Below are 71,392 nucleotides of genomic sequence, written 5' to 3' on the forward strand. Positions count from 1 at the left end.
CTTAAACAACAGCCTTCCTGCATAACTTATTTGTATTTTCAGTTATTTCAGTGCCCTTCTTATAGCTCACAACAGTTCCCTTTCGCCTTTTAAGTGCCATATGGAACTAAGCTGAGAACAGGCCTGCTAGTTTTCATAACGTGGAATGCTTAAAATAAAACCCATATTAGACTGTTCAAAACATTTCATGTACATAATCTTCCAGTAATCCCTGCTGGAACACGGCAGGGTTGGGAAATGTTCTTTGTCCCCACCAGTGGGCTTTGTTCTGAGGTAAAAATGAGAACTCTTTGTTTAACAGGACCTAAGGAACATTATTCAGCAGAGGCAAGATTTTTGAATTGGGTTTTTAAATTTATTTATAGCACAGGCATCATACCATGGTCAAAGTACCTGACAGGGTTGGATGATCTGAGAAAATACAGGTAGTCCTCAACTTACGATCACAATTGAGCCCAACATTTATGTTGTTAAGTGAGACATTTGTTGAGTGAATTTTGCTGCATTTTGGAACTTGCCTTGGTTGTTAAGTGAATCACTGCAATTGCTAAAGTTAGTGACATGTTGTTAAGTGAATCTGACCTCCCCGTTGACTTTGCTTATCAGAAGTTTGCAAAAGGTGATCAACCATCATAAATATGAGTCGGTTGTCTGAATTTTGATCCCACGACCATGGGGATGCTGCAGAAATCATGTGAAAAACAGTCATGTCCTTTTTTTCACTGCCATTGTAACGTTGAATGGTGGTCACTAAATGAACTGTTGTAAGTCAAAGACTACCTGTACTGGCCTGTTACACTAGTTTGTATTTGTGCAATACAGGTAGTCCCTCACTTATGATCATAACTGAACTCAAAATTTGGATTGCTAAGCAGGGCAATTGTTAAGTGAGTTTTGCTCCATTTTATGACCTTTTGGACACAATTGTTAAGTGAATCATGCAGTTAAGCGACTCTGGCTTCCTCCATGGACTTTACTCGTTGGAAGCTGCCTTAGAAGATTGCAAAGGGTGATCACATGACCCAAGGACAGTGCAACTGTCATAAATCCAGTTCATGCCAGTTGCCAAGCACCCAAATTTTGATTACATGACCCTGGGAATTCTGCATTGATTATAAATGTGAAAGATGGCCATGAGTCACTTTTTTCAGTGCTTTTATGCCTTTGAACAGTCACTAAACAAATGGTTGTAAGTTGAGGACTACCTGCAAAAGGGTCCATCTGTGATGCTGTGCAGTTTCATGTATCTTCATCCATCTTCTCCAGCTGGGATCATGACTGCCATAGACTTGACAGCTCTTTATATTTGGCAGTTTTAAACCTTCCTTTCTTGCCTGCTTATGAGACCTCATCTGAAGCGTGTGAGGGAGATAAGCAACCCTCCTTACTCAATCCCAAAACTCATCAGATGCTTGAAGCAAATCTGGCTGGTCCTGCAGAACCCTGGTTGCCTGCCCAACAGACTTTAATAAACTCAAGGCCAAGAGTTTATCACCACCACTAGTGTCAGATCAAATCCAGTTAAAGGCCTCACCCTAGAACAGGGGTGCTAAACTCAATTTCATTGAGGGCCACATCAGGGTTGTGTTTGACCTTGGGGAGGCGGGGGGCGTGGCCAGCTCGACGTTACTAGTGTTAGGGGCGCCCGTGGTGGCCTGAACGTTCTGCTAGCAAAAACAGGCTCCGGAGCTCAGTTTTCGGCTGCAATAGCCTCCTGCAACCAGAGGTGGTATAAGCAGGTTCTGACCAGTTCTGGAGAACCAGTAGCGTAAATTTTGAGTAGTTCGGAGAACCAGTAAATTTGATTTGATTTGATTTGATTTTAACTTTATTTGTATGCCGCCCTTTTCCCTGGGGGGACTCAAGGCGGCTCACAATTCAAGGGGAGGGGAAGTACAAAACAAGTTATACACATAAAGACAATACATCGTTAAAAAACACAACAGTCATACTATTCGGGTGGGGTTGAAGTCTTTAGCCCCAGGCCTGTCGGGACAGCCAGGTTTTAAGGGCTACGCGGAAGGTCTGAAGGGTGGTGAGGGTACGAATCTCCACGGGGAGTTCGTTCCATAGGGTCGGAGCAGCCACTGAGAAGGCTCTCCTCCGGCTGGTCCCGCCCCCATCTATTCTCTGCCTCCCGAGTCCCAGCTGATTGGGAGGAAATGGGGATTTTGCAGTAACATTTCCCTGCAACGCCCACCAAGCTACGCCCTCCAAGCTATGCCACGCTCACCGATCCACGCCCACAGAACCAATAGTAAAAAAATTTAATCCCACCACTTCAACCCTCCTGAGCTCCGTTTTCGCTGGCTGTGGCACCACAGGCCAGTCCTTCACTGTTTTCAGGGAGGCCATGCAAGCTGGATCTAAACAGCCCGCAGGCCTGATGCAGCCCACAGGTCCTACATTTGACACCCCTGCCCTAGAACCTCAGGTTAAATAACCCTATCACTACAGAGCTGATCAGACTCACAAAATCTCCCTTTCTAGAAGTCCCAGCTGATCTTCTGATTGTGGGCCGCACCAGCTGGCGGCAGCTACCACAGGGCCTCTGCAGCTGGGAACTGACTGAGGAGCAGGAGGCCCATTCAGTCCTGCCGGCCCAGAGAAGCAGATGGGCTGCCAGTAAGGAGCGGGGGGAAGAAGGGGAAGCTGTTTGCTGAGCCAGAGCCCATCCAGAAATCACCGGAGACTCCCTTTTTCTGTGTGGCTGAGAGGCTCTTCTGTGAAACAAGCCAGTAGCACCAGGAGACTCTTCTATCAAACAAGTCCATCTCCTGCCTGTAGGTTTGCATTTAACCAGAATCCCAAAAGAATGGAGGAATGCTGCAATAAATGTCAACACAATAAAACCTCCTCCAAATAAAAATGGACTGGATAATACTTACAAAAATAAAGGAACCAATTAACTGAAGGGACCTTTCTGGAGGGGTTTTTTTGGGGGGGGGTTGCGAGGCAGGGATGGAGATGATGGGCCAGTGTTTCTCAACGTTGGCAACTTGAAGATGTCCGGACTTCAACTCCCAGAATTCCCCAGCCAGCAAATGCCAGCAAATGCTGGCTGGGGAATTCTGGGAATTGAAGTCCGGACATCTTCAAGTTGCCAACGTTGAGAAACACTGTGGTGGGCTATACGTGAGAAGCATGAACAAAGGAAAAGGAAAATCTTTGTTAATTAAGGGAAAGTATCCAATTACTATTCAGCATCATTTCTGGATTATTACTGTGACATGTTATGGGATAGCCCAGAAAATGATTGGATCATAGAATAAGTAAAGCCAGAATTCTCGCATATGGCCCAATTAACCAGGCTCAAATTATATATTACATTATGTTAATTCTCTAGCAAAGCCCATAATGCAGGGGGAAATGGAAGGAAGGAGAAAAAGAGGATAGGTTCCAGCAAGGATGGATTTGATTACATTGGCAAGGAGTACATAACTGGAGGAACCTGAAGAACCAAATTGGGAACAAATCCTGGAGAAGATCCATGTGGTTAAGTATCAACACCAACCTGATGGCACATAATCAACGGTGATGAGAATGCACGTGAGATCTTTCGTTGGGATGAGCTTGGAAACCCTGTTATAAATTGTATGGGGTGTTAGAGGTCCTTGGCTCAATTTAGCATCTTAAGGCAAAGAACAGTGTCCCATCTGATACACTTAAAAATGGCTCTCAGATTTCTCCTTCCTTGCAACAGGAAACCAGTTGAGGGAATACAGATGGTCCTAACATGGGGTTTATCGGGATGAGAGGCACAGCCAAAGGTAAAAGACCATAAAAGGAAGAATGAACTTGCTGAATCCCTAACTGGTCGTTACCTTTGGGAAGAAAATGTGGAGCATGGAGAGGCAATAAAAGATAGCAAATATATTTGCATTTTGTGTGCATAGGAAGATGGATATCCCATGTAAAACCTATGTAAAGCAAGGAAAGAATCAACAAGATCAGCAAAAGTAATAAATAGGTTACCAAGGAATATTCCTAGTACTGTAGATAGCTGTCTGGCCTCCACCTGAACACTTCCAATGTAGGCATGCATTAATCATTGGTCATTGGTTCTACAGTACTGTCAAACTGCTCCTTCGCTTAGGTCTGCTTATCCAACAATCCACCGGTACCTGTCTTCCTGTAATTTAGATCTATTATTGCAGGTCCCGAATTTTGGGATGAAAGAAAATAGGTCTTGACCTTCTCCTGTGTGACAGGTATTTAAAGGGTGCTGTTATATCCTATTTCACCTTCCCCCGCCTCTCAGTCTCCATGAGGCTAAACACATCCAGCTCTCCAATTGTGCATAGAATTGGCCTTCCCATCCTGGGGTGTCTTCAGATGCAGTGGTGTATTAACCATTAAGGAGACTAAGCACGTGGTTAGGGCACCAAGCCCAAAGGGGGCACCACAAAGTTGAGAAAGAAAGAAAGAAAAGCAATGAAGATTTGTACAGTATGTACAAAGGAGGGGGGGCACCAAAATTTGTCAGTGCTTAGGGCACCAGTGAGCCTTAATCCGCCTTTGTTCAGATGTGAACAATCAATTCTGAATATTGGAATTCCTACCTATCTCAGCACGTCATTACAGTTTAATGTTAAAATCTTGATTTTGCAGCATTTGAGTATATTCAGCTTAGTGAAGAAGCCCCCAGGCAAATCAAGTTAGCAGAAATCAGAGTTGCATGATTCAAGTAACTAAGGTTTATTTTTATTTCCTGGTTATAATAATGATGCTTTCACCCCAGCACCTCTTCTTGAGACCCTAGATTGTTCTCTCCAGGCAGCTATTTTGATCTCTTTCAATGATAGGGTCTTTCTTCCATATTGGCTCACTCTTTCCCTCAATCCCACAAGACTCTTTGCACATTTTCTTCCTTGCTCTGTATCGCAGTCTCCTTATCTCTGCTCTTTGTTGCTGTGCTTTGTAATAAGAACAGAGCACACGCGAAGCTTTCTTTCTCCAAACATTTCAGGCACTGAGGCCATTTGGCTGGATGCAGCAGACTGAAAATTGATGCCAACTCCCCTACCCGAGTGGAGGAAAGGGAGGATCCACAATCCTCTATCCCCATTCCAACAATGACTGGCCTGTAGACCACAGATGTTCCCATAAAGCAGAAGGAATGGGCTGCTGAAACATTTAAGCGCTTGGAAACCCTCCAGGGAACTGCAGTTGGGTCACAGATAATACGCTGTGCCTATTTTTACAGTCTTAGTTATTCTTACTGATAATAATTAAAGACAATAGTCAAGACAGGGATGCCAAGAGTGTCCCAACACGTTTTCCAAAGCTATTAGCACGAGGGAGAAGGAAAAATCTTCTGAATTGGCTTGGAACAATCCTTCTCTATTTAAATGGGCACAATATTGTAATCTATGAAAGTCAGTAGTAGCACATGAGAAAACAATAGCGCTTAGACTTATATACCACTTCATACTGCTTTACAACCTTCTCTAAGCATCTTAGAAAGTCAGCATATTGCACCCAATAATCTGGTTAGTGGTAGTTTTCAATTTATTTTACTGTGACACTTCTGCATATGTGTAGAAGCGTCTGGGCAGGTGGGTGGAGCCTCCCACCGCCACCACCATCGGTTTGTCCAATCTGGGGCAAACTGGCAGAAACCCAGCTCTGAATCTGGTCCTTGTTTTACTGACCTCGGGGGGATGGAAGGCTGAGTCAACCTTGAGCCGGTTAGGATCAAACTTCTGGCAATGGGCAGAATTAGCCTGCAATACTGCATTCTAACCATTGCGCCACCATGACTATGGTGGTAGATGTGGTAAATTTGCAGGAAATTGCATTTCTCTGTCACAAGTATTCAGATTGGGGGGTTTTGTAATGAGCGTTTTCATTCCTCTGTAGCATAACCATGTATGAATGTCAAAGGCCAACGTTTGGAGACTCTGAAGATCTCCAGGTTTTCTTCAATAGAAGGATGCTGGGTAAAGGTGGAGACACAGCTGGAGGCAGCGTGTTCCAGTGGATGCCTCCCAGGCGTGACTCAAGAGATATAACCGCAGCAGTGCTTGGGTAGCTCTTCTCCTTCCATTTTTTCTGATAATTTAGTGGCTTCTGGCCACTTAAGCAAAAACGGGACATTTTGTGTGGTGTCCCTCTGGCTTTAAGCACAAACTCTCAAGAGGAGAATTTGTAAACCATCCACACAGCTTCTTTCTGTCCCAGATTGCATTTTACTATTACAAGCCTCGCCTGCGTAGGAGGCATCTAGCAAGGGAAGGCAGCCAACTCTTGACTGGAGACAGAGATAAAAATCAGGTTTGCTTAGGGCTGAAGGCAAGCAGCCATATGCAACAGGGGCTGGGACACCACTGCTTTGCTGGCTCTGCAAATGCATTCTCCCCCCCACCTCCACCCCACCCCACCAGAGCACTTTAAAAAGAATAAGCTAAAAAGTATGTAAGATGCTGAGTCTTTTCCCTCCTGTAGCTGGGGCCCCTCTGCATTTCTCCACCCAACTGGACAGCTCTGGGCAGGGACTTAGCTCCAGAGCTTGGGGTCAAGAGGCCGGGCCCACTTGCTGGGAGCTGCGGCTGTGCTGCGATTCACACGCCTGTCCTTAGATTTTCCTGGAAAACGCCTTCGCTCTGATCATTACTTGCAGGCACTTCAAATCCTAATCAGCCTACTTGAAAGGGAGACATGGATCTCTTTGGGAACTGGACCTCATCACTGCCAGGATCTCCCTGGTGAGAATGATGAGAGACCCCGTTTGCAGGTATAGGCCTTGGCCTCCATGCTTTGCTGTGTATGGAGAGGTTGTTGTTGTTTTTTTCATTTTCCCTCACCCTCATTTTTCCATTTTGCCTCAGTATCAACAAAAACAAACCAAAAAGAGACACAAACCACAGATGAATTTCCAATTCAAAGAATGGCTCCTGGTGTTTGTTATCTCGTTCATCCTGATAGGGAGAAGCCTGGGGACAATTCTATGAGATATTTCTGGCTGAAGGTCACAGATAGTGCTGTTGAGTAGCCAGAAATCCAAAGCAGCAGCTGCTGCCGCTGCCTGCTTTACTCCTCCTCAAGTGTTTATTTTCTTTCTCTCTCCCCCTTTCAGAAAGTTAGTTTTGTGCATTACAAATTGAACCGAGGAAAAGGCATAAAAGGTATAAAACGTGCGCTTCTTTGGCTCCCCCTTGTGGTCGTTGCTAAAAGGATGGAAATAGTTGCTCTTTGCTCTTAACTGGAGCAGCTTCTACATAAATCCTGTGCATCAAGAAGACTCTATATTAGGAAAGGCTATTTTAGGACATAAGTCCTCAAATGATAGATCAAAAGAGTATTGAACTAAAGTATATGACACTAAGAGAACCTAACAGAGTAATTAGATTTAAATATAGCTTGTGGGGTTTTTTTCCAAGGTGATACTGAACACTTTTTCTCTCTCCATTTTTTTCTCTCCCTGCAATGGCCCAGGTTCCATTGAAAGAGTGACTGACTGGCCCAAGCCACCCAATGAGCATGCACGGTTGAGAGGAATAAGATACTCCAGAATTACACCTGGACTCCAGGGCTGTGAATCTATTGCTCACCTCCACCAGTTCCAACCTTGATCCAAAAGCACATCAGTGTTCAGCCTGTCTCAATCACTGGCTTTTCAGAGGGGTTAGGACCAGAATTCCCAGTGATGTTTTAATATAGGCTTGAGATGCGGTCTGGTAAATGAATCCAACCAGATCACTAGAATGAAGGTAGATCAAGAGTTCTCCAGAGCAAGGGTGCATGGGGAGAGGGTCATTAAAAAGACAAGCTATGGCCATGATCTTGTGATTGAAGCCCCACCCCCTGCCCACATAACACACATTTAAAAGGGCACTGCTTTAATTGTGTGAAGGGATGCAGTGGCTCAGTGGCTAAGACAAGTGGCTAAGCTTGTGTATCAGAAAGGTCAGCAGTTTGGCAGTTCAAATCCCTAGTGCTGCATAATGAAGTGAGCTCTCATTACTTGTCCCAGCTTCTGCCAACCTAGCAGTACAAAAGCCTATAAAAATGCAAGTAGAAAAATAGGAACCACTTTTAGTGGCAAAGAAACAGCATTCCGTGCGCCTTCGGCATTTCGTCCTGCTGGCCACATGACCATGGAGACATCTTCGGACAGCGCTGGCTCTTCCGTTTTGAAATGGAGATGAACACCTCTCCCTAGAGTCAGGAATCATTAGCACATATGTGTGAGGGTAGCCTTTGCCTTTTTTAAATTGTATGGTTATGGTTGCCTGTTTTGCATTTATTTTACATCCTTTCCCCTCCCCTACCTCAGGTAGATGCTCCTCCTCCAGACCAAGGAAGAACAGAAGATATGCTTGGCTCTTCTGTGAATTGCAATAGTTTTCCAACGACTTCTGAATTCCATCTACTTCACAAAGCAGCTGAAAAATCATTGCCCTTCCTAGTCTTAAAATTTTGCCAGTGAAACTAATGTGGTAAATAAGATGTAGATGATTAGTTTTGTGAAAAGATGGGGCTATGGTGATGTAAGTTTGAATGGTCCCTAAACAAAGTCAAGAACTACCTGTGGTTTCAGTGGACTCTGTGTATCGTCAAGAGAAGACAACATCCAATCACTTCTGATCATCCCACAGCAGCTCAATTATCATTGCCTTCAGGATAATGGGTAGACTCATGTTACAAATTTTACAAAACTTGAACCTGTGATGGGATACTGTAGGTTAAGGAAGGGAGAAATGTTACTTCTCTACTGAGGGGTCCTTGGTGCTCTCTGAGGGTTGTTTTTTCCAGATGTTTCATTACCTAAACTAAGTATCATCAATGCTGGTCTGCTAGCTTTGGTCTGCAAAAAAACAACCGGGCTCAGAGAGCACCAATGACCCCTCATTTCAACCTTGAACTATAAATATTCTCCTTTATTGGTACATTTATACTGAGATGCTTTCCCTGCTCTTGAATTATAGTGCTGTTCACCCATCCTTGAATGAGCAAGAGGCTATCCTGGCATGACACGTCCTGTCCCCTTTGCTGATCCCTATCTGGCTTCTCCTACCTCTGTTCTCAGTTGCTACCAATCACCCGCATCTCAGTCCCTCTTCTCACTCCCTGCCAGCCTCACTCTAAGAGTATTGGTGACAAACCTTAACAAATTTCATATACTTTGAGGATGCCTTTGGATGGTGCTAGAGAAAATATTACTTTGATATTGATGCACAGCCAAGCCAATACAGGTTTATTTCATTCATGGGTTCCCTTCATTCACAGACTAATATGCAGTTTAAACAATAACACATTTGTTTCATTTAGTGCAGTGATGGCGAACCTTTTCGGGGCCAAGTGCCCAAACTGACACATGTGTGCATGTGCCAGACCACTGAAAACCTGAAGGCTAGATGGCCAGCGCACGCATGCCTGTTTTTTTGCTCTCTTTTTTTTGGACTGTTTTCAGGCCATTTTCTGGGCTGTTTTCAGGCTGTTTTTTAGATCATTTCCAGGCCGTTTTCGACCCACCTGTGCGTAGGAGTGAATTGAAGGCAATGTCCCAGGAAAAGATTTTGTGTTTTAGCTAAGCACAAATGAGGACTTGTTCGGACTTCAGAATTTTTCATTAATGGGCTGGGGATAAGTAGAAGTCAATATTGTATGGCCAAGAGTGAAGACTGAGATGGTCAGACCATGAATGTGCTGAAGGACACTGCATGAAGGAGAGGACTTAAAAGCACAGGAGAAAGCCATATTTTCTGTTTCTCCTGGCAGCGTCCGCTAGAGGGAGACAGGGGACCAAATTAAATACTTGAGGCTGATGCAGCTTCCAATACTTGCTTTATTCCCTCCCCCCTTCATATTAGTGTTCTTTGTTATGTGCAGAAATAGCTGCTCAAAAAGACCGGCGACACTGTTAAGGAGACAACAACTTGGCATTGTCTTTCAGCTAGAAAGTTCCTCAAATTCTGTGCCATTTTTAAAAGAAAAGTCTGCTACTTATTCTCATGTCCGTGTTTTTAAAATGACTAAAAGAGATACTTCCACCAATATGCTACAAAAGCCCTTTGTGATTAACTGGGTAAAATGGTGAATCATTTTCAACCAAAGTACCTCAAATGGGCTAACTTTCAGGAAGGAAGGAAGGAAGGAAGGAAGGAAGGAAGGAAGGAAGGAAGGAAGGAAGGAAGGAAGGAAGGAAGGAAGGAAGGAAGGAAAGAAGGAAGGGAGAGTTCCAATACCCTCTGCCATCTTCCCACTGTTGGAAGAAATGTCCTCTGGGTTCAGTTACAAGTGGGGGGGGACCACTGGAAACATGGAGGCTGCTTGGAAAGATGGTTTAATGGTGGACAGGACCACATTGCTTGAGGTCCTGAACAGAAAAAGTGATCACATGCTTCCAGGTGTTGGGTGAAGAAGAAAGAGAGCAAAGAAGGGTCTTGCTGGGTTTTTTAATATTCTCTATTCAGCCCTACTTCTCTGTTTCCTGTTCCTGTGTAAGAAATGTATTCTGATTAGTTGTCAGACTCCCATGGAGCCATGCAAGGGCAATTCTGTAGGCTGGCTTGACTCCAAGTTTGGTTGAGCATTGCTTTTTCCCAGGTGCCCTGTGGTGGGTAAAGGGCTAATACTATCATGCCTTGATCCCATCACCCTGGAACTGAAGGGGAGAATTCTTTGTTATGTAAAATAGACTGGCTGGGGCATTTTAATGAGCCATTAAGGAAAGTGGGGGCTATTGAGAGTGAGTCTGTTTCCTGCCTAAAAACATGTTTCTCCATTTCTGATCCAGGGAAATATAATATTCTGCCTTTTCAATATTTCCCAGGATATTTCAGTTTTCTAGGAAAGGGCTGGGTGCTAACTTCTTACACCACGAAGAAATTCAGTGGAGAAGCTAACAGAAAGTGGGAAGATTTTTCTGCTGTCTCTGATTTTTTTTTTTTTCCTGCCCATGATCATTCCGGTTCTCTGTTTACGTAAAGAAATATCTCTGAAACGATGATTCAACAGGGCACAACTTATCTAGTTACAAATAAAGTTGGGGATACCATTCTGAAATCAAATCAGATCAGATTTGATTATTATTTTTTGAAATTTGGTGCCATCATTTTGAAATTTACCATAAAATGCCTAAAATGATCCTTACACTCTCTGCAAGGCACAGGTTCCTTACATATTGTCCGAAACCAGGTGCATATTTGTCTGAAATCTGCCTATGATATAGATTCACATTACAATAATGTGATTGCCTTTATTTGGTTAGAATGTGCTGCATGGATATGCCACTGTGGTTGATAAATTATTGATTATGGCCTAACATATTATGTAAATCTAACTGTTCCTTTTGCAAAGGCACAATGATGTAGCAAAATATGTGAATCAAGTCTTCCTATAAAGGGAATGGCTAATCCTTCCAGATTTCAGGTAAGAAGCCCAAGTCCATCCAGAGCCAGGCTTAAGTGCCAGAGTAGTCGCAGAAGAACAATAGGGAAATAAATCTTTCTTGAAAGCTCAGGTGATTCCATAAGGATCCTGGCCAGCACAATTCACAGAACTGGAAAACATCAGATTGGAGAAGCCTGGCTTAATGGATCAACAGCTACTTGTTTCATCATTTTACCAGATGTTCACTCACATGCAAGACCCAACCTGTTGACAAAGGCATTTAATCCACCTGTATGCCCAGAGAGCATTCATGCACTCGTTTTAGTGGATTTCTGCCAGCCACAGATTACTCTTGGAGGCATTCTGTGTGGGCATGTGTGTTCATAGCGTAACCAAGGAGCAGTAAAGCAAGGTATTTATTATAAATGAAGGGGCACACATTATAGGGAATGGTTAAGTCTAGCACTGAGCTAATAGCATCCTACTAGAAGGAGTGTCCGGGAGCATATATTATGTGCACAAGTGTCTGGAAGCACAAATGGAAATGGCCTCAGATTGGCAATGCCTTCGCTAAAGAACAGGCAGAGGGTTACAGAGACAATTTCTATCTAAACCTACTTTCCCCTCAATGAATGCAAAGCACTGAGATTATTTTAGAACTCTTGTCTTTTCATTCATTTTCCATTGCCAGGTAAATTATAATTGTAATTAAAACCTAAGGATTCTTTATATCTGACAGATGTGCTGTGTTTTTGAAAGGTGTGGAAGTAGCTGGAAAGCAATATACTGTATAGCTTTGTCTAAATGCAATGATACTACTGTACAACTTTATTGTATGTATCCAATGATGAGCTTAATTACTTTGCAAGAATGAAGGGGGAAATTAGATGCCAGTTAGGTTACATGGGTTCAAGGGAGACTCCAGGACAAAGTTTGCCCCTTAAATAAAGCTTCAGTCAAATTGTGTGATAACCAGAGTTAACCATTAGCTACATGAATTGTCTGGAACCACAGGTCAAGGGCAAGGCCTCTGGAATTTAACACACTTAGATTGTGTCTGCTTAGTATCTTCTTTGAGTTATGGGTCCCACTAATAATTTTAATATTTTAATTTTAATTTAATAATTTTAATTTAATAATTTTAATTTTAATTTTAATTTTAATTTTAATTTTAATTTTAATTTTAATTTTAATTTTAATTTTAATTTTAATTTTAATTTTAATTTTAATTTTAATTTTAATTTTAATTCTTAATTCTTAATTTTTAATTTTTAATTATTTTTAATTTTTAATTATTTTTAATTGTTAATTGTTAATTTTTAATTTTTAATTTTTAATTTTTAATTTTTAATTTTTAATTTTTAATTTTTAATTTTTAATTTTTAATTTTTAATTTTTAATTTTTAATTTTTAATTTTTAATTTTTAATTTTTAATTTTTAATTTTTAATTTTTAATTTTTAATTTTTAATTTTTAATTTTTAATTAATTTTTAATTTTTATTAATTTTGTTTAATTTTAATTTTTTTTTCTCGGTAGGGCTGATCTCTGACAAATTGAGGGAAGAACAGAGAATGTTGCCGTGAGCCCCAGACTTTTGGTCCACTGCATCCAATTCTGAAGCACTTTTTCCCAGTTGAAATGAATGGTGCGGTCAATATGTGTATGAAGGGAATCCCAGAAATAGCTGTTGAAGTTATATTTTAACTAAATACTTGTGCAGATAGTCCTCACTTAGCGACTGTCCTGTTTAGCAACTATTTGAATTTTTGACTGCTGAAAAAGTAACTTTATGGCCAATGTTCCTGTGACTATTGCAGCCCCCACATGGTCCCACTAGTGAAATTTGGATGCTTCGCAACTGGCAGATATTTACGACCATCACAGTGTCCTGCGGTCACATGATCATCATTTGCACACTTTAGACCTAGCTTCCAACAAACAATTAAAAACACAAGTTGTGATCACATGAGATCTTGCTTAACAGCGTTACTGTTGATAAGGTTGACAGTCCCAATTGCGGTTGTTAAACAACGACTACCTATACTTACGACCACAATTGAACCCAAAATTTCTTCTGCTATGTGAAACATTTGCTAAGTAAATTTTGCCCCATTTTACGACCTTTCAAGCCATAGTTGTTAAGTGAATTGCTGCAGTTGTTAAATTAGTATGCCGGTTAAGTGAAACCGGCTTCTCCACTGACTTTGCTTGTCAGAGGGTCGCAAAAGGGGATCACATGATCCTGGGACACAACAAAGTCTTAAATATGAACCAGTTGCAAAACATCTGGATTTTTGTCATATGATCATAGGGATGCTGCAAAGGTTGGAACTACGAAAATTGTTCATGAGTCACTTTTTCCACTGCTGTGTAACTTTGAACGGTCACTAAATGAACTGTTGTAAGTTGAGGACTGCCTGTATTGATCCACCTGATCATCTCAAATACATTCGTATTTTGGGTGGGATCGCCTTTATGTTTGTGTCCGAAAGAAATCAAGAAACCCCTCCCCCAATCAAGGAGGTCGTCCTTCTCCACCCTGAAACAAGTGGGATAGAACAGAATATAATCGGAGATGCCATATGTTCCCAACTGATCATGATACGCATGATTATGTAAAGTAAACAAATCCAGAGAGAATATATATTGACAGAACTGCAACCAGCAATTTTAAAACAAGATGAGACATGTTTATTAGTTACCAGAGCAAATCTCTTGGGCTCCAGCTGAAACTCTGTTCATTTCTTTCCAATCCCTTAAAATGGAAAGTCCCCGTATGTTGGGACAGCGTGAGTGGGGGGATGGGGGAGAGAGAATAAAGAAAAAAAGGAGGGAGATTTCTTTCTTTTTAAGATTATATGTTACCCTATAATAACAAAGGTATGAATTTTCCAAAGTGATTCGGTTTCTAATTTAATTCTTGCAAAAGCGAAGTCCTCTCCCTGCTTCCAGAAAGTGGATTCATAAAACATTTTTGCGCGCATTGAGAATCCTGCTATTCACAGCAAATCTAAAAACATATAGCAAGTCTGAACCAGTAAAATTATTTTATGACTTTGCTTGCCTTCGGGCAGAATGAGCTTACAAAGTTGGATGCTCTGTTTCAGCCATTCTGATGCCTACTGATGTCCCGTCAAGTGGCACCACATTGCTGATCTCAAAGCAAAAAAAAAAATATATATATCCAATCAAGGTTTGGATGTCAATGGGTGGGGTGAGGATGAAGGTCATCACAGATGCTCAGGATTGCAGGGTAGATTGGGAAGTCAAAAACATGTCAGGGAAAAGGTATTGGCAAATAATTTCCCTCTTGTGGAACAATAAATCACTTGTCCATGTCCTTTATCAGGAATTCAGCTCAGCTTAAGGCAGCTTGACTCTCACTTTCACATGAGGATAAGAACAGGAGGAGTATAAGAACACATGTGGACGACATTTAAATGTCCTCCTTCCATGTACAGCTTCTTTACAGGCAAATCAGAGGTGGTATTCAGCAGTTCTGACCAGTTCTGGAAAAACGGTAGGGGAAATTTTGAGTAGTTTGGAGAACCGTTAAGTACCAACTCTGACTGGCCCCGTCCCCAGCTATTCTGTGCCCCACCCATCTCACCCCCATCCCAGCTGATCCGGAGGGAATGGGGATTTTACAGTATCCTTCCCCAACCACGCCCACCAAGCCACACACAGAGAACCGGTAGTAAAAAAATTGAATCCCACCACTGAAGATGCATTGTTTTATCTAGATTCTAGATTCCAGACCATGAGTTAACATATTTTTCATGGGAGAAGCTGAAAGAAGGAAGTACAGAAAGAGAATTTGCCCCTTATTTATTGTACTGCCTTCAGATAAAATCTGATCCTTTAATTGCTTCTGCATGCCAAGCAACTCTCACTGTTTGAAAGAGGTTTCTCTGGTAAAATTAAACCTAATAGCGTGAGGAACCTTTTAAGTATCTTTCCATTGACAAATGCGGCAGGAGTGTTTTGCTTCACTCCGGAGAGGCGACTCGGGATTAAGATGTTGAATTGTGCTGCTCCTTCGATTTGTTTTGCTACAATTTTCTAACCCACTTTAAACCGTAGGTAGCCTAGAATCTCAATGTGATTTTCCAGGACAATACGAACTTTTCGGCTGCCCCACAATGCGAATTGTCCCTCCACTGGCTGACAGGAAGGAACCGGGAGGGGAGTTTGATCGGAAGGTATAGTCAGAGTCGCCTCTGCTCTGATCCCGGGTTGAGACTCGTGTGATCCCAGCCTTGCAGACTCTTCCGCAACTGGTAGAACAGGACGTCGTGATTCAAAACAACCCGAACGCAATCTTATCTCCGTATCTCTGGATCCGACAGGTGATGGGCGGGGAAGGGTGTTTTTGACCCTGAATCGCCCGCCCACGGCCTCTTGGGAAAGCGAGTCCACGAAGAATCGATGGCTATTACTTAACTGGGTCCGCCCGCTTCTTTTTTTCTCTCTCCACTTTTACGTCTTTGGACAGCTCCTCCCGCGCTTGGCTGGAAGTTAACTTCCTTTACTGTTTTTCCACTTTCCTTCTCTGCTTAGCCGATCCAGCCGCGCTATGGTGAAATGGAGCAGCTTTGCCGGGAGATTGGGGCGCTGCCTGCAATCGCCACCCGGAGTATTCCGCCCGGCTCCCCTTTGGAGGGCTACTTCCAGCGCTGCGGAGGCAGCTTCGGTTCCCCGGCATGAAGAGCGGCTAAAGGGGCCGGAGGAGTTGCCCGGGATGGGGTCCCTTGAGACCCTCTATTGGCACTTCGTGAGAGGCTACTTGCTGCACACGCACCAACTTCAGGTGATGAGGCCACCGGGGAAGTCTCCGGGGCAGTGGGGGTGGGAGTGGGGAGACCTCTGGAGAGAACAGCTCTTTCCCTACGTCGCTGGTCTCAAGTAGCCAAAAAGGCTGCACGGCTTTCTGGAGATGAGCGAACCAGCCAAATGATTGCTGGTTGGAAAACGGAAACAGGCGACAACCAGCCCGAGAAGAACGCTGGGTGCTGCTGGAACACTAAGAGTTCAGCAAAGAATGGAGCTTTGTTTTCGCTGCTTCGGGGTGATCCCAGCTCATGGTGTTGTTGTTGTTGTTGTTGTTATTTGGTTAATCTTTGGTGAGATTCACAGCCTTTTATGTATCTGCTCAGAGGTGTGTCATGTTAAATAACTAATTAAATGTAAATAAATAGATTACATCTGCAGATGCTTTATATTCTCCTGAGGTGTAGCATTGCTTCAGGATAAATTTCCCACAGCTGATGCCTTTAAGAGTTCATTACATTCAATATCCATCTTGATGCAAGTGGATTGAAATCTTAAACATCGGAAGGGTACCATATGGGGGAAGGATCTCCTAGGGCAAGGGTGCCTGGCAGCCCATGGCCCAAATGCATCATGAGCAGGCCATGCCCACCCTGGTACCACAAATGAGGAAAATGTTGCAAAACATCCCCTTGCACCTATGTGCTAGTCGTTCCCGACTCTAGGGGACGGTGCTCATCTCCGTTTCAAAGCCGAAGAGCCAGCGCTGTCCGAAGATGTCTCTGTGGTCATGTGGCTGGCATGTCTAAACATGATGCAGCATGACACAGCGAGTTTGACACCCATGTCCTAGGGTATAATCAACACTACTTTTCATTTCCATTCTAAATTTGAACCCATCATAGGTTATGCAAATAAAATGTCCCATTGTTGTTACACTCTAAAATTGAATTGTATAGCTCCTGTGTCCTAATTTCCAATGGTCTCCTCAAGTCATAAAATGAGACTTCAAAAGCAAGTCAACTCATCTTTTGCATTTGCAGAGTGTTTGGGGACTTGGAGATAAGACATTACCTGGAAGGGGGGAAGGGAGTTTAGAAAGATGTATGAATTAGAAGTAGCAAAAGGTTGAGTTCATCTACTCTAGTCTTATTTCTGCTCTGCTCTGCTCTACTGTAAAAAGGTAAAGGTAAAGGTTCCTCTTGCACATATGTGCTAGTCGTTCCTGACTCTAGGGGGTGGTGTTCAACTCTGTTTCAAAGCTGAAGAGCCAGCACTGTCCGAAGACATCTCTGTGGTCATGTGGCCGGCATGACTAAATGCCCAAGGCACATGGAACACTGTACTCTGCTCTACTCTACTCTAATTCTATTCCTCATTTCTGATTTCAGTACTATTCATTGTTAGCATTTTTGATATGGACAGAGAAAGTGTCCTCCAGGAATGTGACCATCTACTGGAAGAAAAAGATAATGTTTCCCTCCTTTACACTAAATATAAACATGACAGAAGACCAGTATTAGTTTATGGCAGGGATAAACCAGGAGGACGCTGTTCACAAAAAGTTAATTTAATAAAATGTGTTAATTACAACAGTTCCTACTAGATGCCTTCTGTTTGTTTGTTTTTTATTCCCTATACAAAAAGGATAGTGGAAGAACTCTCAGGGGAGAAAATGGACTCAGTGGATAGACCAGAATAAATATTTCATCTGCCTTTCCACTTAAAATCAAGAAATTTGAATTCTTTTGTCAGCGCAGGCTGCTTGTCAGATTGTTGCAAGAAGTTCAGATGTACAGATTAAAGTGCTGGGTTCCAAATTAACAGATTTAAAAAAAGGCAGTTTATTGCACCACAGCAGATAAGACATGACAGGGCACTAAACATGGGCTGGGAATATCATGTTTGAAAAACAGTATATGCAGTTAGTTGCTTTACTACTAGAATCCATATTGTGCTCCTGTTGGGCAATAAGTGCCAAGCATGATTTACCAAGTTGAAACAAAAATTCAGCAAATATAGTTATGTTTCATTAAATACCAGGTTGGAGATTCTTTGTGTGTTTTTAGAATACCCAAAGCGTAAACAAATATCGTAATCTGATAGGCACAATAATGGTTTCTTGACATCACAGGTTATGCACACATTGGAGCTCCAGGATTTCCTTTGAACTCAATCAACAGTAAAACTGCCAGATTACAAGGAACCAAAAAAAAAGGCTGTTTTCATAGAAAACATCTATTTTGGGAAAGCTGCCAGTGTCTTTCTTAGCTACTAAGAATCTATGTAGTAACTAAACAGCTTAGTTTGTGAGTCCGTTTGTGAATTGTTCCAAAAATTAGGCCACTTAAATTCAAGTTTCATGACATGATTTTATTTTTAAGCACAGCCACATCAGGTGAGAACAAAGAGTAAAGATATCCAAGGGTTTGGGGTCGAAGACATAGGGCTTCCATCACCCCATGTTGTGAGCTCCCACTTTTGCAGCTCAGACAGAGGGTCGTGCCCCAGTTTCTCTGCTGTTCGGGGCCCTGGAGGTTTGCCCTTGGAGAGCATTAGTTACACTCCCAGTTTGATATGAAACCATCTTGTAAACAATAACCTTGTGTTTAGCTAGAAATATACGTTGATAAATTTGGATATCATTAAAGCTGCCTAGAGAAGGGGGAAGGCTGGGGAATCTGTTATTCTTTCATTAAATTTTTATACAAATGAGAACTCAGTGTATCTTCAGATCGATTTCATCCCTATTCTAGAAACAGCTCAGATTGAGTTTTTGGACAAAGGAACAAGGCAAGTGCAGAAACTGGTTACAAGGGTTGGGGGGGGGGGCGTTGCCTGCGACTCAAAAGAGAAATGTTTCAAATGCGTTACTTGCCATTTGCATTCATCCATATAACAGAAACCAATTGTTTTAGTATTGAAGTTGACATTCCATAGCCAGCAGCCGTGTTTCCTCTCCCATCTCATTCTTGTTTCTTTCCTGGTTTCTCCCCCGCCCCGCCCCCCCTGCATCCCACTTTGCTGCAGTACTCATATTTCACGAGGTGAAAGAGAAAAACCATACAGGAAGCTAGCACTGCTGAGATTGGCAATAGTTTTGACAGACCTCAACCCCCAATTTATCTGCCACTCTTTCTAAGCTGGGAGAGGGGGGGAGGGAGGGAGCGAGGGAGCGAGGGAGCGAGGGAGAGGAAGCAGGTGAAGGGAAAAAATAAGTTTTCTCCTTGGCAAGCCCGCCCCCTGATTTCTAGCTTGAAGAACTGGATCAGTCTGAATAACTGACTCCACACAATTATTCCACTGAGCAATGAATGACCTACACACATGCACACACACACAAATGTATCCCACTTTTTTTGACAGCCTCCAAATGACTTCATTACTTTTTCTATTTCAGATCATTTCCAAGAAACGGTATGGCCCCATGTGGAAGTCTATTATTGGTCCTTATCTTAATATTAACATTGGAAGTCCTGAAATCTTAGAGGAGCTGTTACGTCAGGAAGGAAAATACCCAATACGGAGTGACATGAGCCTATGGAAGGAGCATCGAGACATACGGCACTTATCATACGGCCCCTTCACTGAGTGAGTGTCAAGCAGCTACCTACCACACATCTATCCAGAAATTAAATAAACAAACAGACTTCTAATATGAATTCACCTAGATGTGTAGCTACACCCAAAGTTTATCTATAATTGGCACATAAGAATAAAAATGAATCAATTGCTATGCCTCAAAGAAGCTAATTACTGTATCGACTAGTGCTAGCCCCAATACAACCCGTACCATGTATGTACCTTTTCTTAGGCATCATCATCATCATCATGATAATTTATTTGTCAGTGCACAACATATGTACAATGACTATTGTATCTAAATTTAAGTAATTTATCATAATCAAGACATAATCTAAATTTATGACTAAAATTAGGTAAACTGAAATCAAGCCTGCGTAGCAGTGACGGAATGTATTATGTTTTTCAAATACGTGGAAGAGCAACTCACATTTCATTCTAGCTCCTGAGAATGCTTGCATAATTAACTGAGAGCAACTCGTTTCTGTGGGGAAGCTGAATTAAACTCTGTGCTTCTTAGGGCTAATTCCTGAGCATGATTTGTGCAGCCATAGTAGCTGGTTTGAATCTGTAAGGAAGAAGATATAAATATTATTTGAATAGTACTCTCCCCCCCCCCCCAGAAATGTCATGTAAGTCTTAGCATTACTGTAGATCTTTGATCTAAATAACAGTACTGTGCAAATTCTCCAAATGTCTTCTAATCAGATGGCACCCTCTATATTTTAGATTATAACTCATATGATTGCTAGTGTGTTAAGTTATTTTTTCTTAAATTTCAAAAAGATTACAATTAATCTTTCCTTAAAATAAATGTCACAACTTGTGGGTTATGTGCGGGGTTTGTTTATGTGTGTGTAGATATAGTCACAAAATAAAACATATACACATCTATATAAAATATATAGAAGCCTAACCTGATTAAGAAAAAGGTGCCCTGAAGAGAAAAAGAAGAAAAACTTACTATATCTAGAAAATAAAAAAATACAGAGGTGGAAAAAACTCTAGGTTTTTATGTGTATGTGTAAAAAAGAAGCCTTATAAACAAAGTAGAGATTTAATCACACCTAGCTAGTTTAGTTAAGTCTGCTAGTTAACTCTCCCAATAGATTTTAGTAATTCATCTGATTCCACACATACGCTACATATGTAAATGGGCTGTGAGAATATCATAACCTGCATATAGCATAGTCTCTGAAGGAGGAAGACAGGAGGAAGAGCTGCAGCCCAGACCACACCCTGATAAACTAACTCTAAGCCCAAACCAGAAATGTAATTTAATAAAGCATCTCAAAACTGACCCTTCCTACTTATGTGGAAAGTAATGACAAGGGAAGGGAGAGATGCTTTCAGACATGCAAGAAGATTCTCTTACTGTAACCTTACCATAAAGTAAAGGTAAAGATTTCCCTGTACAGCCGTGTCCAACTCTAGGGTGGGATGCTCATCTTAGTTTCTTGGCTGAGGGAGCCAACATTGTCCAAAGACATTTTCTGTGCTTATGTGGTTCACCAATGGTGGGATTTGATTTTTTTACTACCAGTTCTGTGGGCATGGCTTGGTGGGAGTGACGTGGCTTTGTGGGCGTGGCAGGGAAAGTTACTGCAAAATCCCCATTCCCTCCCCACCCCACTAACCTGCTTTCCAGCTCCCTTCTCCTGTTCAGGGCAACGAAAGAAGATCAGTTGGGAGGCTGGGAGGCAGCAGGGGCGGGGACAGCCTATTTGCCAGTTCTCCAAACTACTCAAAATTTCCGCTACCAATTCTCCAGAACCTGTCAGAACTGGCTGAATACTATCTCTGGAGCTCATTCTATTGTGCAGCAATTAGATCTTGAATCTAGGCTGCCAACTTCCCAGCTAACAAACTCTGTGTCTTTAACCGCTGAGCCAGATAGTATTAGCATTCAGGGTTTTGGTTTCCTGCCTGGACTGACTACCTCAAAGGGCTAACAAAACACCTCTCATTCTTAGGGATGGAGAAAAGTGGCACCATCTACGGCAGGTGTTGAACAAGAGGATGCTCAAGCCTTCAGAGGCTATGCTCTATGCAGATTCCATCAATGAAGTAGTGTCTGATCTCATTGTGCACCTTGAAGATGAGAGAAGTAAAAGTTCCTCTGGAGTAAAAGTTGAAGATATGGCCAATCTATTGTACCGATTTGCCTTAGAAGGTAGGTTTATAGCTTGTGGTGATACTAGGAATGAACTATGAGTTCTTTTACTTCTGAGCTGTTTCTTGTAGGTGATGCTCTTATGATTTATTTAACCACAGTTTACTGAGTCATTTTCTTAGGATTGTGGTTGCACTAGGAGAAAAGGTTGCATGCAGAAGTATTTTGTTTAGAACTGCAGTAGAGGGCAAAGATTACATTTCTCCTGCTAAGCTGTTCCTCATTATAGACGTTGTAAGAGGAAAACTGGCTAGTCTATTGTACCAAAAAGCAGGAAAAATCCAGTACCACATTCCTTTCTGACACATTTTATTAAAAGGTACAACCTTCAGTTTACTTCATTAGAGGCACAAAATGACTAAGTTGACATTGGATGGATGTAGAATTGAAATTTGGGTGAGGCAGAGGGGGAAGACCAATCTGTCACTCACAAAAATTTATGCCTTTTAATACAGATGGCCAAACCTAATTATTTTCATTTCCCTGCCATCTGGAAAGTTGATCTACTTGCATGCTTTACAGTATAGATACATGGTGATATTACTGCAGCCACCTGATTTTTATTTTCTTTTTCCCTATCCCTGCAATAGATAGATAGATGGATGCGTGGAGTGTTGCACTATCTTTCTATCCATCTCTGTGAATGTACGCATATGTATATGTCTGTGAATATGTATACAAATACACACACACATACATACCCACTGTCTTTCTACACTGTTTCTCTGCCTATCATTTATCTATCGTTTATCTATCTATTTATCTGTCTGTCTGTCTGTCTGTTTGTGTCTGTATGGGTTTTTTTCCAGAAAATTTTTATTTTTTATTCTCTTACATATCATTTTAAGTATACATTCACATAATTATTTTTCTTCTTTACATTTATCATTCTTATACATTTGTTATTCCATTTTATAGGTTATAATATACATATACAGTTTGGTTTGCTTTGTTTACCATCCCTTCCTCCTGTTGTAACACCACCTTATTTTCCCTTTCTTTTCTCCCTTCCTCCCTTCCCTACTTTCCTCCTTCCTCCTCTCCTTTCCCTTCTTTCCTCCCTTACCCTTCTCCTACTCCTACTCTTCCTCCTCCCCTACCTACCTTCTCTCCTTCTCTTCCTCTCCCTTCCATCCTCCTCTTCTTACCTCTTTCTTCTTTTCCCCATCTTCCTTTCATTCTGTCCTCCTCTCCCTCTTTCTTTTCTATTATAGATGTCTCTTTTGGATCTCAGTTTATGTTTCCTTGGGATGGTGTTTCAGCAAACCCAAATATAATTGGTATCTTTTCTTGTTCCCTTACCTTCACTAATCTATCCTAATTATATTCCCCCATCTTTGTATCTCTCATATATATACTTATGTATTTAATATTTTCTTTTCTGTTTTCCGCTTCTTCCCCCCATTTTCCATAACAGTGCATCGGCTGGGTTCTGTATCTTATTCCTACTTTCTTTTCTAGTTTCCTTTCTCTAGCCAATCATAAAATATTTCCCATGTCTTGAAGTACTCCGATTCCTCTTTATCCTTTATTTTCATTGTCAACCTGTTCATCTCAGCACAATCTAATATCTTTTTTTACTATCTCTTCATCTGTTGGTAGCTTATTTAATTTCTAATTTTGGGCAAATATGATTCTTGCTGCTGTAGTTACATGTATAATCAAACAGGTATTCCCTTTATTAAATTTCTCTGGGATAATATCTAGTAAAGATATCTCTGGTCTAAATTCTATTTCATTGTATGTATGGGTGTGTGTGTGCACATATATACATGCACATATATACATACACACAGTCTATCTACACATCTGTCTGTCTGTATGTCTACCCATCCATCCATCCATCCATTGATCCATCTGTATGTGTATATATGTATACACACACATACATACCAGTGGTCAGATTCAAAAAAATTTATTACCAATTCTGTGGGTGTGGCTTAGTGTGCATGGCAGGGGAAGGATACTGCAAAATCCCCATTCCCTTCCCACCCCACTCCAGGGGAAGGATACTGCAAAATTTCCATTTCTACCCCACCCCACTAACCTGCTTTTCAGCTCCGTTCTCCTGTGCAGGGCAACAGAAGAAGACCCAGCCGATCAGCTGGGAATCTGATCAGCTGGGACTCGGGAGATAGCGAATAGATGGCAGCCAGAGGTGGTATTTGCTGGTTCACTGAACTACTCAAAATTTCCTCTACCGGTTCTCCAGAACCAGTCAGAACTGGCTGAATACTACCTCTGATACACACAGTCTGTCTATCTATACAGTCTGTCTCCTATTCTATTCTATTCTATTTTATTCTCTATCCCCACAAAGACAAAAAAGGGGTGAACTTTGACCAGTGGGATTTAGCCAAAGCAATCTATTATAAAATTCAAGTAAAGATTCCTGTTTTCATTTATGAATCTGAATTGCTGGCTAGGACATTAGGGGAGCTGAAATGCAGCACTTCTGGAAGTCTAGACTGAAAGATGCCTTAACATGAGACAGAGCCTAATTATCAGTATGGCCACTGTACAGTATATCCTGCCTACTGGAGTGTCATCCATTTCAGTACTTCTATACAAATCAGAAGCATAATCGCAATGCCTTTCATTATAACTAATGGCACTCTTCCCACATGTCACCTTTATCTGACCCATTTATTTCTAGACAGCAGTTTTCTTTTTCTAATGGCTGCCACTGTGCATAATTGTATGACTCATGTATTTTCCACCTCCAGGTATCTCCTATATTCTTTTTGAGACCCGCATTGGCTGTCTAGAGAAACAGATGCCCGTTGAAACAAAAAATTTCATTGATGCTATTGGATATATGTTCAGGAATTCTGTCTTTGTAACCTTCCTACCCAAATGGACACGGAACATGCTTCCTTTCTTTAATCGCTACCTACAAGGCTGGGATACTATCTTTGGCTTTGGTACGTGAGTGATGGGGATTTGAAAATAACTCTCTGAATTTTTACTCAAATCAGCTTGATGTCATCCAAGGAGCTGACATTTGTCTGTGTTCCTCTTGGGTAATTGGTATTTTCTTTAAGCTTCTTTGCATAGCCAAGGAATCAGTGGACGAATACCTGTCCATTATAATGGATATTGCCTTGTTAGTCTCACTATTGTGAACCATCAGTAACCAAAGCTCTTTCATGCTGTAGGGAAAAAACTGATTGATCAGAAGACTTTGGATTTAGAGAAGCGTTTGGAACGGGGTGAGGAAGTTTCAGGATACTTGACATACTTGCTTACCAGTGGGCGGCTTAGTAATGAAGAGATATATGGAAGCATAACTGAGCTGCTATTGGCTGGTGTTGACACGGTAGGACATTGACTTCCTATTCTTCCTATATGGGTGCCCTGATGCTTGAGGAGCAAAAGTGGTGGTAAATACTTGTCATGTTGTTGAGCATGTTGTCACCTGCTGATCAGCCTATATTCCTCACACTACTGTTTGAAAGCCTCAATATGCACTAGAACAGTGATGGAGACCTATAACATGAGTGTCAAAGGTGACACACCACAATGTTTTCCCAATGTTCACTAAGACCTGGCAACTATTATTGAAAGCACTCTCTGTTCTCATGTGATTTTTTGAGGCTGAAGAGGCTACACGAGAATGGAGTGTGCTGTCGTACAGACTCTGTACCTTCTGAAAATCCTATGAGAATGGGGCATGCTTTCACACAGTTTTCTGAGACTGCAGAAGCCACTTGGAGACCATTCTCTGCAGCTGATTCAAGACCAAAGCCTCTTGCGACCCACAGCAACCTCAGATAAATTGCAGGGGCCTGTCAAAAGAAAGAGAACATCACGTAAAGATAAGCAGTTATGTGGCAGATCCTGGGGAGGGCTGGGCTGCAAGGGAAATGGGGAATGGTAGGAAATGGCCTTTTTGAGTGGCAGCACTCAAAGTCAAGACCTGGGCCTCTAATTCAGGCCTAGCTTTTGCCCTATCAAATGCAGGGCGGCTTAGATTGGGGAGGTTGGGGCAATATAGAATTGTTTATCTTTTTTGGGGGGGATGTGTGTGCATGTACAATATGGGAGCAGAGTCAAGTTAGGCATTTTCCAAATTTTTGACACACTGAGACCAAACATTTGTTATGACTGCACCAGATGTTTAAGATTATTCTTTTAGAGCATACTTAAATAGGAAACTATTTTGTACAAATGCAAAACTTTTTTGTCTACTTGTTGAATTGTTGGTTTTATTTACTACACTTTCATACTAACACACTCCAGAAGAACCATGGTGGTACACAGTTGTTGGCCATTTTAAATGGCAATAATTTTCTCGTTTCCAGATAGCCTTTCCAACCCATTTTCTGATTATCTGACCTTAAGTAATATCATTTTGAACCTGTTGCTTCTTCTGTATAAACTACCCTAAACTATGAGCCTTCCCCCAAATGTCTGGAAAAATCAGCTGTTACAAAAGAACTGATGACTGTGGCCGAGAATAACATTCCTTTTTTGTTTTCCTTTTCAATAAGAGTGAATATCTAGAAAAATCTTACCAGTCTTAGCACTGAATATCTTATATAGCATTTTCATTTAATTATTATATTTGGCTCCCACCCTTTTTCTAAATTAGAGATTAAGCTTCAATTGTAAAAGGAACTCTCTACAAATTTACCTATCATAACCAAGCAAGAGTATGTAGCAGATTTGTAAGCACACCTACTGGTAATCCTTTTTAGGTTGGGATAGAGTACTAGGGAGAACAGAAACAGAGGGGCTTGTTGCAAACAAAAAAAGGGAGGGTGGGGGACAGATATATTTCTAATTTTGAGAAATGTATACAAAACTGCCATGTTTTCTTTATCATACAGTGTTGGGAAAGAAATTTGGCTCTGCCAATCTACGGTAACCCTGATAGCTCTGAGAACCTACATCTGTTCCAAGAACCTAGCTAGGGATTGCTACCATTTTTACAAGCAATACATCTACAACAATTTGCAGCGATGACACACGTACAGCGAAATCATCATACAAATGCTTTTATACATGTGCATCCCAGCGTCTGATATGTGACACAAGTTCCAGCATTTGTGACGATGTCGTCACACATACATGTTCATTCCCCTGCCCAGAGAGGATGCCTATCACTTTCACTCTCTTGTTTGGTCTTTTCAGACATCCAATACTATGTCTTGGTGTTTGTATCATCTGGCTAGAAACCCAGACATCCAGGAAGCTTTATACCAGGAAATAGCCAATGTGGTACCTGCAGACCAAGTCGCTGAAGCCAAGGACATCAACAAGATGCCTCTGCTTAAGGCGATAATCAAGGAGACTCTCAGGTAGGAGCCTCTCTATGGTTGAGCAAAGAAGCAGGATGCAGTCTTAGCCTCAGATCAAGGATAGAGTAGCTGCTACCGCAGTTTTGCACTCTGGGTTTTTAAGAAACTACCAATAGTTCTCAAATTACAACCACAATGGACCATTATCACAAGAATGAGTGACTCGTCCAAGGTCATCAAGCTGTCCTAGGGGATGAACCTTATGACACAGGCCAAACCCCAAAGGATTGCAATCGCTGGTCTAGGTCATTAGGGACTTTTTTCCTGCTGTGCAATGCTGCCCACTGATCTGCCACTTCTCCCTTTAAAGGCTTTATCCTGTGGTCCCCACCAACGCACGGATTATTGCAGAGAAGGAAGTTGTCATTCAAGGATACCGGTTCCCAAAGGATGTAAGTGCTAGTGTATTATTAATTTTGCAACCAGGACATCTCTAAGTGAATTGGGCTTAGTAACCAGAAAAAATGTGAAACATAACCTAATCATTGCAATAGCAGTCCATGCTAGGAATTCTAACATCATTAGGAATGTCAGTCCATGCTAGGCAGAAGTGGGCAAAGTCTAGGAAAATGGACAGGTTGGAATATAGAAGGATCAAGGATTAAATTAGAAAGCAATTTTATTTATTTATAAGATATATATTTTTCCCATGGAATACAAAGTAAGTTATGCAATCTGAGAACTCACTATTGGCCAATACCCAACAGTTGCTGAAGGCACACACTCTGTTCCTGTTGCACATACACCATAGAGCTTGTTCTTTGCCTACTGACGCAAATTGCCTACTGCATTTGCATCTTGTAAACATGCCAATATTCTATCATCTCTCCCACATGGAAGCGATGCCCATATACACTCTGCCCATGTTTGTTGCCATCATCATAGATTTGCCTGAAGAAGAACCTTGTTGAAAAAAAAACAGTATCTCCGTTGGCTTACTAAGAAATCCTTTATCTACTTTTTTTTGTGCTTTCCATTGGGCTTAGAGCCTGTTTGTACTGGCTCACTATGGCATGTCACATGATGAGAGCAACTTTCCAGAGCCAGAACGTTTCCTGCCACGCCGTTGGTTGCGAGATCAGAGAGAGGTGTCTCCTCACCCCTTCAGTTCCATTCCCTTTGGTTATGGAATCCGTGCCTGTGCAGGCCGTCGCATTGCTGAACTTGAAATGCACCTGGCTCTTATCAGGGTAAGTAGTTTCTATATGTGAATGTACGTGTGCCAGTTTCTGTACGATCTGTGATATCTTGGCTGCAAAATAAAGTGAAATTCCAACTTCATTTCTGGAATTCAAGTCTGATTTCTGTCCAAGGGAAATCAGAGGAATTCCACCCTTCTCCCTACTTTTGCTGTCTGTTAATGTAGGGGAAATATATCATATTTTTCGGATTATAAGATGTGTATAAGATGCACCAAGATTTCAAAGAGGTAAGTAAGAAAAAAAAGTTTTTGTTCTCTCCAGCCCCCAGGAGCACTCTGCAAGCTTCAGCAGGGCTAGGGGGAGGTCAAAACCCTCCGATTTTCATCAAAATGGGGGCATTTTTCCCTTCCCCCAGCCCTGCTGAAGCCTGCAGAGTGCTTCTGGGGGGTGGGTGGAAGGCAAAAATGTTCTGTTTTTGCGAAGAACAATATGTTTTTCAACCATTTTTCACAAAAAAGGGATGTGGGGACGGGTCTTTGGGAGGCCAAAAGTGGCTGTATAAGACGCACCAACATTTCCACCCTCTTTTTTGTGGTGGGGGAAGGTGCATCTTATACTCCAAAAAATATGGTACATTTCTTAGCTGTTTCCCAGAAGGTGGAAGGTAGGCTAGATGAAAAGTACAGGTAGTCCCCAACTTACAATCCTTCAAAGTTACAATGGCAGTGAAAAAAGTGACTTACAACTGGCCCTTGCAACTGGCATGTATTTATGACAGCTGCAGAAGCCCAAGGCCATGTAATCACCACTTGCAACCTTTCCAGTTAGCTGCTGACCAGCAAAGTCAATGGGGGAAACTGGACTCATTTAACTACTGCATGATTCACTTAACAACCGCAAGAAGAATCGTAGAATCATATGGCTGGAAGAGACCTTGAAGGTCTTCTAGTCCAACCCCCTGCCTAAGGCAGGTGTACTTATACCATTCCAGACAAATAGTTTCCCAGTGTTTTCTTGAAAACCTCCAGCAATGGAGCACCCACAACTCTGGGAGGCAACCCGTTCCATTGATTAGTTATTCTTACCATCAGTAAATTCCTCTTTATTTTCAAGTTGAATCTCCCTCTGATGAGCTTCCACACATTGCGTCTTTATCTGCCTTCAGGTGCTATGGAAAATAAATTTACACCCTCTTCCTTGTGACAATCCCACAAGTACTGGAAGTCTGCTATCATGTCTCCCCCCCTTCTCTTCATTAGGCTGAACACACCTAGTTCCCTTAGCTGTTCATCATATGATTTAACCTCCAAACTCCTGATCATCTTCTATATTGTTCTTCTCTAAATTACTTAATAACCGATTACAGCAAAAAGATCATAAAATTGGGCACAATTCACTTAACATACACCTTGTTTAGCAACAGAAATGTTGGTCCCAATTGTAGAGGTAGGTCAAGGGCTATCTGTATCTAATCCTTCAAGCATGCAGTGGATTTGAAAACCCAATAACTTCATGGTCTTCACAGGACTGATCATTCTTTCTTTCCTATCACATTGCTCTTCGTAATAGATTTAACTTCAGTGGGTAGTTGGGATAGAAAGAAAGGGCTGCAATAATACTATGTTAGCTTCCTCATTTCAAGAACTAAAGCAAAAGTCAGAGAAGTAGTGATTTCCCTATGCCAGAAGATGTAGAAAAGGGAACAAAATGTATTCAGGAACTCTCCCATTTTAATTATGAATTGATTAGTGGCTATGACTTAGGAGGTAAAGATCATTCTCGTGACATTGCCAACTGGCAACACTTTTGACATAAAATGATGTGATGCAGGTGGTCAGAAATAAATACCAGCACAAGTAGTCCTCAACTTATGACCACAATTGAGCCCAAAATTTATGTTGCTAAGTGAGAAATGTATCAGAAGCTTGCACAAGGGGATCACATAACCCTGGGACACTGCAGCCGTCATAAATATGAGTCAATAGCCAAGCATCTGGATTTAAAATATGTGACCATGGGGATGCTGCCATGGTCATAAGTCTGAAGCATGGTCGTGTCACTTTTTTCAATGCTGTTGTAACTTTGAACGGTCACTAAGTGAACACCGAGGACTATATGTAATGTGAATGGATGTAGGGCAGTGTTTCTCAACCTTGGCTACTTTAAGTCCTGTGGATTTCAACTTCCAGAATCCCCCAACCAGCTGGCTAGGGGATTCTGGGAGTTGAAGTCCACAGGACTTAAAAGTCGCCACGGTTGAGAAACACTGATGTAGGGCAAGGTGGAACCTGACAGGAAGCCTGTGAAATAATGTGCAATTTTTCTCTGGGTTGCTTCCAGATAATGCAGAAGTTCTTGATCAGACCAGACCCGCAATGCACTGACGTGAAGCCTCTCTCCCGTATTGTGCTGGTGCCAGACAAGCCTATTAACTTGGATTTCCTTGACCGACAGACAATGCCTTAAAGTTTTATTCAGCCCGAGAGTCTGCAGAGATCTAGAAAATCTGCTCTGGGATTGGATTGTGTCCTGGATGGTGTACTGACATAGTGCTTGAGATGCTCCACTCTTCAGGCAGGATTCAGTCTAAGGGGTCTCCCTCCTACCTGTACTAGTGGATTTTCTATATCCACCAAAAGCAACATTTGCAGCCTTGCAACCGTACACCCATAAGTTTGATTGCCAGCGTCCCGCTTTCCTGTTCCTGGGCTTCCAATAATCAGTGGTCAAGTATAGAATCAAGCCAAGATAAGCCACCTTGGGCTAGCCACTTTCTCTCTCAGCCCTAAGAAGGAGGCAATGGCAAACCACTCCCGAAAAACCTTACCCAAAAAAACATGTCCAGGAGGTTTCGGAGAATCTGATACAACTGAACAGGAAAAAAAAAACTTGCTTCAACCAATTAAGAATCCTCTCTGGATGGGAGGAGGCCTTCATGCATTCAATTCTACATGCCCCCTCCTTCCAGATAAGTGTATGTAGTATGTGTGGTTCATACTATTGCCACAAGCAAAATATCTTCAAAGACAAAGGGAGGGGGAGGAAGAAAACAAAAAACAAGAAAGTCCAGTTGCCTGTTGAAAAAGCACCTTTGTGACTATTGCCACATCATTCTATTTGAAAAGAATGTAATCTTTTTTCCAAATGTTACTAATCTAAGTATCCCAAAATGGGAGCAGAGACGGGAATTGTGCCAGGAAACTGCACTTCAAACAGTAGGAGTATAATGTTTTCCCTGAATTTTGTACACTGAGTGCAAATTTCAAAAGGGAACATGCCGTTACGTAACTTACATTGAATTTATATTTTACTGACAAAGAAAATTGTTGGTAAAATATAAATTCAACACAAAAAAGTTTGGCGCGAAAGCGATTGCCTGCAAAGGGTCCTGAATTGAGGCTGAAAGGTGAATGCAGAAGCAGTCTGTTCCATCCCATATTTGGGTAGACTAGGTTGCCCTGATAAACTGATCTCACCAGAAAAAAGTACTTAAGATACCATTACACTTTCAGGTTTTCTCCATGTGTAAGTTCATGTTCCATATAAGAGTGCCAAGGAAGACCTTATATAAGTGCCATCTTTGAATCTTTTTAGGCTACCAGTGGAATGGAATGGAATGGAATAGGAATGGAATGGAATAAGTTTATTTATAGGCCGCCCTTTTCCCTGAGGGGACTCAGGGCGGCTAACAACTTATATGGGGAGGGGATACATACAGTAACATATAACATAACACATAATTTTAAAAATAAAAAAAAACATTCATTCAGCATTCAGGTGGGGGCGAATCAAGTCTTTACCCCCAGGCCTGACAGGATAGCCAGTTCTTGAGGGTGAAGAGAAGTTGGCAATCATTGGTTCAGAGGCTGTGTTTTGTTATTCTTTGCTTCATTAATGCAGTTAGAGTACAGGTACTTAGTACATTTATTTTAATATAAAAAATATCCATAAAAGCACAAAAGATGACATACAAAATAAACATACTCACTAATTATAAGAACTAATATCTTTAATATTGCTTGTGGAATGACTGGAATTATCCAAGAAAAAGCACTTCTTTTTTGGCTGTATGCTATATAAATGTAAAAAGCACAACTCAGATATAATTCTTACTGTATATTCAAACCAGGATGATATATAGCAGGGGAGTTAAGAGATTCAAACATACAGTTAGCCATGAAGGTAACAAGTCTTTCCGCCAAATCTCCAACACAAACATCGGAGAATAAAATCTACATCCACACAAGTTTCTCTGTAGGAAAAGAAGATGATGAAAAACATTATAAATTATGAAGTATATTGTTAGTAGGAAATACATTAATCTGATTTCTAAGAAGCCTCTACAAATTTGCCCACTACCAAATTGTTATGAAAAAATCAGCAAACTAATTGGTTGTTAGATTTTCCACAGATCCACAGATTAAAACACCTGGGTAGAAACTGAAAAACCCTGAGATCTAGCCCCACTTTAGACACGAAGCCACCTGGATGACCTGGGCCAGTCTCTCTCAGCCTTAGGAAGCAGGTAACTGCAGAGCATTTCTGAAAACCGTGCCAAGAAAAATTTTGGGGCTTGTCCAGACAGTCACCAGGAGTCATTACTGAAATGTTTGTGCAAGCACATGCATGAGTGCACACGCATGCATACACACAGACTGTTTAGAGCATGAAAGCACTGATCAAAAAGTTGTAAGTCTTGCCGTGTGCTCACGCACACAAAGACATTGGCTGTTTAGAACATGGAAGCACTGATCGAAGAGTTGTCATTCTTTCTTGGCATGTGCAAACACACAAACACAGAAACATTTACTAAACTTTCATAGAAGAAGAGGTCAAAATGAAGAAAAATTATTACTGGAGCTTTAAAATGCATCAAGTGGTTTGTAGCACAAGATATTTATTTACAGTAAATTGAACACAAAAATGTCCAAGGCCTGATAGTTACAGTGGTATGCTGTATTTCTGGCCTCTACGCAGCACATCTGTCAGTGTAATGAAGCGAAACTGGAAACAAAATTTTAAATAGTCCCACAGGATCATGAAGTAGTCATACAGTAGTGGTTTTTTGTTTGTTTGTTTAGGTGCCCAAGTAGCTAAGCAGTTAAGGTAACACAAGCTGCTATGCTGTCATCATCACTCATTCTATTGTAAATGTAGTTAAAGCTACAGAAAAATAGGGCTCAAACTGAAATGATTTCAAGACTTCCAACTCTTACACCAGAGGTAGTCAGCCTATGGGCTCCAGATCTTGCTGAGAGCTCTAATTCCCAGCAGTTTTTCTTCTTTCAGTTTACTACGCAGCTCCAATTTATAGCTGCTGTCGGAAGAAAAAAATCCAGGTCCAGTTCAGCTGGGAATAAAATGGAGGCTGATTGGAAAGGAAGATTCTGTTTATTAGTGAATAGAACCAACACACACACTGCGTGTATTTCTGGGACAGCTGACAAAATGGAGTTGAAAGTGGGTGGGTTTTACACCTCCTGGATCCCTATGGGGTCATGTAAGGGTCATGGTTGGCTCTATAGGCAAAAGACAAAGTGCAAATCCTAGGTGTTTGTCTGAGCTAATCTTGTCAACCTTTAACTTCTTGCTTATCTGAAGTTTCTGTCTGACCCAGATATTTCTGAATGGATTGCCAAATCTGCATTTTTAAAAGCTAGCCTCCTCAGTTTCTGCTTGGGGCAGGGAGACAAGAGCTGGTTTCTGCCTCCCTTAAGATTTTTCCCCATTTCTCCTTTACAGGAAATATTCTATCCTGCCTTTTTAATATTCCCCCAAATATTGCATTCTCTAGGAGGGTGTTTGAGTGCTGATTTTCTACACTGCCTATGGATGCTCCTACAGGGGTGGCAGGTGGCACTACACCTCTAAAAATGAGGGAGGGCAGAAGGTAGGATATATTGGCAGTCCTGCCATAAATCAGCAAAGCTTCTTGACCTAAAGAAATGATATAACCACATTTTTCTTTAATTGTCTATGGAGATTCTCAGTCATCCAGGTCATGGTTATCCCAAAGGCGCTTTTTCAAAAGACAACTTCAAGGAAAAATAAAGTAGTTGCTTTTTGAAAAAGCAACTTTGGGTTTCTTTTTAATTATTCATTAGGGTATTAAATGAAGTAAATCAGACTTGATTTCTGTATGTGTGTGAGATAACACAACAAACTCTAGAGCAGTGATTTTTTAAAACTTGGCAGCTTTAAGGTATGTAGACTTCAATTCCCAGAACTCTAGGAGTTGACATCCACACTCCTTAGAATTGCCAAGTCTGAAAAATCCTGCTGTAGAGCGATGGTGAAGTGGTGGTGGCAGGAAGGAAAGAGACTTACTTCAGAATGGGGGTGAAATGCTACTGGTTCAGACCGGTTTGCCTGAACCAGTAGTAAAAAATGCTACTGGTTCGGGCAAACTGGTATTTCCAATGATCAGCTGTAATGCGTGATTTATATTAGCTAGAAAGCAGGATTTCCTGCTTTTTAGCTAATCTAAATCGTATGGCACAGTGGATTCCCCCCTCGCTGTTCTCCTTACCTTGCAGGTGTGCTCGGTACCAGGCTCCGCCCACCCACCCGGACGTCATCACATCCATTTTTGACGCTCTATGTATGCGTGGAAGGTCCTGCACATGTGTGGAGGTGGGGAGGTGGCGCGCGCAGGGGGGAGGTCGTGGGCTCACTCACATTTGCAAACCAGTAGTGAAGGTAAGTAGATTTTACCCCTGCTTCAGAATGTCAGTAGTATCACTGGTTTGAGCCTTCCTCTGTATTTTGCAACTAGCTACTCTTGGGTAGATTTGAAAAGCCTAAATCTGTCTTAGCAAATTCAGCATCAAATGGAGATCCTATTTCAAAAGTGCAGGTTTTGAGAGTGTGGATCAGTTTGTTCAAAATGAAGTAAATGCAATATCACCAGGCAGAAAACTGGGAAGGCAAGCTGGTAATTTATCTGCTAAATCTTTTGCTCCGGCCTGGTAGGATATTTGACATCACTGAAGAGGCCACTGAGCAGGGTTACCTTATCTGTGGCCTCAGAGTCAGTTCTCATCTCTTTGTACAGCATCACCAGAAAACTGCAATACATAATTGGCCAGAAAGAATTGTATTAAATATATGAAGAGTAATAATATTATTCATAAGTATAATTTTTATTTGGGTTGGGCTTAAATTACCGTATTTTTCAGAGTATAAGACACACCTTTTTCCCTCAAATAAGAGGCTGAAAATCTGAGTGGGTCTTATTCACTGAATACAGCATTTTTTTGCCTCCCAAAACCCCGCCCCCTTCACCAAAATGGCCATACATAGCCTTTAGGAGGCCTCCAGAGTGCTCCTGGGGGCTGGGGAGAGCAGAAATGAGCGAAAAACAGTCTGTTTTTTGCTCAATTTTGCCCCCACAGCCCCCAGGAGCACTCTATAAGCCTCCCAAAGGCTATGCATGCCTCTTTTTAAAAAGGGGGGCACGTTTTCGCAAAAAAACGGACCAGTTTGGGAGGCCTGTAGAGGGCAAAAACTTTTTTTTTAATTTGCCTCTTCAAAATCATGGTACGTCTTATACTCTGAAAAATATGGTAGATTGAATTTAGTTGTAATCTGATTCCAACTACAGGAAAATTGTCCAACCTATTATTCTGCAAGTATGTAGCTCACCACATGGATACACTATAAGTAGATCTTAAAAGCCCTGTTCCAAGGTCTTTTTAAATAGAAAAGCAGGGTTAAAATATTTAAAATAAAGGGACTTGTCTTTTTGATAATTTTCTTTGCATTTCTTTCATAAAGAATGGTTGACAAAACTTAACAGGCAGAGAAGAAAAGTGGAAAATATATATTTTCTATTTCAAGGGGCTATTGTCAAATCGCCATGCTTTGTTCACTTACTTTCACATGGCATTTTCTTGCAACCACATCCGAAAACTTACATAGATGGTCTTCGACTTGCAACAGTTCATTTAGTGACCATTCAAAGTTACAACCGCACTGAAAAAAACATTTTTTCACACTTATGACCATTGGAGCATCCCCATGGTCACCTGATCAAAATTCAGTTGCTTGGCAACTAACTCATATTTATGACAATTGCAGTGTCCCCACAGAATCATGTGATCTTTTGTGACAATCAGTCAATGGGAAAGCCAGGTTTACTTAACAATGTTACTAATGTAACTGCAATGATTTACTTAACAACTGTGGCAAGAAAGGTGGTAAAATGGGCAAAACTCACAACAAATGTCTCACTCACCAACATAAATTTTGGGCTCAATTGTGGTCATAAGTCGAGAACTACCTGTGCTGCATTTTCACCATAGCTAGCTTTTAATTCGGATTGCAGATTCTTTTCAGACAGGTGTCTCCAAGTCCCAATGATCATATTATTTAAAACTGGAGTTTTTATTTATATCCATATCTACATTTTGCCCACAGAGATATCATATACTGTGACTTCTACACATTCCTTAGCTAACGTAACTTTTGTAGAGTTATTATATGCCTGCACATTTTAACAGATTTTTAAAATTAATGAAAAGAAAACTTAGTAACTACATAAATGCATTGATACTGTATAACAACACTGTGTAAACATACATAATATGCTGTTATGTAATTGACTAAAATAAACTGACACTGAAAGTTGCCAGTACAAAAATAATACATTTTGCAGGACAGTATAAAACTTTCCCATTGTTTCCCTTAATGGTTTAGCCTTTAAAACAAAAAGGGGTTAAAAAAATACAGCTAGAATGCTGCATATCTGTGGGGACAGTCTGGAGGAGGAAAAAATGAATATTTTTCAGTGTTTTCTGCTAAAGCTTTGACTATACTGTCAAGGTTAACTCAGCCTTCCATCCTTCTCAGGTGGGTAAAATGAGGAATCCAGATTGTTGGGGGCAATATGCTGACTCTGTAAACCTCTTAGAGGTTTAGTGTAAAGCACTATGAAGCAGTATCAGAGGTGGGTTCCTACCGGTTCAACCCAGTTCAGCCGAACCTGTAGTGGTATGCCAGCCTGGGTCACAGAACTGGCAGCGACCCAGGCTGGCCATGCCCACAAAACTGTTTCCTGGTCGCTGCTGTTGCCACCGCCATCTTTTTTTTAGTTCTGCAGATGCGCAGAACAATTTCTATCGAACTATGCATGTGCATGCTGCGCACATCCAGCATGCTGCACGCATCCAGTATGCACATGCAAAGTGCATGCACGAGCGAACCAGCACTAACGCTGGCTGAAATCCACCCCTGAGCAGTATATAAGTGCTATTGCTATTGCTGTACAATAAGTTATCTTACCCTTGGTAAGATAATAGTGATCTTACCCTTATCTTGCACTTGGGGAGAATCTATTCAAAATCATTTTCTACTTTGAGACCTGTTCCCACCAATCCTTCTTTCATCCTTGTTAAACAGGAAAAAAAAAAGATTACTTTCACAAGGCTTTTCAGCTCTTACAGGCATCTGCCTACCAGTCTTCCTGCCACATCTGAAATCAATCTTAAGAACTGGGTGACTTCTATCATCAATTGTTACCCTGAAAGAGGATCAGCTAGTTTGTGACCCAGTCTGTGTTTCTGGCTGGTTTTATATACCCCAAGCTGAATTAATGACATTATTTAACCAGAACTCTATGCAGCAATTTAAAACTAAATCTTGTGACTTAATGAATTGCACAGCTCTTCCAAAAGGCCCTCATCTTGAGCCTTTGGAAGTTAAGTTAATTTTAGAGGTTGGATATGCTATGCAAAAACGTGGGTAGCTATTTTTCAGTTTAAGGTGACTGTATATACAAACCTAGAACAGAAAATTGTAGGTCACCATGTCTTCACAATAGCCACCTTAAATGAAAACAAATACTTTTTAAAATTCAATTGTCCTAAAGCATTTTTTTTTAAAAAAACATCCACGCAGCCTTCAAGCAAAATACAGAGCATTTAATTATTTGCATGCAACGTAATAGCATTAATAAATCTGAAAGCGCAAACATGCACCAAGTTTGGTCACTTCTAGCAATTGAGAAGGAGCTGGAAATTTTAAAGGAAGCCAAGAGACTCCGTTGAATCCCCGTCCTCGTAATGCCTTGATTCACCACCTTTATTTCTCGAAGCCGAAGAGGTGGGCGGGAACAGCTTTTTTTAAATCGAGGGGCCGGAGGGATTTTCTTTACATAACACGAGGCGTTCCGAACAGACGGGACTGTGGGAGGAAAACCAACATTTGCGCCCGGGATTGATTAACATTTGGAGGTTTGGCTGCAAGATGTGTTTGCTTACAATTCACTTTGCTCTATTGAGGGTATTTAAAAAGTGTGGAATGGGAGTTCGTCTTTTCTCTGTTCTTCCATCTCGCCTGGTCATTTCTCAGTTCGCAGCCCCGCAAGGCTGGTTTTTCTAGCTGAAAAACACAGGATATCCGAGAACGAGTGAGAGAAATCCAACCATGATTTGGACTTCATTTCCCAGAATTTGACACAGTAGGACTAGCGGATGGCTGGGTATTCTGGGTGTGGTCCTTCATGTTGAGAAGTTTTATATCAGAATATATTTTATTCTTTATATACCGTTTCCTCTCTTCCCTTAAAACATTAAAAGAATCCACAATGGACTGAAAATCGGTGCCTCCACTAGATATTTGACAGTCAAGCTGAAATTAAGTCAACCAAGTAAAAATAGCAAAGGGAGGGTGTGTCTTTTACTCAAACATCAATTTATCTGGAAGGCAGAGGAGGAAAAAGGCAAAATAAACTCTCCAAACATGGGAGGCTTCTGTTGCAGAGTTTTTCAAACAGCGGTGAGGGTTGAGCTTGGCTACTGAAGGGAAGGAGAGGAAGACAGTTTGTTTTATTGCTTGATAGTAGGCCTTGCCTTGTGCTGTGCTGAAGGCAAAACCAGTTCCTAGGCTGGCCCTGCTCTGTCGTTTTAACTTCCTTCTCAATCCTTGTTTTTAACAGGATGCATCGCTTTGGCCCACTGCTTATGCAGCATTTGGACCAACTCCTGGAGCTTGGCAATTTCAACAGCAACATTGAAGAAGGTGGGTTGGCTCTAGCTCACCTTCCTCTCATCTCTCTCCTACCTCACCTCTGAATCTGTTAGCTTTAATGACCAATTTCATTTATGCCCTACCTTGGGCTCCAAGCCATAAAGCAACTTTATGACCTGTGGCCTTCAACTCCCAGAATTCTTGAGCCAGCTATGCTGGTTTAATAATTCTGGGAGTTGAACTCCACAAGTTATATAGTTGCCATAGTTAACCACCCTTGCCCTAAAGTTATTGTCTGCCTCTTTCTGTGTCTCTGCTTTCTTAAGGCAGGAGGATACAATTCTGGGTAGATCCTTCTGTTCTATAAGGTTTTTGTTGTTTGTCAGTATTCCTTTATGCAACAGAGTACCATCTATGAAAGCAGTCTTCCTCAACCCTAGAGCTTCCAACTGTATTAGGATGAAACTTGTGCGTTGACTGGGAGTTCTGAGTTTAGTCTTCTGTGTAGACTGAACTGAAGGGAAGAGACATGAACTTAGTCCTAAATAATTCTCTTACTTTTCATGAGCTGTGGTGGTGCAGTGGTTAGAGTGTAGTATTTCAGGCTATTTCTGCTGACTGCTGGCTGATTGCAATTAGGCGGTTTAAATCTCACCAGGCTCAAGGCTGACTTAGCTTTCCATCCTTCCAAGGTGGATAAAATGGGGACCCAGATTGTTGAGGCCAATCTGTAGACCACTTAGAGAGGGCTGTAGAGCACTGTAAAGTGGTATATAAGTCTAAGTGCTATTGCTATTTTCCCTGTCCATGGAAAATTGGAATGACAAAACAATATTTGCATGTCCCTTATTTTATTTGCTGAATCATGTCCCAGCTTTCTGCTCACTGACTGATCTGAAATTTCAATTTTGGATTGAAATAACACTGAAGCTGCCCACACTGTATTTTTAAGTATCGTTGTATCTATAGATGCTTCCTGTGGTATTTTCAGGCTCTTCACGCAAGAACACTTTAATGTTTTCTTCTTCCAGCTTTCTTGTTTAACAGGGGATAAGTGTGGGGAGTGGATATGTTGAAGCACAGAGAGCCAGTGTCTAACTTAGTCTTTATTAAATATAGAAATGCTTTGGGGTTTATAAGCTACAAGCATTCTTGGTAAATAATAATAGATGACTACAAACATAATTTGGTGAAGATGGGAAGAACCTGGTAATTGTGTATCTTGTGATTGGTTGAACATTGTCCATAAGAGCTATTTGATTATTCCCCTACTTTGTATGGTCTCCTGCAATTTGCCCTTTGGCCTGGAAAGGATGGGTACCTATATAGATATAAATAAATAATACATTTAGAAATTAGAAATTAGACTATTGCTTGAGCAATTTTTCATTCCTTGGATTTATGTTACAATATGTACTGGTATGTGCAGAATTGTATTAGCATAACATTCCCTTCCTTTGATCTGATCTGGCTGCTTTTTATTGGAATGTATATGTATGCTGTTTCTCTAGCACTGTTAACTTTTGAAACTGAACGTCTCAAAGATGCTTTTTCAAGAGGCAACTGGGGGTGGGGACGTTCTTGTTTTTCTTTTCTTTTGTTCTCAAAGAAAAACAAGAGAGTTCAGTTGCCTCTTGCAAAAGCACCTTTGGGACAACCATAATCTGGATGCCTGAGAATCCCCATAGATATTTTGAACCTGAATTAAAAACTGATGTTCTGGGACTGCCTTTCAAAGAAGAAACAAACTTCAGAATAGCTTTGTTGAGGTTCTACCATAGGAAGGTACAGCTTTGCAATGCAGGGTCTCAACTGAATCTACCGTAATAAGCAGGTGGGAGTCAGAGAAAAGTCTTAACTTTGATTTCTGTTAAACTTGTAAATATAATTAAGAAAATTACTCCTCAGTTGTTTTAGAGTTTTTCCCCCTTCATATACTAACAAGTTTAACTGAGTGACAAGTTTTTAAGATACTCTGAAGGCAATGCTTTAAATGCTGCCTGCAGAGCCTCTATTGCAGTGGTTCTCAACCTGTGGGTCGGGACCCCTTTGGTGGGGTCGAACGACCCTTTCACAGGGGTCACCTAAGACCATCGGAAAACACACATTTTCAAAAAAATGTGGAAAACAAAAAATAATTTTATGGTTGGGGGGTCACCACAACATGAGGAACTGTATTAAAGGGCCGCGGCATTAGGAAGGTTGAGAACCACTGCTCTATTGCTTCTCCAGCTTCCTTTAGGTCTGTTTAGCGCCATGGTGCCACAGTGGTTAGAATGCAGTACTGCAGGCTACCTCACTGCTTATTCCAGGAGGTCGATTCTGAATAGCTCAAGGTTGACTCAGCCTTCCATCCTTCAGAGGTCGGTAAAATGAGGACCCAGGTTGTGGGGGCAATATGCTGACTCTGGAAACTGCTTAGAGAGGGCTACAGAGGACAGTATATAAGTCTAAGTGCTATTGCTACCTGAAGCACCAGCTTGCTCAGGTATCTAACACTACAACCTAGGACTCCATGCTAGCCCCAATGGGTGTGGGGTGTGCAAGAAGTGCTGCATGGGTCAGGGAAGGCATGGGGTGGGCATAGTCCAGGAAGGGTGTGCAGGGGTTCCTTTTGCAGCAGAAGCACTGAAGCAGCCACAACAATCTGAAGCCCTCCAAAGATTGCAACTCTCACCAAAGTCAGGCAGTGTGATAAAAGCTTTGACTCTATACTATCAAGGTTGACTCAGCCTTCCATCCTTCTCAGGTGGGTAAAATGAGGACCCAGATTGTTGGGGGCAGTATGCTGACTCTGTAAACCGCTCAGAGGGGTCTGTGAAGCACTATGAAGCAGTATTTGAGGTGGGTTCCTATAGGTGTTATAAATGGAAAATGCGAGAATAGCATGGTATAAGAAGAAATGTTTTAAGGTACATGAGAAAAAAGAGAGAATCTAGCAAAGTTCTCCGAAGTACTGAGATTTCAAGAAAATAGCTGTATTGGAGTGGATTTTTCACAACTTGGAATGGATTCTATAGAACAATTAAGCATTGATACAATGACACAGAATAGAGAGACTCTTGACTCTTATTAAACACTTCTGTTCTTACCATGACAGCTGTCAGAACTGGGGTACTTCAGTTGGTCCATTAATCAGTGGGTTAAGAGGATGCTGTTCTAATGGAATTTTGATCATACTATCTTTAGTGGGGTTTGACAGAAAGTGGTGAGAAACTGTGTTAATTCAAGCATTCTTTGTTATTTTGGGTATAGCATCAGTGCTTCCTGGTAGCAGGTTGGCCAGACTCTAGAAACTCTTTGCTTATGTAAGGATAAGGATAAAATTACATTTCCTGTACCCTTTTCCTGACACATTCTCTTTGTTCACATCGACATTTTCCATCTTAACTCATGTTATTCTTGGGCACAAACAAGATACGTATGTGCTTGCAAAGTTTATTTACACTTAGGTAATTTTGAGCCTTTGCCATCAGATCCCAATACTGACCCCATGCATCTGTTCAGAATATCTCCAGATTGCCAAGTGTCTGGAGGAGATGCGCCAGCGATGCTGCCGGCTGGATCGTGATTTGCAGAAGGCAAGGCAGCAGTTACGCCAATCGGAATCTGAGTTTTCTGTGCTGGAGGTGAAGTTGAAACATGCCAGGAACCAAGTAGAGGTGGAAATGAAGAAAAGACGTTGGGCAGAAGCTGAGCTGGAAAAGCAGGTATGAGAATTTTATTCTCTTGTCAGAAACAGCATTCCCAGAAGGAGGCTATCATAAGTGAAAGAAGTAGGAAAATGAATTATATCTCTTCTGTCAAGTAATAGATTTTAGGAAAAATAGTCTCTTAATCTGAAAACAAGAGTGGACCACCTCTAGTCTTTCAGCTATAATTGGGCTTGGATTCTTAATAGCACCAGAAAACATGGCAGTAGAACCATATTTAAAAGTGTGAGGCTAACAGTTACCATCCTAGTGTTAACATTTCTACCATACCTCATTCAGTGCACCTGTTGCATTTTTATACTTCTCAAAAACATTTTTGTGTAGGACAGGGGCAGGGAACAATGGCCCTTATAACACTTGTGGACTTCAACTCCCAGAATTCCTGAGCCAGCCATGCTTAATCTTAAGTAAGCTTGAATCCCAGTTTAATCTAATTTATTCAGGTATCTCTGAATGGATTGTTAATGTAAAGTTAATGTAATCCTGAGAGTTCATGCAAGGTGAGGATAGTTAATTAATCTTATATCAGTGCAAGTCCTGAGGGAACACCCAGGCCCAAACCTTGTTCCAGTTGCCAGAGGCTCTCTTAAACATCATTTCATTCTTTTCATTAAGAGGATTTCTTGGTTCTCTTCCCTTCCAGGAATGCAAGTTGCAGCTTATCTATGACTACCTCATGGCAGACCCACAGATCGCCCCCCTCACTGAAGATAAACATGCAGACCTGGCCATTGTGGAGAGGCTGTGTTTCAGCCGCAGTAACCTACTGCCTAGAAAACAGTGAGTGTTAGAAGGCCAAGCTTCAGTTAAAAGGCTTTGATGTGGCATTCTTGTGCATGCAATCTTACACAAGAATTATGGTCCTCAGAGCTCCCTGTAGCAGTCCAAACTCTGCCTTTGGAAAGATGATATAATTTGTCTCCATAAGAAATATTGCACATTAAAACCCTTGAACTAAATGTGAAGTGTTCTGGTTTGAGATGACTCTGGCATACCTGGCACCCTGGATGGGGAAATAAAGCAATGTTTTTTTGTCCATCCTCTTCTGGGACTTCTCCAGTTGCAAACAACATAAAGAAAATTATTGCAATATGCCCAATGGATGATTGGCACTTTCCACTAGATCAGAGACATGAGGGACAATTGAAGAACCTTATTCCCTTCTGCCCGTTATGCAGTACTTTTCCTTGAGAGTTTTCCAAGTCAGGAATTCCCTTCAAAAGCAACAGCCACGGGACCAACAGAGAGGTGGGAAGAGCATCTGGCATTAGTTCTTCCCCTCTGAGATTGGTGTTCCATCTCCAACCCTGTAGAGTGGAATCAAAGTAATTCAGTGTTACCTGGAACGCTGCACAACTACACAGAATTGTATTCCAAGTATATTATAATTTTTTTCTGAGTATTAAAATTAATCTTCATAATGCATTATCTCCATAATCTCTGGCACAACTCTGCAAAATAAGTACCAGTGACAAAGGAAAATTCAGAGATCAAGAGGGAATAAATCAACACATGGACCTTGTATAGCATTTGATAAATATATAATCAATTGTCATGTTTTAGCTTAATATATATTTAAAATATTTCCCTGGTTTTTCCATGATAGAGGAGAAGCGAGTAGAAATGTACAGGTAATTCTGCCCACTTTTTGTTAGAAACTTTTGCTTGGACGCATGCACATAACTGACCAAAAAGTGATAGGGTTGCTCTTGCATTTTCTTTAAAAAACTCCAGCATTTTATTATCTTGGTTCTTCTCAATATCTTCACTGGATATGCCAGAGGATATGCCAAACCTTTTCCAGGATTTCTTCTAAGTATCATGAGGAAGAAAGTCTGGCATATCTAGTGAGGATTCTCAGGCCATTGATATTATTCTCTTAAAAAAGTATAAATATGTCTGTATTCCTGTTAGTCTTCCCCAGAATTCTAGAAAGAAAGAAGCTGGGTAGCCATTTTGTCAGGAATGTTGTAGAAGATGTAGAAAAGATGTGGAGACTCTAGAAAGAGTGCAGAGAAAAACAACAAATATGATTAGGGGACTGGAGACTAAAACATATGAAGAACGGTTGCTGGAACTGGGTGTGTCTAGTTTAATGAAAAGAAGGACTAGGGGAGACATGATAGCAGTGTTCCAATATCTCAGAGGTTGCCACAAAGAAGAGGGAGTTAAACTATTCTCTAAGGCATCTTGGGGTAGAACAAGAAGCAATGGGTGGAAACTAATCAAGGAGAGAAGCAACTTAGAACTGAGGAGAAATTTCCTGATAGTTAGAACAATTAATCAGTGGAACAGCTTGCCTCCAGAAGTTGTGAATGCCCCAACACTGGAAGTCTTTAAGAAGATGTTGGATAGCCATTTGTCTGAAATGGTATAGGGTTTCCTGCCTGGGCATGGGGTTGGACTAGAAGACCTCCAAGGTCCCTTCCAACTCTGGTATTGTATTGTATTGTATTGTATTGTATTGTATTGTATTGTATTGTATTGTAGTGTAGTGTAGTGTAGTGTATTGTATTGTAAGTTTCCTGCCCTGAGTAGGGAGGGCATTATTCATTGCATTTTATCACTCTATAATTTTCATTCGAGCTCTGCTTAAGTTGGACGGGAAAACAAATAAAACATAGATGGATATTCATTTTGCATCCATTTTGATGTACTTTTCCAGGGGAATGTGTGCAATAGAAGAATCTGGTACCTCAATTCTATCTGACATCAGTTTTGACCACTCAGATGAGGAAGTGGTAAGTCCCATGCTTTTTTTTCAGGCTTGAAATGGGAGAAATGAAAAGGTTTAGGCCAAAATTGCCAAGCTGTTCAGAGTTGGAGAAATGTGTTAGCAGTAGGTCTCTTGGGAAATTATTATTCTGTCCAAAATGTTCACTTGTCGTGGTAGCACATAAGGACTCCTTCCAATAGAATAGCAGAATCTACACATGGATCACGAAGAAAATGTACAAGGATGACTAATACAGTCCACTGTATTGCACACAGTGAGTGTTGTAATAAAAAAGAAATATGCATAGGTGGTGTATGAAGGGAAGAAGGCTAGTAACACAAAATAAAGAGATTGTTTCGGCCACAAAATGAAGTGTGAATTCATCAAGAGTTGTTCATAGATTTTTCATGGATTAAATAGGAAGCAAAGTTTCTTATTTCATTCAGTGAGCAAACACCTCCATGCATGAAAGCTTGGATTCCAGCCATTAACTTCCTGATTCTATGGCTATAATTTATATTATGTGTTGAATTTCATTTCTTTCTGTCCTCTGGTTTCACTATTCTATTCCCAACTATCTCAATCACCACCTCTGGTATGTAGAGAATTTTTTTCTTCTCAATGCACCAGTGCATTTGATTAAGTAGATGGTAATCTGCAGACTTTTATAAACCTTATTGTTAGCAATAGCACTTAGACTTATATATCTTTATATAAGAGAAAAAAAATATATATATAGTCCATCACGACAGAAACCCAATATTTTTACTGTTGCCTTTGTTACATTTGTGTTGTATTTGTGCTGATAAATAAATAAAGAGAGATAATAATAAATAAAGGGAGTTTATTTATTTATCAGCACAAATAAAAATATAACAAAGGAAACAGTAAAAATATTGGGTTTCTGTCGTGATGGACTCTTGTGACGAGCCGATTGACAGACAATGGAAGCAGTTAGCTTCCTCCCATAATTGGGGCTTACCAGGGGTTGTGACACTAAACAACAATCTGGGTCTTCATTTTACCGACCTCAGAAGGATGGAAAGCTGAGTCAACCTTGAGCCTGGTGAGAATCGAACTGTTGAATTGCAGGCAGTCAGCACTCAGCAAAAGTAGCCTGCAGTTCTGCATTCTTACCACTGTGCCACCACAGCGCACAGTTGTTGTATAAGCTGCTCAAGTACTAGCAACTCTGAGTGTTTCAAGACTTTGATGCCACAAGACTTCGATGTTGGATGAAAGCAACCTAACAAAATTTTTGTGGGCTTTTGTGTGGCTCTGCCTTCTGCTGTTTTTATTATTGGGAGTGAATACCATTTTGCTGCTCCATGCCATACTTCTAGATGTCCCTGGACACAACCATTTATGGGTCCCGCTATTCCCTTTTAGCAGCTAGAGATTTGGCGTAGTCAAGATCTGGGTTGAAATTGACAAGAGTCTGCCAGATTTTCTTCCAGCTTGAGGAAGATGTTTCAGGTGCAATATAAGGCCCTGGTGTGAAATAGAAGAAAGTATACCCCTCATGCTCCTGGTAATCTCCCCATTGTCTCTGTGACATGTCACTTGGTCCATTTCTGAAACCTCTGTTAAAGACTGGTAAATCTGTCTCCAAAAAGAATCCATTTGATTGATGGACTTAAATAGTGGGAGAGGAGATTGGTGTGGTTATCTGGTTCACTGTGCCTGCAAGCTCCCTCCCACTTCATTCCACACCCCATCTCTGTCCTTCGACTAAGCAGCTAGGCTAAATTTTTGAAATGGGGTTTATCTGCCTTCCAGAAGATCTTTTTCAGAAATGTTTCAAGTACTGGTGGCTGGCACAGAGCATCTCTGAACCAGGAACTCTCACTTATACTGATGCAATTTTCTGCCAGTTCAAGAACTGCAGGAATTCCCATTAATGTGGCCAGGAAGAAGGTCCTTTATTCTACATGTAAGAAAGGTAACCAGATCTGAGAATTTTGCTATAGTGCTTGATACTAATTATGATACTAATCTACAAGATCTGTTGCACTGCCAATTCTGTCTCGGATCTCTATCCAAATATATGAAATATGGCAATATGATGATCCAAATCTTTCTCCCTTATAACTGTAAGTCAAATAAACTGGCATGTATCTATTGAAGAAAAGAAGGTCAAAGATTAGGTATGGGGGAAAAGTAAGGTTGGTGGAAGAGTTTATGAGGCTGGTATGTTAAGAATCAAAAAATAATTTTATTTTCCAACTGATTTATTTGAGCCCCACACTTTTAATTTCCAGTGTTCTTCACTGTAAAGTTATATCTAACAACATAATTTTAATGTAAGCTGCCAAAGTGAAATGAAATAAATATTACTATACTTATTCAATACAGTTATTACTCCAGAAAATAAAAATTAAAAACAATTTTTTAATGAGGCTTCCAGAATGTGTAATGTTTCTTAAATTAAGCCTCACCTATGTATATGGCTATGTACATGGTCACGCAGTGGTTGAGTGGCTAAGATGCTGAGCTTGTAGATCAGAAAGGTCTGCAGTTTGGCAGTTCGAATCCCTAGCTCCATGTAATGGTGTGAGCTCCCGTTACTTGTCCCAGTTTCTGCCAACCTAGCAGTTCGAAAGCATGTAAAAATGCAAATAGAAAAATAGGGACCACCTTTTGTGGGAAGGTAACAGCATTCCGTGCACCTTTGGCATTTAGTCATGCCGGCCACATGACCATAGAGACGTCTTCTGACAGCGCTGGCTCTTCAGCTTTGAAACGGAGATGAGCACTGCCCCCTAGAGTCGGGAACAACATAGCACATATGTGCGAGGGGAATCTTTATCTTTTGTATGTTAGCCATTGGAAGGAATTGGTTCCATTTAGAGTCAATGAATGTACTAGGGAATTGATCTATGTCTGAAGATGGTAGGTAGCTAGAATCTTTGTGTGCTTCTAAAATGCTGCATATATGGTGTAAAACAAAATTTGAAGGGTTTATTTAGAAATTATTATTACTGTAAGTAAATTGTGAATGACATACCAGTACCTCCATGTCCTCCCTCAAGCTTGTTTGTTGTTTGTTTGTCTTCAAGGATATGAAGATGATCAGATCTGTCAAAAGTAAAAACAGAGTGGTAAGTGAAAATGCCATGGTAGAATATTTGTTTGTCTTGTCTCCTGCCACAATGAAACAACTCTCAGCAGCTTACAAGCGCACTATTGCTGGACAGGGGGAAGCAGAATTTTATACATCTACACATCTGCAACCACAATGTTTTTTAACTTCAAATCTCTGAAAAGTTTGACATCTACACTGATTTTTTCACCTACCAATGTTTTGTGGGATAGAAGAAACAAAAAATATTTATACTTCTTTATGCAGCTTTCATACTTACACTTTTTTCTTCTTCCAGCGTTTCTCCCTGGCTCCCCTGGTTCAGCCAGCAGTAGCAGCCAAACACTCACAGCATTCTGGTGCATTTACTAACAACGTACGTATCCGTCAATCAATGCATGAGTGAGAAGGTATTCAAGATGTATGCTGCTATTCTTGCCATTACCAACTTAAACCTGCTATTTCACTGAATGGCTGTGCAAAGAAACGAGATAATGTGATATTGCAAAGCAGGAATTTAAATAAGACGTCAAATAATATAGGGAAGGAACAAGCAAAAATGATAGCCCTCTTAAGTCCTGATTGGTATGATCACTAAGCTATAAAGGCCATCATTCAGCATCAAGCTTGGTGATTGGTTGATCCTCATCAACCAATCACCAATATATTTCTCTGGAAACCATTTGGTCTATCCCGATAAGAGCTTGGTGCTTCCTCCAAGATAATCCAAGAACTGGCTCCTGACTCTTATCAGCCTGCTTCCTCTCCTCTACCCCATCCACTAAATTTAGATACACACTTGTTAGTTTGTGCCCTATCTCTTTATTTGGTCAGTTCTAATTAGGCCATTACCTGCATATACATGTTGCACAGCCTTGCCTTTCTTATTTGGATAAGTTCTGCTATGTCATAATCTGAACTAATATGTAAACATGTTGTGCAACTTTGGCTTGCAAGCCTATACATCTCACTGATTAAATTAAACCCAATCCTGTATTTCTGTCCATATAAAATATGATATGTATATAAGGATCTGCATTCCAATTTGAAAAGATTATTATCTGTTCTTTTCCCTCCCTCCATATCTTCCTTCTTTCCTTTCCTCTCTTCCAATTCTTACCAGGTGAAGGAATTACCTCTGGTGACCTCAAGATCTAGAGCCATTGGTGGGAGAAGAAGCCTTGCCCACGGTTTATCATCCAGCTCTGTAGTATCCCATTGTCAATCCCAGCTGAACTGTTTGATTTCCACACACCCAGGTGTCCATTCCCCCTTCGTTTCCTTGGGGAGGGGGTGTTGTGGTCACCCATATTGAAACTGAATATGTATGATTAGTGAAAGAGCATTTGCAGAAGGTTTAACAATTATGCAAGAAAATTACCTTCTTTTTCTCACCTGTATTTAATAGGTGTTTCCAAGGGACTGTAGCAATGAATGGCAGCATATGAAAGGGCAGGTTTATAATCTCTTACTGTTCAGGTGTAATCCAGAGCAGTTGCATCACAAGAGAGCCTTTTTATACTCTCTGCTTTTCTTCAGCTATTTAAGCATCTTTTAAGGAAGAAAATGTAGCTGAGCTAGAAGCAGAGAAATGGGGATCCAAACTCTAAATCATATCTGTGATTATATTCATATACTGTATGTCATTCAATCCCAAAAGGATTTGCTTGTCAATGAAAAAGCATGTGTGACTTTATGGGTTGTAAACCTAAGGTTGTGGTTTAGTTCAGTGTGTAAACCCTGCTTAGGAGTCAGTCATATGTGTGCTGACATCTTGCCAATATTCAGTCTACCCTCTTGCTTCTCTACTGTTTGGCAGTTTAATTGTCCCTGTGTTCCCAGACTTAGTGCTCAAGGGAAAGGTTGGAGAAGTATCTCCAGCTTAACCAGGATTTCTCCATATTAAGCAATTCCAGTGAGGTCTTAGCTAGAGAATCTTGAACACAAAGTCTCCCCCCCACCCCAGGTGAAATATGCCATGCGAGGTAGGAATATAGGCTAATTCATGGTTCAGTCAAGTATTGGAAAAAAGATGAGTAGAATAGAAGGATCGGTCCCTGCTTTTATATACATACATACATACATACATACATACATACATACATACATACATACATATATATATATTCTTCATGCAGAATGGGGATCTTTTTCTTGACAGAGCCCACTTCTATCTGGAATAGCACTGATGAATCTGGTAGGCAAAATAGCCAAGTTGGAAGCAAGACCATTGGACCTACCTCCGGGGGAACAATTGGTGCCTCCATTCATTCATCAGGAATGCCACCGCTCCAGCAACATCAATTTGCTTCCAAAAGGGTAACCACTTATTTTGAGAATAAAAAGTAAACTATTTGTTGCAATGCAGAATTAGAGTTTCTGACATGAATGTCCAATTACTTGAAGGTTAATATTTTAACTAAACAAATCAATATTTAGTGATCAGAATGTGGTAGCTTTTCACTTTTAAAAAATTGCTATGCGGCCCCTGTGTTCAATTAAACCTTTTCCCCCTTTAGCTTCTCAAAGAACCCTACCAGTTTGAAAAACGTGGACTAGACTATTACAGTCAGGGGTCCTTGGTGCTCTCTGTGCTTTCCTTGCAGACGTTTCATTATCCTAACTAGATAATATCATCAGTGCTAGTAAGGGGTGCTGTTTGCTGTCAGTTTATATTCTGGTGTCTTGCCTGTCTGTGTGGTTGGGAGGCAATCTTAGTGATTCTTTAATTGGGCTGTTTACTGATGGCTCTTTGGCAGTTTCTTCATTGGGGATATTGCTTACTTGATTGTTGGTCTGAAGTTAATCTTGAAGTTAATGTATGCTGATCTGAGTGCTGATTATTGGTGGACAAGTGCTGGAGTCCTTTTGTTCTCTTTTCGGCTGGTTGATTGTCTCTTTTGCATAGTCTATAAATGTTGTTAATGTCTTTGTGCCTATTGGTGGCTGATTTATCAGAGTGCCAGGCTTCTAGAAATTCCCTGGCACTTTTGGACTTGGCCTGGTCAAGGATTGTCCCATTTTTCTTATTACAGTAATTCCAGGTTGTCTCTATGCTAGCATTTTTTTTTGAGGGGGGGGGATGTCTACTCACTTCCAGAACTATACAGCTAAGGTAACGTGTAGCATTGGCTTTAAGACCTGTGTGCTTTGTAACTTCAGGGGTAATTTAAGGATTGCTCACAACAGTGATGGGATTCAATTTTTTTATTCCCCGTTCTGTGGGTGTGGCTTGGAGGGCGTGGCTTGGTGGGCGTGGCAGGGGAAGGATACTGTAAAATCCCCATTTCCTCCCGATTAGCTGGGACTCGGGCGGCAGAGAATGGATTGTGGCGGGGGCAGTCAGAAGTGGTATTTACCGGTTCTCTGAACTACTCAAAATTTCCCCTACCGGTTCTCCAGAACTGGTCAGAACCTGCTGAATACCACCTCTGGCTCACAAGTAAGACTCCCTTAGACTTTCCTTTCACAGCTTTCTCCAAAGAGAACATGAACATTCTGAGATTTCAAACAAAGAGAATATTGGGTTGAAGGGCAAGGTTACCGTTTAGTTTTGTCTATTTTAGAAATAGCCAGAGCTGCAAAGGGCCAATGCCTTTTGTTCTGTTTCCTGTGTGTGTTCATCTTTCTTCTTTCTCTGTCCTAGGTATTTCATCCAGACTGTTGTGTCGTTTGCAAATCCCACCTACGCTTTGGGACGATGGCACTTAAATGTCATTCGTGTCAGCTTCTAATGCATCCAGAGTGCAAAGAACATTGTCCCTCGCGGTGTGTGCCAGGTGCCCACTCCCCAGTGAAAGAGGTGAGGAATCTCCTCAAAGGGTGAAGTCATCCTCAAGGCAAACTTAACTCCTGATGATTACATGAATTCTGCAGCTATCTTGGTAATAACATGGAAGCCGATTATCAGGGATTCCCCCCCACAAAAAAAGCAATAATTTGCTTAATTTTGCAGCCTTAAAACTTCCAGGTGATCTTCAATTCCATAGTTCCTTATTGTTCTTTGAGATCATCCAAGGTCAGCTCAGTGCTGCCACCTGATGGCAAAACCGCAGCATATCTTTGAATTTGTTTTTATTTCCCCAATCCCTCCATTTGGAAAGGAGGCATTGCCTGGGTAAAAACAGTTTTGGGAATTGAGATCTGATGCAAAGAGATCCCTGAAGTCTGCCCCATCTCTTCCCTAGGGTATACTAGCTGATTTTGCGCCTTCCAAGCCACCTCTGGTACCCCCCATTGTGGTTCAGTGTGTGGTTCAAATAGAGAAACATGGCCTGCAAGAGGTAAGTGGAATCCACAGGAAAGGTGGGCAAAAATAAGCTATGAAATGTTGATGGAACTTCAGTTTATTATATAGTCTGCTTTGCTCTGCAGATAAACTTAATTCCCCCTCCCTGTTGATTTAAAAAAAAATCTTTAACTGTATTCTCTGCTGTAGCTATTTGGGTTTTTTTATTAAAAGTTTTAATAAGTTTTACAATTATATACCTTTCCCCTTCTCTCCCTCCCTCCCCCCAATACCACATCCCCTCCCCCCCAACCTCCCAGAACAAATACAGGGTATAAACATTTAGCAATCATACATACACTAAAATAAACTAACTTTAGCATCAACCCTCCCTTGTACTTTAACTCCCCTTTTGTAAAGCTAACTTTAGATAAGTTGTAACATTCCTTGTTCATTCATTCATAAGGTAACTGAAATTTCTTAGTCTCATATTTATTTTGAATATAGTCAATCCATCTTCTCCTTTCCAGCTTGTACTTCTCATCTGCTGTAGCTATTTGAATGTAGAGCTAGGCTATCTGAATATAGAGTTAGAGTTAGGTTAGCCCTTTGCATTCAGTGGGTACATGGGATCCAACTTTTTAGAAGTGTTTTCAAATTGTATATTTTTAATGGAATGGAGTAGAAATTATTAAATATCATGTTAACTGTACCTAATATGTAATGGGTGACCTTTGGAGAATGAGGCGAGGAAATGCTGCCTAAGAAACAATCAGACAAGAGAGGCAGTCCTTTTAACAGTCAGAGGGAAAAAAACTTAGGAAAGACCCACCCTAAGGAAACAAGCAGTTCAAAGTGGAGGCAGGAAATTTGTGTTTTTAGACTTGCAGTGTTAAAGTTAATGTAGCCTAATAAGAAAATAGAATGAGTTCATCTAGTTGCGTTTGCTGTCTGGTTTAACTGGGAGGGCTGATAGATTACATTTTTATTAATTTTCTTTCTAAATGAAAAGAAATTGTTTATTTTTTGAGGTGCCAGGTCTCTGAGAGCTACCAGTCAAATATGCTCTTCCTGTCAGGGAATAAACTGTCTTTATCTTGTGATGGTCCTTTCCCCTCCCATCTTGTGATGAGAAAGAACAGAACATTCAAACAATGGGTCTCTAAGCTTACCCTTTTTTCCCCCCTGTATGGTCTCAAATTTTACAAAATATTACAATGCAAATTTATTAAGTGCGGTTCAGACATTGGAAAAAATATTTATAGATTTATTGAATGTTGTTTTCTTCTACAGAATACAAGGGGATATATAGTAGATCAGTGGAATTAGCAATGCTTCCATTATTGAAAATCAAAGCATTGGGATTTTTTTCCTTTACCATAGCTTTCTTCCAAACCTAAATAAATGGTTTTCCTCTTTCACAGAGACTAAGTTTTTCATCCTTGGTTAGACAGTTTACAAAAGTGGAAAAAATACCCCCAAGGAATAAAGGTAAAGGTTCCCCTCACACATATGTGCTAGTTGTTCCCAACTCTAGGGGGCAGTGCTTATCTCCATTTCAAAGTCGAAGAGCCAGCACTGTCTGAAGACGTCTCCATGGTCAAATGCTGAAGGGGCACGGAATGGTGTTACCTTCCACCAAAGGTGGTCCCTATTTTTCTACTTGCATTTTTACATGCTTTCAAATTGCTAGGTTGACCAAAGCTGGGACAAGTAAGGGGAGCTCACTCCATTACCTGGCACTAGGGATTCGAACTGCTGACCTTTCTGATCGACAAGCTCAGCATCTTAGCCACTGAGCCACCACATCCCTTCCCACAAGGAATGCTTCCCACAAGGAATGCTACAATCTGGGTGAACAAATTTACTTTGAATATCTTACTCATGAGAATAATTTTTGGTAAGCACTGTGTAGGTAGCATGAGAGTCCCTAGTTGAATGCAACACATTTCTCAAAGGAAATTCTTCTGCAGATACAAGATCATACCAAGAAGACCTAGGAAATTAAGGGAAGAAATGTTGATCTTGAAAGCCCCCCCCCTTTAAAAAAAACCCATATAGTTTGTGTTCTATGATATTCAGTCCAGAAGTAATTGTCTACTGTGCTTGAGAGAACATGTATTATATCAGCCCTCCTTTGGCAGACCACCTCCATTGCTTCTGCCCTCTGATGACTACGTAAACAGTTTTTCAATTGATATTTTTTTGTTTATAAAATGTGGGTCTCTACATCAAATTCTCTAAACACTGAGGAGAAGAAGTTTTCCCCACCTGCTCTCTCTGTTCTATATTTTGTTATGCAGTTTCTCATCTTTTTCCCTTTCATATTTTACTGCTGCTGATCATGTTCTGTTTTTTAATCCAATTTTGCTGCATGAAAAGACACAGCCCAGTGAAAGAGTTGCAAACAGGTGTTGCATTTTCCCCCTTGTGCTCTGAAGTATGTTGGGGGATCAAATCCAGCACTTCGCCACCCTTGAATTTAATGAATCTCTTTCTCTGCAGCTGTTGTTTGTTTTTCTCTTGTATTTGCTAGGAACCTCTTTAGGATTTTCGTAACTTCTTCTTTCCTTTCATTAGATACCTTCCCCTTCTCTGAGTCCTCTGATTTTTACTGATGTCATTCATTGTCACTCAGCAATTGCCTACGCTCATTCCAGTGGATGTTCCACATCTTTGTAATTATTTCCCTGGCCTTTTGCTCACCTCTAGGCTGGACTGTACAGAGTGCCAGGGGCAGAAGCCCTTGTGCGTGAATGGAAGGACAAACTGCTCTCTGCACGAGGAGCTCTTCCTTCTCTCGACCTTGTGGCTGATGTGCATGTGATCTGTGGCATCCTCAAGAGTTTCCTGAGGAATCTGAAAGAGCCTTTGGTTACCTTTTGCCTGCGCTCTGCCTTCCTGAAGGCAGCAGGTGAGTTGGGATGGGATTCTCAGATAAATCACTGGAGTGGAAGTGACTAAGAGGAACATGGGTGGTGTAGGATATGACCAGGCTGAGCCGGAAGGGTGAGGGAGGGGTCAAACACATCATCAGTTTGGAGTTTCTATGCCCCTATAAGAGACCTAAGTCCAACCCTCCCTCTTGAAGTCAGTCTGTTGACTCTTATCTGGTGCTAATTCACCTTCGCCGTTAGATGACCAGACTCTTGGGTAAAGGTAGTATGAAATAAGCCTGGAGTATTTTTTGAAGTCTATCCTGTCCTGATTTCTTGTACCTGACATTGCTCAATTCTTAGAAACTTTTTAGTTTCTTCCTGGTTCACTGTACAATTAAGGTGCTATGTCTTAAGTGATTCTAGTTTCATTAGGGAAAACAGATCATTTGTGAAAAGAGGTTAAATGCTGAACTCTCTGGATGACTTAGAAAGGCATGAAGGATTTGCATCACCCTTTCTTTCCACTCAGAAATTCTGGATGAATCTGCCTGCCATACCGAACTCTGCCGTGTTGTCATGAAGTTGCCCATGACTAATAGAGACACACTAGCGTTTCTCATGCTCCATCTGCATAGGTGAGCACAAATTTAGGCTTGGAAAGGAAAACCTTAGGATCAGAGAGCTGGGAGAGAGGTTTTACAGGCCACATAGTCCAGTTTCCTGCTTGATGCAGAAAAAGAAAAAATAGAACATTTTTCTACCGATGTGCACCTGTTGTTTACAAGCTTCAAGTTCTCCAATGGAGGTGGAGTCACCTTCTTTTACAAAATAACAAACACAAATCTGCCCAGGTTTTGTCTGTCTTGCCAGAAGAATAACAACCCTGCTTATTTAGATCAATCTGCAATGCAGGAGCAGCTATTTTCATAATTATAAACTTATTGGGAGGGATTGCATGTTAAGATTGTAATGATATCTGTTCCTCCCCATCAGACACATTTTTAAAGCAAAGAACTAGCACAACTACTTGGCAGAGAGCCATATTTTAAAACTTTTTTTTCTTGTGAAAACAGTTGCTGTCACTTCTAGTTGAGCCTATCTTTTGCTTTCTAGATTTGCTGGAATGAAATCTTATACTTTCCTGCCATCATGGCCATAGTTGTTGAAATTACATTGAAGTATAGTTGTTGTTGTATACCTACTGTTCCTAAGATGTTGGACTATTGTGAATACTTCCTCTTCCTCTTCCACACACACACATACAAATCATGGCAATGTGCAGTAGTACAAATAGTTCCCACTTAACAACCAGAATTGGGCTTGGAATTTTGGTAATAAGTCAGTTATTAAGTGAGTCACTATGGTAATTAAGGGTACTATGTGATCATCAAGAGAATTATGTGGTTAAATGAATCCAGCATATGAAATAGGAATAGTAATGGCACTTAGACTTATATACCACTTTACATCCCCCTCTAAGTGGTTTACAGAGTCACTATATTGCCCCCAACAATTTTGGGTCCTTATTTTACCCACCTCGGAAGGATGGAAGGTTGAGTCAAGTGAGATTTGAACTCCCAAATTGCAGGCAGCCATCAATCAGCAGAAATAGCCTGCAGTATTGCACTGCACCATCACAGAAAATAACCCTTTCTTGCCATTTTCTCCTGGAAAACAGCAAAAACTATAGCAAATTGCAATCACATGACAGCTAGTTACCAAACGTCTAAAATGCAGTGACATGACCGGGAGGGGAGGGGGCAGCACAACACTTTATGACAGCCAGACACCCATGACAGCTTTACCCTTTCCAAGGCCGTCATAATTTCAAATAGTTGTTAAGTGACTCATCACTAAAGAAGGGCTGCCTATAACTGTTTTAAAAAAACTCATTCAGACTTCATGATCTCCTATTGCAAAAGTATGGTTTTCATTCGAACTGTAGATATCTTCAGCACTCTAAAGGAAAAGGAAAGATTTATAGATTTAGATACCAGCCTTGAACAAACTGGGCTTCATGTGTGAATTCACATCCTTCACCGTAGTATGTGAAACAATTTTTCCTATCACATACACATATTAGAAATGGCTAATGATATGCAGTGGAAATGCTTTTGCTGTAGCATGGGCTACTATTTCCATAGATCTATCTCTCCATCCATAGGGTCATGCAGAGCCCTGATTGTCGAATGGACTGCCATAACTTGGCACGTATCTTTGGACCAACACTAGTTGGACACAGCACTCCGAGCCCCAGCCCACATGCCATTATGGAAGACACCCCACGCCAGTGCCTGGTAACCTCTGTGAACTCTCTTCAAGTTTCTTTCAGTTTTCAGTGGCTCATCACTGCACAATGCTCAGTCTTTGTCAGAAACGCTTGATTTTATAGGATTGATTCCTTTGTATGGCAATAACTTATCTCTTGTGGGATGGGTTGGGAGAACATAGCTTCCCTCAAATGTGAGAACAAGGCAAGACTTGATAGGTGGTTTGTAGCGAATATTCTTAACTTTTTTTTTGCTTTTGAGATTCCATTGAGCATTATTTGAATAATTCATTGATTAAATTTAAATGCCATCCATCTCGCTCTCTGTTGAAGTGACTCTGGGTGGTTATTTGTATTATTCCTCTCTATCATGATTAACAACACTGCTTTAAATGGAATCCATGGAATTCCATTTTTGAGATACTCGTCAGCTAAAGAACCAAAGGGGAAAGAAAAAGAAGGGGGAGGAATTAGGAGGTAGACAGAGGCTGATGTTATTTCCTTTCTATAGGCCGTCTCCCATCTCCTAGCATTGCCACTCAAATTTTGGAAACATTTTATAGAAGAAGAGCAAGAAAACCTTGTCCCATCAGTACATCAGCCCATTGTAATGAATAAGCAAGGTGAGTTAATTCAAATATAAGGCATGAGACAGCATTGCTGTTTTGATCATCTTGCAAAGCATGTTAAAGGAATGAGCCTAATCTTCCCTGACCAGTATAAACCAGCTCTTCCATCCACTTGTTCCCCCAGAGACCAGCACTGTCCAGTTGAGTCCAGGAAACAGCTGCTTTCCCAACAAGCTTCTTAAGTGCATGGGCACAACTTTGCCACTTTTGTGAGTATTACTCAAAAAAAAAAAAAAAAAAAAACCCCGAAAACTTGGCTAGATGTAAATGGAATGGTGGCATTGATCAAACCATACTGGAAAAGGTGACATAACGCTCTGTATTAAGGCTTACTGTATGAAGCCTGTCCCTTCACAACCAGTGCCAAACCTTTATCCATTTGGTTGCATTTGGCCACTTTTTGGTCTACCAGAAACACCATTATTAGTGGAATGACTATGATTGTAGAGGACGTGTTCATTCTTGGTTTATCTGTTTTATTCTTCTCTTCTGACAGGGATGTCCCCCGGGCCAAAAAGATGGGGAGATTCTTACTGTTTCCAAAATAAGGAGCTACTCAAGGTGGCCATTTATTCTGATTGCTAATGAAGGATGTGTTCATCACTTGGTGATTGCATCTTTCTTGCCTCGCACTCTCCAGCAAGCCTCCTTCAAGCCGAGTTCCCAAGTTCAGAAATATTTAATCACCCATCATTATATCTTAATAGTGGAGGACTTTTGATCTCCTTCCTGAAGAACATCATGGTTCCCTTTTTTCCATAACTAGGGATTGACAAAAGAGTGGAGTGAATCCTTGACTATCATTCTACTGATCTCTCCATAGTGGATTTGTGGGTGAATTGAAGATGTTCAGATCTGTTTTTTGATCAATTTACTTATACCAATCAGCAGATTCAATAGGTGGAATCTGGTGAACAAAAATATGCTCAATTTTGTACATTTTGGTCCTATTATCATATCTTTATAGCAGAATTTGATAATATTATTTGGTGTTGGGAATGTGGATGAAGAGAGAAAAATTAGTGATCCTTGTAAACTGAAGGCAAGAAATTTTTTGAAGGCACAGCTTTTTCAGAGAAAGATCAGTTTTATTGCAGATTTGCACTAGCATCTAATTTTGGACAAAAGGAAGCATTTGACTCTCTTTAGAATAAGTAGATTTTCTTTTCAGGGGATATGCTGTAGAAAAATAAAAAATGCTAATGCTCATGAACGATGGGGGATGTCTGGGAAGAATATCAAAATCCACAGTTGAGCAATATATTTTCTTTGGAGCAACAAGGGTGCATAATATGTCCTCAAATTTTCTAGTACTCTTAATCCTGTGTTACAAAAGCAGGGAATAAGGAAAACAATCTGAAAATAGAATTATCTCCCAATTATTGCACAAGTCTCAGCTGGGGACATCAGGAAATGACTGGGCTTCAGATCAAATAGGGAACTGGAAAAACGTTATCATAGCAAATCCATATTGTTGATGATATGGAATATGAAAATTTTGTGGGATTAATCTAGCCAAGAACTGAGCTAAACTAGACCTTATTGTAGGGGCCTTATTGTCATAAGCATCAGAGGACATCTTATGTACAATGGGATAAAGGAGCCATTTCTGAAAACTAAAATCAGACAGGACCTTCAAACTGAATTTTGCCTTGGATTAAATGCATATCCTTCAGGCTAGCCCAGGATGTCAATCTTGAAAGAGCAATTAATTTGCAGTACTGTATGGCATTAAGATAAAGCCACTAATTTCAAATCTCATGACTACAGTTGTTATATGAGAGCTTTTCTGCTATTGCCCCAAATGATGCGAAAAGAAGTCTGGAGAACTCAGAAAGTGTTCACTGAAGCCATTCTTCAGTTATGGATTATTTGTAGATTATTCTCCTTTAAAGAAAGGCTTTTGGACATTATGCAGGTACATACCTGCCCAGGAGACTGAAATAATCATAGTTTATATTCTTTATAGACAATTTATATATTCTTTATAGACAACTCTTGAGTGTTGCTATTGTCACTCATTGCATGCTCAACTCTCTCCATAGGAGTAGGGCCGACCCAAATGTGCCTTAGCAGTGGTATTGAACTGATAACTAGACTCCAGTCCACACCTTCATAATTTCACCTTTTATTAGCCAGAAAGTTCTCTCATCTAAATGCTTTAAGGGCTGTTTAGTCCTGCTTCTCATATGCTTGAAGTGTGCCTCTGTGCAGAGCTCACACCTCCAGCAGTAAGATCTAGGCTTGTTGGTCTTACCTCACTGTAGTTTAGGAAATAAGCAGGGGTTAAGCCAAAATGGTTTAGGAAAAGGAGTGGATTGGAACAGTACTAAATTGGAGAAGATTTAAAAGGGTCCTTCAGGATTACAGGTAATCTTTGACTTGCAACTGGTCACATCATGACTGAAGTTACAACAGACTTCCTCAGGGTTACTTACAACCCAGTTCCAAAGTTCTGGTGATTGCCCTCCGATGGTCATACAACTATTTTGGACATTTGGAAACTGGCCCATATTTATGGGCATTTGCAGTGTCCTGCAGTCACATGGCCACAATTTATGGTGTTTTTGCCAAAAACCAGCATTTAGTTCCAGTTTTCAGCAAAAATGCACCATAGTGAACCATGGGTTCACTTAACAACCATGGTGTTTGCTTGATGGCCAGTGCAAAAACAAAATTGTAAAATCAGGTTGGTCACATGATGACCTATTTTACAACCATCACGATTCACAGCAGTAATTGGCAGACTCCATTAGTCATAAGTCAAGGACTATCTATATCAAAGCTAAATCTCCTGTAGTAGCATTCCAGGCAGACAGCCATTTGTCCTTGCTTAAATCACCAAGCGGCACTTGCTAGAAAATGGAAGTATGATTTATATAAAAGGGGTATCCGTGTGAAAGATTTATTTCCCCACATGTGATAGCAATAAGTGCAAACATTGTATTCTGACCTAGAGGGAAGCTCTCCAACATTAAGTTGTGTCCCTTCTAGCACAATCTTTCTTACTGTGTGCTACAGTTGCACAAAAGCAAAGCCCTGATTTATACTGCAGGCTTAAAGGGGAAAAATGAATCTTTCCAGTAGAACCATCTCTCCCTGTCTCCTGTTCATGAGACAGAATTATTATGTTTCAGAACAGGGCAAAACACATTGAAAAGGGGCCCAAAACTTTAGACTTAAGGGAACTGTCTATCTCGTAACAATTATCCTAAGCTGGTCTTGTGCCTTGGAAGTGCAATGAAATAACAAATAAGACATGAGCCTACTTTAAGAACTAAGAAAAAAACATGCAGGTTTTTCTAAAGTACCTCATCCTAGTCCTTTTCAAGGTGTGGAATCTGTCTTTAACTTAGAATTAATCCACCTCCTGCAGCTAAGGTAAATAACCTTCTGGATTAGGCTTTATCCTGAAGCAGTAGCCATGGCCTCTAGTAATCTTTTTCCCAGCTGAAGCAAAAGAGGCCCTGAAGCACGTTGGATTTTCAAATACAATCTCTTCCAGTAAGTGAGGCCAAGAAGAGGAGGCAAGCAATGGACGCATTGTTCAAGACACACACACCTCTCCTTTCCCCCCACCGCCCACCACTTGTAGCAGACTAGTTCCTGTATATTAGTTTATGGGGCAAAGAAGTGACACCTCCATTTACAATTCTGAGGTTAGAGCACTTGTCCTCCTCAGATCTCCTATCAACGTTCGTGGTTCACTGAGAGGAAGGAACTGGCAGTCAGGGCTCTTGAGATGCTAGGCCTTCTTCATTGCTGTTAGAGCTTCTCTTCCTGGCCCCCACAAGCCATAGATGCAGTAGCAGTAGATCAAGTAGCAAGTAGTCCTGCACACTGTCAGAGGGAATAGCGGTCGATGCCTGCAGAATGGAATTCATAAAAGTTAACATTATCTAGTGGGAAATGAGCCATCCCTTTGCTGCTTTTTGGCTACTGAAGTTACATGAAGCTTCTGAGAAACAGTGCATGTCCCACCGGACAGATCCTACCCGTAGTTGTTTTTCTGAGAAGTACTGACAGAGCTGACATTCCGAGAGAGAATGCAGGTCTGTCTACTACAACAGTAGCCTCAAATACATATATGCCCCTTCCCCATTTAAAAATAATCTGTTTTGCTGATCAGCTCGTTAGGAAGTTCTTTTTTGATATTTAAGTCACAGGAGGATAATGATCTTGGATTTTTAATGTTCTAAAATCAATACACTGCAAGAGCAAACAATTTTTATAGAGTGTACGAGTCAGGAAGATGCCCTCAAGGGAAATAGGCAATAACTTCTGTGTAAGCAAAGAGGACTGAAACATTCTTTAAATCCTGAGAAGCAAGATGGAATTTGGAAGAGGCTTGGATAGGCTCCTCCCTAATTAAGTAGGTAAGAAGGAACAAAATACAAGCAGGCTTGCAATACAAGCAGGTCTGCTTACAATAGATTGCTAATTCATAATAAAGCAGGAGCAGATAGAAGGAAGATTGGGGAAAGTATTTATAGGTTATTGGATGATTTGCAGTGGACTGGCAAGAGTTTCTGACTAATAGCTGCAGCAAGACAAAAAATTTTCTTCACACCTAAATTGGTTCACATTTAAATTAGTTTATACCCAACTTTGTTTAGAATAAATAAAATATATTCGTATTCACAAATAAAAAGTTTAAGTCACTATTACAGTATTAATTACAACTTCCAGGAATTTAAGTATAGGGGATTTATCTTTCATTCCAGGTTCTGAAAGGTGGAATTTTGGGTTTAAAATGAAGCGGAACTGAGCAAACTGACTTGGTTCTGCTTTAATGTCATTCCAGCAAAATTAACATATCTGTGTTATGAGAAACTATGTGATAGGGCTTAATAAATCAACACTTGCAGCCTGAAAATTAATGAGTAGTTGCAATCAGTCTCTCCTCTCCCCTTCTCTCCCTCAGGTTTGCCCCACAGAGGCCTCTCTTATCTTATTCCCTTCTCTCCCTCAGTCTAACTCCTTAGCATCAGAGCATTTTTCAGGTGGGGAGGGAGAGTAGAATGTCTAACTCCTTAGCATCAGAGCTAATGATCTGATGGTCATTTCAAAAATCCTTTCTTAGCAAGCACCTAGAAGTCAAGAGGAACATACATGCCAAATTTCAAGTTTGTAGGCTTTACGGTTCTGGAGATTTTGTGATGATGCATGAGTGGTATTTGGCTTTTATATATATAGATTGCTACTAATAGACAAATTGTGTATTCAAATCTATGCCAGCCAGCTGAGCACACAGATACAGATGGGCACAAATATCTCTAGCCTTGGTTTGGTGGCAGCAGCAAGAAATCAAAGTCACAGGCTCAGTCAGGCTCATTCAAAATCAAGCACAGTGGAACAAGGCAAGAAATGGCTTTCAGGTGGGGCAGGTTTTATATATATATATATATATAATCTCCACATAGTCAAATTCTCATGAAAACCCTTATAACTAAAATGATGCAGCTTTCCTAAGAGAATATGCAACTATGGTAATTTGTTACCAATAGTACTAGATAGAAATAAAGAAATCTCACACCCTCTCACCCTCTCTCTCTCATTCTCTCTCACACGCACATCCTCCTCCTTCTCCCTCTCACACACACACAACTTTACACACATCCTCCTCCCTCCTCCTCCCTCACACACAAAACAACTTTTCCTGATACATGCTGCTTGGATTGTTGCCTTCAGAACGATCTGAAACCCTTAATTATCTCATTTGCTACAAATCCCTGCCTCTCAATGTGCATTAGTGCAATCAGAAAATGACTACAAGAAAATCCACAAGGCTAAAAGAAAAGCAACCAAACTTAAAAAACGCTTACGTTTAATTTTGGAGTCCTTCCATTATCATAAACTTAGAAGATGCGATTCAGTCTTTTTGAATCCATGCTGTGCCCTCCCCACAAAAAATTCTACTTTGCTCCTATAACTCCACTGCAGTGCACCGGCCTTCCTTCCAAGCCAGGAGAACGGTGCTAGATGGAGTAGAAATACAGACCTGGCTTGATCAGATGGACATGAGAAACCCAGCAGCAAGTTTAAAAAAATGAGCAGCAGCAGCTGGAAACAGGCAGGAGAGGCCAAGGCTTGGGGCCTACCTGAGCTGGAGAGAAGTGGAGGAATTGGAGGGTACAAATGGAAGAAGGATGGAGCGTCGACCAGCTAAGATTTTAGGGCATCGATACCTGCGGGTGTGAGCACCAAGGCTTGGAGAATGTCAGAGAGGGACACGATCCCCCGTGGAGTGTTCTTCTTATCCACCAGAACCAGGCGATGGACCTACTCAATGAGTGAGCCGAACACCATCATGGCAAAAGAAATAGGAGGGTAAAGAGTTTTAGATACCAGACAGAAAAGATGCCATTCACAGAAGTGAAATTACAGTGTTTAGCACAGTCTGTTTAGGAATTGGAGCACTCTGTGCGAAAAGTAGGGGGAAAGTATATACAAATACACATGGTGGAGCCTTAGGTAGGCCCTATTGCATCACTGTCATCTCCAATGACCTGGAAAAGAGTCAATGCACTGGGCTAAAAGAAAGTGTGGGCTCTATTTTAAACCAAGTTGTAGGGTTACCAATCACACTGTTTAAAAAAGAACTTTGTCCCTATGTGAAGGAGTTCCTGAAACACCCATCAATTTGTCTATTGTTTGTGGTCATGGTCTTTTCCATATGAAACAGACTAGGTGAGCCTAGATTACTCCTGGAACAGCTGTCACTAAAGGTCAGGGGACAGGTGGCAGGATGGTTGGATTAAAACCATACAGTTGCAAGAAAAAGTATGTAAACCCCTTTGGGATTACGTGGAGTTTTGCATGAATTGGTCATAAAATGTGCTCTGAACGTCATCTAAGTCACAACAATAGAAAAACACAGTCTGCTGAACATAATACTACACAAACATTAGATGTTGCCATGGTTTAATTGAACATAACATGTAAACATTCACAGTGCAGGGAGGAAAAAGTATGTGAGCCCCTAGCCTAATGACTTCTCCAAGAGCTAATTGGAGTCAGGAGTGAGCCAACCTTGACTCCAATCAGTGTGATGATATTGGATGTGTTGCTGACAGCTGTCCTGCCCTTTAAAAACACACACCTGTGTGTTATGACCAATTCATGCAAAACTCCATGTAATCCCAAGGGGTTCACATACTTTTTTTTGCAACTGTAGATTAGCCATGATCTAGTAGGCAAAAGGCTTTGGATCTGAAGGACGCACACATATTGAGGAATCTAGAGAAGGAAGGACGTGAATTTACCCAACCCATTGCCCACTGTTAACTACGATCCTGGAGCCATACCTGCTCTTTGACAATGCGATCAATGATGTCTTCTAGAGTTTCATAGGGATGGCATGTAAGGACCCCTTCTAGGCAGACCGAGCGCTGTTTCAGGGCTTCCCCCACACTAATGTCCAGGTTGTTGTAAGACTTCTGAGCAGCCAAATGCTATGGATAGCAAATGGAGAGAAGGAGTTTGGAGGAGAGGGAGTAGGGCCTTACTGCATTATGGCCACCGTGAACACACACTATTAAGCTGAGAGACACTTCAAAATCTTTGAAGCAAGGCCTTAGCACAATCATCCCATATTGACACACTAATTCATGGTACACTCATATGTCACATTGAGCCATGGTTTGCTTAGTTTATTACATAAACTATCTGGCTTATAACACACCTGACAGTTTTAGGACTTCAATGGCTCAGTTCATTCAACATGATAAGCCACAATCAAACTAAAAACAATATGCTCTGCTCTGTGATAAGTGAACCAGTCGCTGTATAACAAATATTCTATGGAAACAAAACTACCCTAGTAAAAGGATTATTCATCTAGATCACTGTAGAATTAGAAGCCTCAGATGGAGGCATTGTTCTTACACTGCTTCTCTGAAATTCAGGAGTTAGATGCTATTTCCTGACTTAAAGGTAAATGACATATACCTTTCTCCTACCATTAGTTAAGAATTGCTGTTTCCTCATCACATTAACATACAGATTTTATTTTGTATGTGAACTGTTACTAGATTAGTCCTTCTTAGTGTATTTATCCAAAAATTTTGTTCCCAAATAATTTATCTTTAAAATAAGAGTTATTTTAAGGGGATTTTTTTTCTGCAAAAAAAAATAATGGTAGAGTTTTGTTTTTAATCTACTCTATAGCTGGAGATGGGGCAAATCTTAAATCTGGGAATGACTTCCTTTAGGGGAAATACCGTGTTTCTGTTTATCAGACCATCTGAACCTGGAAGAATAACTGCCCATACTTACAATCACATCAAAGCGGGAATAGAGGCCAACCACCGTTCCTACATAAGAAACAGAAGGGAACAGCTGTTCAGGAATCTCTCCAGGTGTAGCGAATTAAATCTTCCAATGCATGAAAGTTACCACAGAAAAGATTAACAGATTTTCCTTCAAGGAACCTGACAATGAACATGCTTTCACAATTTAATCATGAATTTCTAGGCCTGTCTTACAGCTTGAAGCTAAGAATGGAAAATTAACATTACCAACTTAACCAAAAGTTATCTCTATATTTTATGAAGGAAATTCCTTTTTTAGTATTTGCCAAATAGGATCTTAGTAACTCTTAACAGAGTTAAGGATTAATTTAAAACAGGATTAACTTGCATGTTCATTAATTATCACTATGCATCTTATTAAACACAATCATCCAAAATGTTGGGGGGGGGGTTGCAATACCATCATGAAATGACAAAAAATCTCCTCTATTTACCTGATAATGTCAGCATTTCCAGGGGCCAATTTATTTTTCATGGTGTTAAAAGTGCCAAAACATTGTTCTATCTTAAAGTGATAAGCCTATATCCAGACTAAGACTGCAGTCATGTAGCTGAAAAGGCCTACTGAACTAACTAGACTCTTTTGATACGGCCCATGGGCCAATCAATAAAATAAACTACCCACATTTTTCGGAGTATTAGACGCACTTTTCTTCCCTCAAAAAAGAGGCTGAAAATCTGGGTGCATCTTATACACTGAATGCAGAATTTTTGGCCTCCTGAAGCCCCTTCACCAAAATGGTCATGCTTAGCTTTTAGGAGGCTTTCAGAGAGCTCCTGGGGGCTGGGGAGGGCAGAAATGAGAGGAAAAACAGGCCTTTTTTGCTCAATTTTGCCCACCCCCAGCCCCCAGGAGCACTCTATAAGTCTTCTAAAGGCTATCCATGCCCTTTTTTGACAAAAAACGGGCCCGTATTTGCAAAAAATGGGCCATTTTTGCTCAGTTTTGCCCCCCCCCCCAGCAGCACTCTACAAGCCTCCTAAAGACTATTCATGCCTCTTTTAAAAAACAAAAACAGGCCCATTTTCACGAAAAACGGGCTGGTTTTGGGAGGTTTGCAGAGTGCAAAAACTTTTTTTCTAATTTGCCTCTTTAAAAACTTGGTGCGTCTTATACTTCGAAAAATGTGGTAACTAACTGGACTCGTTTTAAATAGAGATGCATAGAGTTTTTTATTTTTATTTATTTGTACATGCTGTTATTATTTTTTACACATAATTCAAGGCAGCAAACATATCTTCCTCCTACAATAACAACCTTGCAAGGTGGATTGGGCTAAGAGAAAGTGACTGGTCCAAAGTCACCCAGCTAACTTTCATGGCCAAGGCAGGACTTGAGCTCAAGATCTCCTTCTTTCTATCCAGGTACTTTAACCACTAGGCCAAACTGGCTCTCATTTATGCTGTGAATTAGCATCAAACTTTAGCACCCTTCCTTGTAGCAATTTAGTCTACAACTGGATATCCTGAAGGCAGCATCATCAGACATATAGGAAGCAAAAGGATAATGAAATGCGAGAAAATTGGGAGATAAATATAAAGGGAGAGCAGCCCAAATATAAATCCGCAACAAATTGGAGAGCTCCAGAAATGCAACATAACATTGTAGTGAAAGGAGGAGGAAAAGAGGGAAGAGGACCTGGAACACAAAAATAGATTGTAGCAAGCATGCAGACTTTGCCATGTGCGATAATAAAATAATGGCAAGCTAAGCCTTATAATTATGACAATTAATTCAAATGTAAACCTGTCATAACTGTGGAGACAGCAAAAAGAGGAAACCATTCGAGTTCCTAATGGATAACTCTGGATGGCTGGAGAACTGACCATCATAGTTATCTTGGATTACGACAGCTCAGAGCATCTTGGGGAATATGGCTAAGGAGCTTCTATGAGCTGAACGTGAACACCTTCCTCAAAGAGTTACAGACCTTAGCCATGATGAGAATCACCCACTTGGTAATGACAGGATGTGTACTTAGCACCTTCAGAGGGAACTAAGTTGGGTCAGTTTCAGGGGTGGGTTCCCGCCAGTTCTAACCTCTTCTATAGAAGAGGTTCCACAAATTCACAGTGCCGTTTAGAATCGGTTCCAGCTCCCTCCCCCCAGCCGTCCGCACATCATCAAGATTAAGCGCGAGAGGAGGAATTCTGGGAGTTGAAGTCCACAAGTCTTAAAGCTGTCAAGTTTGAACACCCCTGGGTTTTTTTTCTCTAAAGGGTTAGAGGTGCAAGGGTCTTGTAACTTGATAGCTTTAAGACTTGCGTGGTTCAAATGCCAGAGTTTCTGAGCCAACATTTTGGTTGCTAAGCAAGAGTGTTGTTAAGTGAGTTTCACCACATTTTACAAGTTGGCCACGCCCACCCAGTCACATGGCCAGCAAGCCACTCCCACAAAGCAGGCCACACCTACAGAAGAGGTTCTAAAAAAATTTGAAACCCACCACTGGTCGGTTTACATAATTTCATGATGTACCTATAGTTACTTTTCTCATTTAGGGGTAGAAACCTCCAAGTTCAAATAGATTCTGGGTAACTAGTGGGGGGGTAACTGCAGAAGTGCTAACTGTAATCTTCTATTCCAGAATTGTTCTATTCTACTCTGCTTTAGGCAGACCCCACTTGGAGTATCATCTCCAGTTTGAAGCACCGCACTCTAAACGGACATCAACAAACTCCAACATGTTCAGAGAAGGGCAAGAGTGGAAAGTAAGTCCTGTGGGGCCATTTAAAGAAAGTGGATACATTTAGAGAAAATCAAGGAGATGTGATATCTGACTTCCAAATACAGAGGAGGAAGTAGGTCAATGATGGCGCATCTTTTTGGCACTGAGTGCCCAAAAGGTCACATGGAAATGTTGTGTGCACGCCTGTGCACCCACTCATCGGGACCATGCTCTGGAAAAGCAGAACCGGGTTCTAGCATGCCTGCACGCCCTACAATCAGCTGGCTGGTGCTCATGCGCAGGCCGGTTTTGACACTGCGACTTGTGTGAAGGGATCACGCTCCAAAAAAAGCGAACTTCTGGGTTCTGGTGTGCATATGACCCGGCAATCAGCTGGCCAGTGCACATGCACATACCAGTTTTCAGCACTGCGACGCACACAAAGGACAGCTGATCATCATGTGACCATGTACACCAGAGACCCGCAAGTCAAACAGGCAGGGCCACGTGTGCCGAGCAACATGGCTTTGTGTGCTACTTTGGGCATGCATGCCATAGGTTCGCCATCACAGGAGTAGGTTTTGTATTTGCCACTCCAGCGGGCAGGAATAGCACCAATGCATCAAAACCATAGGGATGAATGGCAGTTGGTCTTACCTGAACTGCATGTTTAAGAGAAGGTGTGAGAGGAGTAACCGATGGGTATTAACCCAGCCCTTTTGCCCTGGAGTTTGAGGATAATCTTTTGAGGCCACACCTCTGATTCCCCCTCTTGCTCTCCCAGATTAACCGATGGTCGTAGCAGAGCCCTGGAAGGAAAGAACAACAGAACAACGCAAGGACATATCCTTCTTATTGGCCCTGACTGACCACTGAGCTAACTCAGGCACCTGGCACGGGGCTTCCTAAGCAAGGGGGGGAAGTGACTCCTCCCACACCTTCTCTTAAACATGCAGTTCAGGTAAGACCAACTGCCAGTTTCCAAAGTGAGGCGTGGGAGGAGTAACACATGGGACATACCAAAGCTAGATGTCCTAGGGAGGGATCAATGGGCCTGAGCCCCTCGAGAGTCTAGGACTCCCTGCAGAACCCTCCTACCAAAGGCTGCCTCCGCGGAGGCGGAGGCATCTAGACAGTAATGCCTAATGAATGGTAAAGGAGACGCCCAGGCGGCGGCCCGGCAGATCTCCTCTATGGGAGTCTGGGTGGCCCAGGCTGCTGAGGTGGCCGCACTTCTGGTGGAGTGCACTGTGATGCTCTCTGGAACCTGAATTCCCCGTGCCTCGTAGGCCTGTGAAATGGCCGCCCTGATCCACCTGCTGATGATGGCCAGGGAAACCTTAGCGCCTTAGCGCCTCTGTTGGACGGTTGATATGACACGAAGAGGGCTTCTAAAGGGAGCCGTGCGCTTTAGGTAGATGCGCAAGGCTCTTCTGACGTCCAACCTGTGCCAAGATCTTTCCCTATCCCTGGAGGGCTGTGGACAGAAGTCCGGCAGGACTATCTCTAGAGCCCTGTGGAAGGGGGAATTGACCTTGGGCATGAACACGGGGTCCATTCTGAGGATGACCTGGTTCTCTAGGAAGGTGCAGAGGTCCGCTCTGCTGGAGAGAGCGTTGAT

At 41.2% G+C, this 71,392-nt stretch overlaps 3 protein-coding genes and 1 long non-coding RNA gene across 7 annotated transcripts in view; 2 read left to right on the forward strand and 2 right to left on the reverse strand.

Annotated features, from left to right (window-relative positions):
* Nucleotides 1–14,372: 14,372 nt before the first annotated feature.
* On the reverse strand, nucleotides 14,373–15,693 carry LOC148049430 (uncharacterized). Of its 2 annotated transcripts, none has more exons than XR_015696390.1 (2): nucleotides 15,465–15,693; nucleotides 14,373–14,848 (listed from the first exon to the last, which is right to left on the reverse strand). It is a non-coding gene; the product is annotated as an uncharacterized LOC148049430 (long non-coding RNA). The 2 variants fall into 2 exon arrangements; XR_015696389.1 differs by having other exon boundaries at nucleotides 15,233–15,693.
* A 104-nt stretch (nucleotides 15,694–15,797) lies between these two features.
* Nucleotides 15,798–31,907, forward strand: CYP27A1 (cytochrome P450 family 27 subfamily A member 1). Its single transcript, XM_014056020.2, has 9 exons — nucleotides 15,798–16,149; nucleotides 19,510–19,700; nucleotides 21,665–21,864; nucleotides 24,591–24,788; nucleotides 25,023–25,183; nucleotides 27,001–27,167; nucleotides 27,478–27,559; nucleotides 28,154–28,357; nucleotides 30,650–31,907. The coding sequence occupies exons 1-9, from the start codon at nucleotides 15,916–15,918 to the stop codon at nucleotides 30,773–30,775; spliced, it is 1,563 nt and encodes a 520-aa protein (XP_013911495.1). The 5' UTR covers nucleotides 15,798–15,915; the 3' UTR covers nucleotides 30,776–31,907.
* Nucleotides 31,908–39,178: 7,271 nt separating this feature from the next.
* Nucleotides 39,179–60,554, forward strand: LOC106540774 (rac GTPase-activating protein 1). The gene is made up of 16 exons (XM_087703503.1): nucleotides 39,179–39,328; nucleotides 42,785–42,987; nucleotides 43,634–43,770; nucleotides 45,656–45,731; nucleotides 48,766–48,807; nucleotides 49,087–49,164; nucleotides 49,912–50,047; nucleotides 50,950–51,107; nucleotides 52,435–52,590; nucleotides 52,976–53,071; nucleotides 55,729–55,930; nucleotides 56,425–56,530; nucleotides 58,060–58,192; nucleotides 58,676–58,787; nucleotides 58,918–59,002; nucleotides 59,290–60,554. The coding sequence occupies exons 1-16, from the start codon at nucleotides 39,247–39,249 to the stop codon at nucleotides 59,339–59,341; spliced, it is 1,854 nt and encodes a 617-aa protein (XP_087559629.1). The 5' UTR covers nucleotides 39,179–39,246; the 3' UTR covers nucleotides 59,342–60,554.
* Nucleotides 59,861–71,392, reverse strand: part of PRKAG3 (protein kinase AMP-activated non-catalytic subunit gamma 3) — a 28,949-nt gene continuing 17,417 nt past the window's right edge. Inside the window, exons 10-14 of one of the 3 annotated variants that reach the window (XR_015696392.1) lie at nucleotides 67,071–67,108; nucleotides 66,101–66,247; nucleotides 64,895–65,075; nucleotides 64,619–64,771; nucleotides 59,861–62,659 (exon numbers count right to left, since the gene is read on the reverse strand). Coding sequence is in view for 1 of the 3 variants with exons in the window: in XM_087713145.1 (XP_087569271.1) it covers nucleotides 62,637–62,659; nucleotides 64,982–65,075; nucleotides 66,101–66,247; nucleotides 67,071–67,108 (302 nt within the window). In the remaining 2 variants the exon portion in view is untranslated. The remainder of the gene's footprint in view (nucleotides 62,660–64,618; nucleotides 64,772–64,894; nucleotides 65,076–66,100; nucleotides 66,248–67,070; nucleotides 67,109–71,392) is intronic. The other 2 variants (XR_015696393.1, XM_087713145.1) reach the window with 2 other exon arrangements.

This window comes from Thamnophis sirtalis, unplaced genomic scaffold (genome assembly GCF_051295495.1).
Source record: "Thamnophis sirtalis isolate CommonGarterSnake01/CBP01778 unplaced genomic scaffold, rThaSir2_p1.2 scaffold_1, whole genome shotgun sequence".
Taxonomy (NCBI): domain Eukaryota; kingdom Metazoa; phylum Chordata; class Lepidosauria; order Squamata; family Natricidae; genus Thamnophis; species Thamnophis sirtalis.

Coding starts and splice junctions, on each gene's coding strand:
- LOC106540774 (XM_087703503.1), top strand. CDS start 39,247: ATGCATCGCTTTGGCCCACTGCTTATGCAGCATTTGGACCAACTCCTG. Junction 55,931..56,424: donor TGCCTTCCTGAAGGCAGCAG/GTGAGTTGGGAT, acceptor CTTTCCACTCAG/AAATTCTGGATGAATCTGCC. Junction 58,193..58,675: donor ACACCCCACGCCAGTGCCTG/GTAACCTCTGTG, acceptor TCCTTTCTATAG/GCCGTCTCCCATCTCCTAGC.
- CYP27A1 (XM_014056020.2), top strand. CDS start 15,916: ATGGTGAAATGGAGCAGCTTTGCCGGGAGATTGGGGCGCTGCCTGCAA. Junction 27,168..27,477: donor ATAATCAAGGAGACTCTCAG/GTAGGAGCCTCT, acceptor CTCCCTTTAAAG/GCTTTATCCTGTGGTCCCCA. Junction 28,358..30,649: donor TGCACCTGGCTCTTATCAGG/GTAAGTAGTTTC, acceptor GGTTGCTTCCAG/ATAATGCAGAAGTTCTTGAT.